The sequence below is a fragment of the Bufo bufo genome, chromosome 3 (assembly GCF_905171765.1).
Source record: "Bufo bufo chromosome 3, aBufBuf1.1, whole genome shotgun sequence".
In the NCBI taxonomy this organism is placed as follows: Eukaryota; Metazoa; Chordata; class Amphibia; order Anura; family Bufonidae; genus Bufo; species Bufo bufo.
The window spans coordinates 319,821,746-319,893,540 of NC_053391.1; the positions used below are offsets into that span (position 1 = coordinate 319,821,746).

The 71,795-nt window shown below is 44.7% G+C and overlaps 3 protein-coding genes across 3 annotated transcripts; all 3 read right to left on the reverse strand.

The window, feature by feature from the left end:
- Window positions 1-3,752: 3,752 nt before the first annotated feature.
- LOC120993774 (protein kinase C delta type-like) lies at window positions 3,753-6,682 on the reverse strand. The gene is made up of 9 exons (XM_040422246.1): window positions 6,361-6,682; window positions 6,081-6,169; window positions 5,782-5,952; window positions 5,442-5,533; window positions 5,131-5,332; window positions 4,827-5,018; window positions 4,581-4,709; window positions 4,321-4,487; window positions 3,753-3,837 (listed from the first exon to the last, which is right to left on the reverse strand). The coding sequence occupies exons 1-9, from the start codon at window positions 6,680-6,682 to the stop codon at window positions 3,753-3,755; spliced, it is 1,449 nt and encodes a 482-aa protein (XP_040278180.1).
- A 12,171-nt stretch (window positions 6,683-18,853) lies between these two features.
- On the reverse strand, window positions 18,854-23,402 carry LOC120993775 (protein kinase C delta type-like). Its single transcript, XM_040422247.1, has 10 exons — window positions 23,081-23,402; window positions 22,801-22,889; window positions 22,502-22,672; window positions 22,202-22,253; window positions 20,539-20,584; window positions 20,228-20,429; window positions 19,924-20,115; window positions 19,678-19,794; window positions 19,418-19,584; window positions 18,854-18,938 (listed from the first exon to the last, which is right to left on the reverse strand). The coding sequence occupies exons 1-10, from the start codon at window positions 23,400-23,402 to the stop codon at window positions 18,854-18,856; spliced, it is 1,443 nt and encodes a 480-aa protein (XP_040278181.1).
- A 17,577-nt stretch (window positions 23,403-40,979) lies between these two features.
- On the reverse strand, window positions 40,980-41,727 carry LOC120993776. The gene is made up of 2 exons (XM_040422248.1): window positions 41,612-41,727; window positions 40,980-41,517 (listed from the first exon to the last, which is right to left on the reverse strand). The coding sequence occupies exons 1-2, from the start codon at window positions 41,725-41,727 to the stop codon at window positions 40,980-40,982; spliced, it is 654 nt and encodes a 217-aa protein (XP_040278182.1).
- Window positions 41,728-71,795: the final 30,068 nt, after the last annotated feature.

Below are 71,795 nucleotides of genomic sequence, written 5' to 3' on the forward strand. Positions count from 1 at the left end.
TCCGGAAGTGAGACCTTTGGCTCGCAACAGACTCCATGGGCCGGAGCAGAGCCCAATGCTTGAAGCTGAGTCATAGATTGACGGAGATCCGCTACCTCCAAAGAAAGACCCTGCATGCGGTCAACCAGGCCAGAAAGCGGATCCATGTCAAAAAGGATGGTTTTGGCGGATTATAATGTCACGGCTGTATGTGAGCAACAAGAGCATACACAGTGAATTTAGCTACTGTCCGGACCCAAACTAGGGAGGATAAAGGGTGACCCCTGTCAGACCCTAAAAGCTCTCCCTATGCTGCTAAGCACATGTCCAGATCCAAATGGTGGATCGAGACATGCCCGCGTACCTAAGACTGATGACCACTGTAACCCCTACAATAGTGGAAGGGGCACGGCCACCGGTGCCCTGCTCAGTATATGGACGGAACCGGGGTCGCCTCGGATCCAGTCAGCAAACAAACAGAAACACACAATGTCTGCACACTTAACTGAAGGAGCTGCAGCAGCAGTGAAAACAGATCCAAAGACAGCTGGCAATATCCGGAGTACTTGCTTCAGCAGAACACAGGTCCAGTGAAAAGATATCACACAAGTGAAGATACTCAAGCGAGAGATACAACTCAAATGAAGAATATAATCCGCACCCTACAAAGGAGGAGGGGTGATTTAAAGGCAGAGAAATCAAACACAGGAGGGACAGCTGGGAGGAAGGAAACAGAAAGTAAAGACCTCATCACAGGGGCAGAGAAACAGAGCAGAGAGAACTCCTCCAAGCTCTAGTAGTGACATCATCACAGGGGTGGAGAAACAGAGCTGTGAGAACGTCTCAAAGCTCTGGTAGTGACATATACGCCTTGTGTGTGTTCCAGAGGGTAGATGCCGAGATCCCTGGACTATCATTTATATCAATAAATTCACCAATGGATTTGTCTATATATTCAACCCTTTCTAGCCGTTTCAGCAAGTAAGCATTCAGTCTCCACTGCGGAGGGAGGGACTTGGCAAACCTGTTTGGATCTCAAGAGTTATGGGAGCATGATCAGACCAAGCCAAGAGACCTATGCTTGAGTCTGAGGCCTTCCATAGCAAATCAGTAGAAATAAGAAAATAATCTATTCTGGATTGTAATAAGTGAGCAGGGGAGAGGAAAGTATAGTCACGTTCTCCGCCATAGAGGTATCTCCAAATGTCATGAAGCTGAAATTCATCTATGAGGGATTTGAGGTCCTGTCTGTGTGTCAGGGTGCAGTTATTACAATCCATATCTGCATTTGCCGGTATATTAAAGTCACCCCCAATCACAGTGGAGCCTGACACCACTGCTTTGAGTTTGCGGAAAAAAACGGCGGAAGAAGGATATTTGTTTGCTTTTAGGTGCATAGACGGTGGCTATCGTCACTGGTAGGTTATCTAATAGACCCGTTATTATAATATATCTGCCCTTGCTGTCCGTCGTTACGCTACATTCCTTTTTATCTATTAAAACTCCTGCTTTCTTTTTCTTAAACGCGGGAGAGTAGAAGATATGTGGGAAATCAGGATGTGTACATCTATGATTATCTTTTAGCAGCAAATGGGTTTCTTGAGCCATTAGTACATTACAGTGTGAGGACATAGCATCAGCCCATAACATTTTCCTCTTAAATGGGGAGTTCAATCCCCTAACATTCAGCGAATACATTTTAACCCCCATCGAGATAGTAAGTATACCAGCTTAACCCTGCTCCGTTCGGACAAAGGTATAGGGACGTATATGGGGAGTAGACATCATCACACATTTTAACCGGAGGTAGAGCCTCCAAAAACATCAGAGTTGAAAAAACTAAGAAAACATAGAACGCAAAAGTTAACATATAAAGAGTAGAAGCAGTATTACAGTGCTTCAAAGTGGTATAGTGGTAGAAAGGGCTTTTGCCCCATAGAGAAGGGGGTGCCAAATACTATTGGGCAGTCCTGCTCAGGTCGGGTTCCAGTCCACTGAAATCTTTGCTCGTTCGCGAAGAGGATCACCTGCTGGCGGAGTGCCAGCAGGTAGAATGCTCAGGGCCGACAATTTCTGCTCTGCAGCCCGCGGCGTTGTGCACATGTGGAATGTGCCGTTATGTGCAACTATAAGTTTCACCGGAAAGCCCCACCGGTAGCGGACTTGATTGTCCCGCAGGATTCTAGTGAGGGGGGCAAACCCCTTCCTTTTGGCCAGGGTTATCGCAGATAAATCCGGGAATACCGAGATGCCGCCAAAGGAGCTGGTGGGCTCCGGGTCCTTCCGGAGTGCTTTCAGAAAGGCTTCTTTGACTTGGTAGAAGTGTATCCTCGCCAGGACATCATGAGGGACCTCTGGAGCAAGGCTTGCCGGCTTGGGGATCCTGTGAATGTGGTCAATAGAAAGGTCCATCTCTGAGAGACTTGGTAAGGCCTCTTTGAGTAAGGTTTGCAGCAGTGAGAGTAGCTGATCAGGGCCCACTGTCTCAAGCACACCCCGGAGTCTGACATTATTTCGTCGACTCCGATCCTCCATGTCGGCAACTTTAGAGGGTAGCTTGCCTACCTCCTCCTCAAGGGCAGCGTTAGCGTCTATCAGCAGATTATGTGAGGCGGTAAGTTCCGCCGTCTTGCCTTCTAGATGCGAAGTGCGCTCTCCCAGCTGTGTTATTTCAGCTTGTACTTCCCTGAGAACGATGTGGAAGTCCTCTTTTATGGAAGATCGTAGGGAGTCCAGCATACTCCGGAGCAGCTCCTCTGTAAACGGTGAGGAGCTATCTGATAGTTGTCGGGATGTGGCGCGAACTTCGCTCGACGAGGAAGCGGAGGAGCCGTCACAAGATGGCGTGGAGGGCAGCTGGCGTGTGAGTTTCGCCGGAGCCTGGCGCTTCTTGACTCGCCCCATATGTGGACAGGATGCAGGAGGAGAGATCCTCATAAATTTGGTAGCAGGAAAGGCTGATTAAACCGGATTGAAGTGCTGGAAGCGGAGCTCCTCAACCAAGCAGCCAGCGCCATCAGCTTCCAGGCAACGCCCCCCACTTTTTTTTTGTGTGGAGGTGAGGTGAAAAAAACAGCAATTCCATCATTGTTTTTAACAATATTTTTACAGCGTTCACCGCGCATGATTAGTAACTTGATACCTTTATAGATCAGGTTGTTACGGAGGCAGCGATACCAATTATGTGTCGTTTTTTTTTTTTTTTAAAACTTATAAGTGAACGGATATGGGTTATATGCCATACATGCCATTTGGACGTAGGGTTGTGTCCAAATGCGTGAAGGGGTTAATATGCCTGGCATATATTTCTATACTTTTTTTAAAGCTACTTTAAAAATTTTTTAAAGGGGTTGTCCAGTATCATTAATAGAGTTTTCTGGAAGGGACATGTTTTAACATAGAGACACTGTATCGAGACAAGTCTTATTAGACTTGTATGCTCTCCGTTAAAGATAAACCAATGACTGTAGAGTCTAAGGATACGTTAGATATAAGATAATCACGCTACTACCAGATAATGGTGAATGGTACTGTTTATTGTTTATTGGTGGTAAATGTCCTCTTCGGTCCATCTATGCCACTAGTGGATGGTGTGATCAACACTGAGGGCAGAGTCCAACAAGTTACCATTTTCTTGTTGATGTTGTTATCCGTTGGCACGCAGGAGAGGAAAAACCCCCTGTGGAGGAAACCTCTAGGGAACCATGGCGTAAGGACTACCCTTCCCTTGGGTACAAGAGGCAGCTTGTGGACTAGAAGGGCTGGCGGTCAATTCATTGATTCGTGGAAGAATCTTCATCGACTTCCTGCTGCTTCTCTGCTCCTGCTACTCTGCAGGTTATGATCCTCAGGTTACTCCTAGTGGCAGTTGGAAATGAAACTGAAGGACCAGGACTGTTATATCACAGTACCGATAAGTCGTCAGGAGAGTACATAGAGGTCAGAGGTTGGAATTTGAGGCTCATACAAGGACAGCAATTCTCGGTGGATTTTCCTGGTGAGTGTGATGTCATCAAGAGGCTCTGCTATAACATGATGGTTTTCTCCCACTGATCTATTGCGGACATCTGTATATATAGTGGAGCTGCTCACTTCCAGTGGTTTATCCTCCTCCAGATCCTGTGGACGATCTCTCTCACAATTCTGCCAAATGTTCTGCCAAGAGATAAAATAGCATTGTAATAGTGGTAACCACCTGCACTTTTACCCTGTAGACCCATCAGCAGACTATAAGCTTCCATCAGTGAATGGACTCCACACCACACTCTGCTGATAGAATTACAGGTAATGGAGGGAACTTTCAATAATCCCCATATTTCCCTCTCATTTACGGTGACCCACCTGCGATAACGTATGACAGGTTCTTGTATTGGCTTTATGACCTGCCATCTGGCATTGGCAAAAGTGAATCCACAGAATAGCTTTTGATCTTTATCGGCCATTGGTGGCTTATTGGCTTCGGTGGAGGATAGGACATCATTTATTTTTTTCGATGTCATCACTGGTGGCTGTGGAGAGAAGATCCAAGATCCTGTGTTTAACAAGAAAGGGCACAATGGAACATTACTACTACCCACATATTCCCTGGATCCTGTACTTACTGGTCCTGGTTGGAATGGTGAACAAGCTGCTGCTTCCTCTATATCTGTCCACTCGATGTCCATGAAAAATGGATGTTCCCTGATGTTACATACCGCTAACTGGCGACTTTCTGGTGACTTGATTAAGAGCTGGAAAAAAATATATTGAAGACATTTCAGAATTGTAGATCACACTTTCCAATGTAGTCCCTAATTTTCAATGTCATATTTAGCCGCTGTTGTACTGCTATATATTTTTATACTCACCCTCTCTATGAGGTCTCTGGCTTGTGGGTCGAGTCGTTTTGGGTAGGTGGGAACATCATTGATCAGTGACTTCTGAATTTTTTCAGGAAATATACTGGCAGAGAATGGATATTTGCCAGTAGCCATCTGATATATCGTCACACCAGCTGAGAACCAGTCCACTGCCGTGTTGTAGGGCTTCTCCAGAAGAATCTGTAGAAATATCAGGTTGACAATAAACAAATAAGAGCATTGTCCAGAGCAGCAGAAGTCATGGAGATGTCCAGCCCTGTGCACAATGAGAAGCACATAGATGATTCCTCACCTCGGGTGCCATGTAGCTAAGAGTTCCGGCATATTGTGAGATCTTCCTTTCCCCAAAGATGTTCATCACGGCAAGACCGAAATCGGCAATCTTCAAGTGACCGGCGCTGTCCATTAAGATGTTTTCTGGTTTTATGTCTCTATGTATGATGCCTCTGTTATGGAGAAACTGCAGCCCACAGATGATCTCAGCTGCAAAAAATCTGATCACAAAAAAAGAGAAAACATCAACATTGAGACCAATAAATGATATAAAGATGGATGTTCCTGACAACTATTGTCTTTATCTAAGATATCTATGTTCTGCCTTACCTGGTGACTGGAATGGTGAATGGGGCTTTGGTATGTATGAGGTCACCTAGGTCTCCTCCGCTGAGAAACTCCATGATGAAGAAGGCATAGTCCTGTGATAAAGATAGAGCATATCATGTAAGTTTCAAAAAAACTTAACTATGGAATATTAGAGTGCATATATATACCCTGCTTTGGAGATGTTATGCTTCTCAAGTAGAAGAAGCCAGAGGTTCAGGTTGACCTACCATCATAGTGCAAGTCTTGGAACTCATTTAAGTACAACAATGTTGGCAAAAGTAGGATGGGGTTGGAAAGAACTGACCTACTCACAAAACCCAGTAGTGAATAAGACTCTTACCTTGGTCTGGAAGGTGGCATAAGCATGGGTGAATAGTGGTCTTTTCCCAGTCACCTCCAGGACCTGTTGCTCAATCAGAACGTTGTTTCTAAAGTTCTGAAGCAGGACCCTCTTCTTCACCAGCTTCACTGCCAGTTGTTGTTGGCAGTCGGGATGTGTGGCCAGCATGACCTAGAGGAGACAGAACATTAGAACTTGAGGAACGGCACATCCTGCCATGAGAAGACGTGAAATCTTGATTTTGCTATAGTCATATTACTACACATAAGGAAAAAGTGACAACAACTCCTGATACTTACTTTACCAAAACCACCCTCTCCAAGAATTTTATGGAAGGTGAAGCTTTCCAGTCCAGTCACAATGATGGGGGTTTCTGCTGGGGTTGTCACTGGTAGAGAGAAGAGACATTATAGGTAATATTCCTGTGTTTGGCCTCCAATAGTAATTACGTTATGAGAGGATAAGAGTTTTATGGGGCATGAAAGACAAAAATGCTCATTAATCATGTTCATAAGTGGGAAAACCCATTGATACGTTATTATGGGATATTGGCTCTAGGTGTCTTAGATCTGCACTCACCTGACAGCTGTTCCATCTCAGTGTTATAGGATGTGCTGGGTCCATCTTCAGCTTTCCCCCCTGTCTTTTCTCCCCTCTTCCTCTTTTTTAGGATACTCTCCTGTATAGGGCTTCCAGGTCTTTTCGAAGCCTTGATCATTTTTTCTTTGCCGCCATCTTCCGCCTTCTCTGATGTTTCTATTCTCCTCCTTTTATTTGGCGGCTGAACTCTCCTCTTTCTCTTCCTTTTTCTTTTTTTCGGAAGATTCTTTGGAACCTCCATGTTCAGCCCATAGATGTCACTGGGTTGAGGAAGGTCCTGTGCGCCTTCAGCACGTTCCATGATGACACTTGGAACGGCTTGGCTTACAGGCCCTCTTTTCTGGTCTTTGAAAAAAAACAAAATTTGCTGAGCGCAAGTAAAAGTCGCCTTCACCCGTCAAGTGATGAAGAAATATGGCCGAAAGTCAGGCTGCAGAAAGCTAGAATCAATTGTTATATGACATCACAAAGGCATCTGTGACATCACCACATTCTAAAGGTTACATGACTTTACAGAGGTACCTGTGTCATGGCTGGCTGTCAAAGGTGACATGACATTACGGGTACCTGTAACATCATCAGCCTGGCTGACAGGCCTGTGTTTATCAGCAGTTTTAAAGGTCCATGATTTTCTATTTACTAAGTCTCTCTAGCATTTATCATTTATATTATATCCAGTTTATTCCCAGAATAAAAACTCTCCTCTACAAACAGCTTAACAATGGAACAAGATGCAATTCTACTCTAATTATGCATCTTGTTAGGGAAAATTATACATTGTGTCCAGGGTAGACATGGCGTCCCTTCATTCAGCTGATTGTCGGCTACCAATTACACAAGGATATTCCTAAGGATACATCATTAATATTTAGGACAAGAATAAGACATGCTCTTTCTTTGAAAATGTTTGGGTCCGCACCCGTTCCACAAAATTGCGGAACAGATGCGGACCCATTCATACGGTCGTGTGAATGACCCCCTAAGAACGGATAAACTGTCCATTTTTAACAGACTTTTTTTTCACTGATGCCTTTCTGAGAAATGGGCATTAAAAACTGACCCATTCAATTGTATGGCGGCAGTTGGTCAGTGAAAAACAGACAAGATAGAACATTTTGTACATCCGTTATTCACTGGCCGTCAAAACAACTGCCGGGTAAATAACCTCATAGACTACCATTGGCCTTAAAATGGATGTGTGATGGCCGTTAAAAAAACATCCATCACATGTCCGTTTTTTTACTGTCATGTACATGTAGCCTAAGGCCTTTTTATGCTACTTTTGTATTTTTCTTTGCTAGCATTTTAGAGCATTCTATGTTTTTATGTAATTTATTAACTTTTTTAATTAACTTTTTTTTATACCATTTAGCAATCATTTTACATAATGTGATATATTTATAGAGTAGGTTGACACTGCTATGTGTGTATATTATTTGCTGCTTTGTATAATATTCAATCGCATCAAACCCTTCAAGCAACAGCCAGTTTGGACCAAATGCCGGATTCCCATTTTTCAAATCTGACATGTGTCAGTTTATCTGGTGTTAATTTTGGAATGGTTTTACTTATCCAAGCCATCCTGAGATTGTTTTCTCGTGACACCATACTTCATGTTAGTGGTGAATTTGAGTTGATATGTTTTACCCTTATGCATAAGAAAAAATCCCAAATTTGCAAAATCGCTATTTTCAAAATTAGAATTTCTCTGCTTTTAAAATGGATAGTGATACTTCATAAAATAGGTATTACTTTACATTCCCCATATGTCTTATTTATATTGGCATCATTTTGTAAATGTTATTTTATTTTTTTAGGAAGTTAGAAGGCTTAGAAATTTAGAAGCTAATTTAAAAATTTTTAAGAAACTTTCTAAAACCCACTTTTTTAAGGACCAGTTCAGTTAAGAAGTCACTTTGTGGGGCCTACACAGTAGAAACCACCCATAAATTACCAAATTTTAGAAAATACACCCCTGATTTTACACCTCCCCTGATTTTACTAACTTTATTAAACCCTTTAGATGTTCCATAAGAATTAAAGCAAAGTAGAGGGGACATTTTATCTTTCAATATATCTTTATTGAGAAGTTTTTTCATATATCCAAAGAATACAGTGATCAAAAGAATCGTACATATTACCCGTGCAACGGGTTATATTACATTAGTGTGCGTTGTTTGCATAAACAAGATGGTATCATGTACTCCAAAGATTACATCCATAGAGGGGACATTTTAAAATGTAATTTTTCAAGTAACACAGCAAGGGTTAACAGCCAAAGAAACCTCATTATTTATTACCCGGTTTACAGAAAAAACCCATATGTGGTCGTTACCTGCTGTATGGGCACAGAAGGAAAGGAGCGACATATTGTTAATGGAGGGCAGATTCTGCTGGAATGGTTTTTAGGTGCCATGTCACATTTGAAGAGACCCTCAGGTAAACCTAGAAAGAAAACTCCAAAAAGTGACCCCATTTTGGAAACTACAACCCTCACAGAATAAATCAAAGGATGAAGAAAATCAAAGGATGCTTTGGCTATAAAAATGAAAAATTAACTTTCATATCCAATAAAACATTGCTTTATCCCCATATTTTTCAGTCCAAGGAGCTATAAATACCTTAAAGGGAGTCTGTCACCTACATAACATGTTTTAAACTGATGATATAGCTGTGTGGGAGGCAGTGGCGTCTCTAGCTTTCAAATTTTGGGGGGGCACACTGGGGGCCAGGACAAAAGTAGGGGGGGCAGCTATAACAATGATACATTTACACAAGTACGCTTAGAAATGCTACAATACTTTACCCAATACCTAAAACCGCAACAAGGAAGAAAAGTCCAGCTGTCTGTGGATGACACTTTTATAGGGAGGGGGATCTGTGGATGACACTAGTAATAAGCCCCCCATCACGTGCCAGTAATAAGCCCCCCATCACGTGCCAGTAATAAGCCCCCATCACGTGCCAGTAATAAGCCCCCCATCACGTGCTAGTAATAAGCCCTCATCACGTGCCAGTAATAAGCCCCCCATCACGTGCCAGTAATAAGCCCCCCATCACGTGCCAGTAATAAGCCCCCCCATTACGTGCCAGTAATAGGCCCCCCCATTACGTGCTAGTAATAAGCCCCCCCATTACGTGCCAGTAATAAGCCACCCCATTACGTGCTAGTAATAAGCCCCCCATTACGTGCCAGTAATAAGCCCCCCAATGTGCCAGTAATAAGCCCCCCATCACGTGCCAGTAATAAGCCCCCCCATTACGTGCCAGTAATAAGCCCCCATTACGTGCCAGTAATAAGCCCCCCATTACGTGCTAGTAATAAGCCCCCCATCACCTGCCAGTAATAAGCCCCCCATCACGTGCCAGTAATAAGCCCCCCATCACGTGCCAGTAATAAGCCCCCCATTACGTGCTAGTAATAAGCCCCCCATCACGTGCCAGTAATAAGCCCCCCATCACGTGCCAGTAATAAGCCCCCCATCACGTGCCAGTAATAAGCCCCCCATTACGTGCTAGTAATAAGCCCCCCATCACGTGCCAGTAATAAGCCCCCCATCACGTGCCAGTAATAAGCCCCCCATCACGTGCCAGTAATAAGCCCCCCATCACGTGCCAGTAATAAGCCCCCCATCACGTGCCAGTAATAAGCCCCCCATTACGTGCCAGTAATAAGCCCCCCATTACGTGCTAGTAATAAGCCCCCCCATTATGTGCCAGTAATAAGTCCCCCATTACGTGCTAGTAATAAGCCCCCCATTACGTGCCAGTAATAACCCCCCCATTACGTGCCAGTATTAAGCCCCCCCATCACTTGCCAGTATTAAGCCCCCCATCATGTGCCAGTATTAAGCCCCCCCATCATGTGCCAATATTAAGTCCCCCCATCATCATGGGCCAGTATTAAGCCCCCCCATTGTAATAAGCCCCCCCATTGTAATAAGCCCCCCCATTGTAATAAGTCCCCCATTGTAATAAGCCCCCCCATTGTAATAAGCCCCCCCATTGTAATAAGCTTCCCTCATTGTAATAAGCCCCCCCCCCATTGTAATAAGCCCCCCCAATGTGCCAGTAACACTATTGTAAAAAAAAAAAAAAAAACACTTATTATACTTACCTCAGTGTCAGCGATGCGATGCAGACTCTTCCTGTGTCCCGCGCTGTAAGGCTCAGGCTGCGCGATGACGTCATCGCCCCGCCTGCGCCGGCCTCTGATAGGCTGCCAGCCTAGTGCCTGCAGCCTATCGGAGGAAGGGGAAGGGACACGCTACTCCCTCCCCTGCACCTCCGCTGGCACAGGCAGATTACTAAGGAGATGAGCGCAATGGAAGCGCTCATCTCCCTGTGCCTGGCGGCGGCGGCTCACTTGGGGGGGCATTTTAGTTGGGGGGGCACATGGGGGGGCACAGCATGATGTAGGGGGGGCCGTGGCCCCCTCTGGCCCCCCCCCTGGCTACGCCACTGGTGGGAGGCAGATCCATAACACTGATGGTACCCATGTTTAGTTTTTCAGAGCCTCCAAAGTACCTAAAATGAAGTTTTACAAATATGCAAATTACCTATCGCAAGTGCCCAGGGGCGGAGAGTGTGCTGCAAGTGCCCAGTGCTCCCCCCCTTACTTGCTCCTGACTCCTCCCCTCTGTATCGTTCGGCCAGCCCTGTATCCTTGCGGCGTCATTCTCATCTCCATTCATAATCTAGTGCCTGTTCGCTTCACCGCCGGGTCCGGGCATGATATGCCGTGCGCATGCGCCAGTTACGTACACCGGCGGTAAAGTGCACAGGCTCTGGATTATGAATGGAGACGAAAATGACCCAGCAAGGACACAGGGCTGGCCGGACGATACAGTGGGGAGGAGTCAGGAGCAAGTAAGGCGGGGAGCACTGGGCACTTGCAGCACACTCTCCGCCCCTGGGCACTTGGGTAATTTGCATATTTTTAAAACTTCATTTTAGGTACTTTAGAGGCTCTGAAAAACTAAACATGGGTACCATCAGTGTTATGGATCTGCCTCCCACACAGCTATATCATCAGTTTAAAACATGTTATGTAGGTGACTCCCTTTAACATTTCGGTTATAGTAAAGCATCAGGGAGAGGTACAGCGTGTATACTTGAGAGCCATGGCATCCATTGATTAAGGGACCTGGTTCTAGATTGCAGGTCAGGCGAGTAGATAATTTTGTGTTGCATATGCTGGTTTACCAGCTGGTTAAAGAGGACCTTTCACCGATTATTACACTATGAACTAAGTATACAGACATGTAGAGCGGCGCCCGGGGATCTCACTGCACTTACTATTATCCCCGGGCGCCGCTCCGTTCTCCTGCTATGCCCTCCGATATCTCCGTTCACTAAGTTATGGTAGGCGGAGTCTGCCCTTGTTCTTCTGTAGTGCTGGCCAATCGCATTGCAGAGCTCACAGCCTGGGAGAAAATAACCTCCCAGGCTGTGAGCTCTGCGCTGCGATTGGCCAGCGCTAGAGCAAAACAAGGGCAGACTTCGCCTACCATAACTTAGGGACTGAAATCTCTGCCTCTTATAACTTAGTGAGCGGAGATACCAGAGGGCATAACGGGAGTACGGAGCGGCGCCCGGGGATAATAGTAAGTGCAGTGAGATCCCCGGGCGCCGCTCTACATGTCTGTATACTTAGTTCATAGTGTAATAATCGGTGAAAGGTCCTCTTTAACTTCTAGAAGAGGGGGAGTAACGTTTTGTTTCCAGTGACGAGCTATCACCTTGCGCGTAGCTGTAAGTATGTGTGCAATCACCCATTTCTGGTCGTAGGGAGCATTATTAAGCCCGATACACAGTATAGCTAGTTGTGGGGTTAAATCAATGGGTAGATCAGTAACTTCGACAATGAGATCATGTGCTTGTCGGCATAAGGGAATAATAAGAGGGCAGAACCACCACATGTGAGCAGGAGTACCTTTTTGGCCACAACCACGCCAGCAAATTGGCGAGTAACCTGCTGATACATGTGCTAGCCTATCAGGTGTAAGGTACCACCTTTACTGAATTTTTCTGTTTTGTTCTGCATGGTTAATGCTTTTGGATGGTTTGACTGCCCAAAACAACGCGTCTTGCCATGCTGTCAGTGGAAACGTAGTGTCAAGTTCCTCCTCCCATCTGGTCATAAATTGCAATTTGTGTTCAGTATAATGTGAGGTCAGGAGTTGGTACATTATGGATAGCCCTTTTTTGGTAGAAGGAGCTAGGGTGAAGAATTTAACGGCTGCCATGACCATGGGTGGGTGTCTCTCATTTGTAAGAGGAGGGAGTGAGCTCAGGAGGTGCCGGACCTGGAGATACTGATAGAAATAGTGGTTAGGCAGGGTGTATTGACTATGCAGAGCCTTAAATTGTACTACATGTTGGCCATCAAAGAGTTTCCCTATGGTTTCAATGCCCCTTGTATACCAAGGGGAAAGAGACAAACCTGGAATTCTAGTGTTTTTAAAGGAAATTGTTTCCAATCCATGAATTGTAAAAATTTGAGGCTAGATAACATATGTTTCCAGGCCGCAGAGGTAGCCACCATAGGCCCTGTGTGTAAATTGCTGTGAAGCTGGCCCAGAGATTGAGCAGCGAGGTAACTACTAAGGGAAGATCCTTTAATTAACGCTTCCTCAAGTTGTAGCCATCTCTGCGGACCGGACGGACACCACCACTCCTTGGCCTGAGAGAGTAATGAGGCCCAATAGTACGTCTTCACTTCCGGCACCCCCAAACCACCCCTACGCATGGCTGGATATAGAGCCGATTTACAAATCCTATGTTTGGTGTTGCCCCATATAAATATCAGCATCTCCCTCTGGATTTGGTTGAGTGTATTTATGGGCACCCGCATTGGAATACACTGCAGTTTATACAAAATCTTTGGTAAGGTTAGCATTTTAACTAGGTTTATCCTAGCTATCCAGGACAGATTGTGAGCAGACATGTTCACATAGTCTTTTTGCAGATCATTCTTTAGAGCTTTAAGATTTGTGGATACCAGTTGTTGGGTTGATGGGGTTATCATAATGCATAGGTAAGTGATATGGTTAAATTCTCAGTTAAACTGAAACTTATTCTGGATGTTGTTTTGAACAGGGGTATGAACAGGGGTAGTATATTGGATTTTGAGACATTAATTTTGTAATAGAAGATTTCAGAAAACCTCTGTAAGACATCCCACACAGCTACTAGTGATTTTTCAGGATTAGTCATGGTTAAGATCACATCATCAGCGTATAAGGTCAACTTGTGATGTTGCACACCGACAGGGATGCCCCCTATGGCACTATTTGACCTGATGGCTTCTGCAAGGGGTTCCATTACCAGTGCAAAGATTAAAGGAGACAGGGGGCACCCCTGTCGGGTACCGATTGTTATGTGGAATGTCCTGGAGAGGAACCCCGAGGCCAATACTCTGGCTGAAGGGCTTGAGTATAATCCCATGATACCTCTCACGATAGGTCCCGAGAAGCCACATTTTTGGAGTACTTTTTCCAGGTACCCCCAGTGCACCCTATCAAATGCTTTCTCAGCATCTAGAGACAGGAACACTGTGGGGGACCTAGAAAGTTCTGCCATATGCAGGAGATCTATGATGCGCCTGGTCCCATCTCTGCATTGCCTGCCGGCCCCAAACCCCACCTGGTCAATATCCACCAAAGTTGGAAGAATTTTGGGGAGTCTAGAGGCTAAAGTTTTTGAAAAAAGTTTGATATCCGTGTTCAATAAGGATATGGGCCTAAAATTGACAGGAGAATCTGCAGGTTTACCAAGTTTAGGTAATGTGACTATCGTCGCGGTTAACATTTCAGGGGGGATGTGGCCTGTGCATAAGAAGGTGTTTAATAGCTTCTGCAGGAGTGGGGTCAGGGAATTCCGGAAAGTTTTATAGTATTCGTTTATGTAACCGTCTGGGCCAGGGGCAGAATGTAATTTGGCTGAGCGTATCGCCCGTTCTATTTCTAGGGCTTCAATAGGGGCATTTAGGGTGTTTAGATCAGACTCTGACAGGCGGGGGAAAGATAAACGATCTAAGAACGCTGCTATGCCTTCAGACTGGGGCTGGGGAGTGGAGCTACTATTGCGTAGGTTATATAAGTTTTCATAATATTCTGCAAAAGTTTCCAAAATCTTTTGGGGATGGGTAATGAGTTGGGAATTCTCTGATTTCAGATGGGCAATTCTGCTTGTCGCATTTTTGCGTTTTACCCTTCTAGCGAGTAGGGATCCCGCTTTGTCGCCTATATTATAATAGGTGGCCTTCATTCGTCTAAGCGAGCGCTCATGGTCGTATAACAGAATGGTCCTAAGATTAGCCCTTGCATCAAATAGTTGTTTTTGGAGTGAAGGGCTGGGGTGCAGTTTATAGTCAATTTTGGAAAGTGACTCTAGTGCCTATGAGAGGAGCTTGAGCCATTGTTTTTTAAAACGAGAAGAAAGTTGGAGTAGAATACCTCTCAAATACGCCTTGTGTGTGTTCCAGAGGGTAGATGCCGAGATCCCTGGACTATCATTTATATCAATAAATTCACCAATGGATTTGTCTATATATTCAACCCTTTCTAGCCGTTTCAGCAAGTAAGCATTCAGTCTCCACTGCGGAGGGAGGGACTTGGCAAACCTGTTTGGATCTCAAGAGTTATGGGAGCATGATCAGACCAAGCCGTGAGACCTATGCTTGAGTCTGAGGCCTTCCATAGCAAATCAGTAGAAATAAGAAAATAATCTATTCTGGATTGTGATAAGTGAGCAGAGAGAGGGAAGTATAGTCACGTTGTCCGCCATAGAGGTATCTCCAAATGTCATGAAGCTGAAATTCAGCTATGAGGGATTTGAGGTCCCGTCTGTGTGTCAGGGTGCAGTTATTACAATCCATATCTGCATTTGCAGGTATATTAAAGTCACCCCCAATCACAGTGGAGCCTGACGCCACTGCTTTGAGTTTGCGGAAAAAACTGCGGAAGAAGGATATTTGTTTGCTGTTAGGTGCATAGACAGTGGCTATCGTCACTGGTAGGTTATCTAATAGACCCGTTATTATAATATATCTGCCCTTGTTGTCTGTCGTTAAAGAGGACAAAGTGAACGCTACATTCCTTTTTATCGCTATTAAAAGTCCTGCTTTCTTTTTCTTAAACGCGGGAGAGTAGAAGATATGTGGGAAATCAGGATGTGTACATCTATGATTATCTTTCAGCAGAAAATGGGTTTCTTGAGCCATTAGTACATTACAGTGTGAGGACATAGCATCAGCCCATAACATTTTCCTCTTAAATGGGGAGTTCAATCCCCTAACATTCAGCGAATACATTTTAACCCCCATCGAGATAGTAATTATACCAGCTTAACCCTGCTCCGTTCGGACAAAGGTATAGGGACGTATATGGGGAGTAGACATCATCACACATTTTAACCGGAGGTAGAGCCTCTAAAAACATCAGAGTTGAAAAAACTAAGAAAACATAGAACGCAAAAGTTAAAATATAAAGAGTAGAAGCAGTATTACAGTGCTTCAAAGTGGTATAGTGGTAGAAAGGGCTTTTGCCCCATAGAGAAGGGGGTGCCAAATACTATTGGGCAGTCCTGCTCAGGTCGGGTTCCAGTCCACTGAAATCTTTGCTCGTTCGCGAAGAGGATCACCTGCTGGCGGAGTGCCAGCAGGTAGAATGCTCAGGGCCGACAATTTCTGCTCTGCAGCCCGCGGCGTTGTGCACATGTGGAATGTGCCGTTATGTGCAACTATAAGTTTCACTGGAAAGCCCCACCGGTAGCGGACTTGATTGTCCCGCAGGATTCTAGTGAGCTTGTACTTCCCTGAGAACGATGTGGAAGTCCTCTTTTATGGAAGATCGTAGGGAGTCCAGCATACTCCGGAGCAGCTCCTCTGTAAGCGGTGAGGAGCTATCTGATAGTTGTCGGGATGTGGCGCGAACTTCGCTCGACGAGGAAGCGGAGGAGCCGTCACAAGATGGCGTGGAGGGCAGCTTCGGGCTTACGCTCAACGGCGGAGTTTCATGAAAGAACTCTATGAGTTTCGCCGGAGCCTGGCGCTTCTTGACTCGCCCCATATGTGGACAGGATGCAGGAGGAGAGATCCTCATAAATTTGGTAGCAGGAAAGGCTGATTAAACCGGATTGAAGTGCTGGAAGCGGAGCTCCTCAACTAAGCAGCCAGCGCCATCAGCTTCCAGGCAGCGCCCCCCACTTTTTTTGTGTGTGGAGGTGAGGTGAAAAAAACAGCAATTCCATCATTGTTTTTAACAATATTTTTACAGCGTTCACCGCGCATGATTAGTAACTTGATACCTTTATAGATACCAATTATGTGTAGTTTTTATATTTTTTAAAAACTTATAAGTGAACGGATATGGGTTATATGCCATACATGCCATTTGGACGTAGGGTTGTTTCCAAATGCGTGAAGGGGTTAATATGCCTGGCATATATTTCTATACTTTTTTTAAAGCTACTTAAAAATTTTTTTGAAGGGGTTGTCCAGTATCATTAATGGAGTTTTCTGGAAGGGACATGTTTTAACATAGAGACACTGTATCGAGACAAGTCTTATTAGACATGTATGCTCTCCATTAAAGATAAACCAATGACTGTAGAGTCTAAGGATACGTTAGATATAAGATAATCACGCTACTACCAGATGATGGTGAATGGTACTGTTTATTGTTTATTGGTGGTAAATGTCCTCTTCGGTCCCTCTATGCCACTACACTGCGTGCAGAATTATTAGGCAAATGAGTATTTTGACCACATCATCCTCTTTATGCATGTTGTCTTACTCCAAGCTGTATAGGCTCAAAAGCCTACTACCAATTAAGCATATTAGGTGATGTGCATCTCTGTAATGAGAAGGGGTGTGGTCTAATGACATCAACACCCTATATTAGGTGTGCATAATTATTAGGCAACTTCCTTTCCTTTGGCAAAATGGGTCAAAAGAAGGACTTGACAGGCTCAGAAAAGTCAAAAATAGTGATATATCTTGCAGAGGGATGCAGCACTCTTAAAATTGCAAAGCTTCTGAAGCGTGATCATCGAACAATCAAGCGTTTCATTCAAAATAGTCAACAGGGTCGCAAGGAGCGTGTGGAAAAACCAAGGCGCAAAATAACTGCCCATGAACTGAGAAAAGTCAAGCGTGCAGCTGCCAAGATGCCACTTGCCACCAGTTTGGCCATATTTCAGAGCTGCAACATCACTGGAGTGCCCAAAAGCACAAGGTGTGCAATACTCAGAGACATGGCCAAGGTAAGAAAGGCTGAAAGACAACCACCACTGAACAAGACACACAAGCTGAAACGTCAAGACTGGGCCAAGACTGATTTTTCTAAGGTTTTATGGACTGATGAAATGAGAGTGAGTCTTGATGGGCCAGATGGATGGGCCCGTGGCTGGATTGGTGAAGGGCAGAGAGCTCCAGTCCGACTCAGACGCCAGCAAGGTGGAGGTGGAGTACTGGTTTGGGCTGGTATCATCAAAGATGAGCTTGTGGGGCCTTTTCGGGTTGAGGATGGAGTCAAGCTCAACTCCCAGTCCTACTGCCAGTTTCTGGAAGACACCTTCTTCAAGCAGTGGTACAGGAAGAAGTCTGCATCCTTCAAGAAAAACATGATTTTCATGCAGGACAATGCTCCATCACACGCGTCCAAGTACTCCACTGCGTGGCTGGCAAGAAAGGGTATAAAAGAAGAAAGTCTAATGACATGGCCTCCTTGTTCACCTGATCTGAACCCCATTGAGAACCTGTGGTCCATCATCAAATGTGAGATTTACAAGGAGGGAAAACAGTACACCTCTCTGAACAGTGTCTGGGAGGCTGTGGTTGCTGCTGCACGCAATGTTGATGGTGAACAGATCAAAACACTGACAGAATCCATGGATGGCAGGCTTTTGAGTGTCCTTGCAAAGATAGGTGGCTATATTGGTCACTGATTTGTTTTTGTTTTGTTTTTGAATGTCAGAAATGTATATTTGTGAATGTTGAGAGGTTATATTGGTTTCACTGGTAAAAATAAATAATTGAAATGGGTATATATTTGTTTTTTGTTAAGTTGCCTAATAAATATGCACAGTAATAGTCACCTGCACACACGGATATCCCCCTAAAATAGCTAAAACTAAAAACAAACTAAAAACTACTTCCAAAAATATTCAGCTTTGATATTAATGAGTTTTTTGGGTTCATTGAGAACATGGTTGTTGTTCAAAAATAAAATTAATCCTCAAAAATACAACTTGCCTAATAATTCTGCACTCCCTGTAGTGGATGGTGTGATCAACACTGAGGGCAGAGTCCAACAAGTTACCATTTTCTTGTTGATGTTGTTATCCGTTGGCACGCAGGAGAGGAAAAACCCCCTGTGGAGGAAACCTCTAGGGAACCATGGCGTAAGGACTACCCTTCCCTTGGGTACAAGAGGCAGCTTGTGGACTAGAAGCGCTGGCGGTCAATTCATTGATTCGTGGAAGAATCTTCATCGACTTCCTGCTGCTTCTCTGCTCCTGCTACTCTGCAGGTTATGATCCTCAGGTTACTCCTAGTGGCAGTTGGAAATGAAACTGAAGGACCAGGACTGTATCACAGTACCGATAAGTCGTCAGGAGAGTACATAGAGGTCAGAGGTTGGAATTTGAGGCTCATACAAGGACAGCAATTCTCGGTGGATTTCCTGGTGAGTGTGATGTCATCAAGAGGCTCTGCTATAACATGATGGTTTTCTCCCACTGATCTATTGCGGACATCTGTATATATAGTGGAGCTGCTCACTTCCAGTGGTTTATCCTCCTCCAGATCCTGTGGACGATCTCTCTCACAATTCTGCCAAATGTTCTGCCAAGAGATAAAATAGCATTGTAATAGTGGTAACCACCTGCACTTTTACCCTGTAGACCCATCAGCAGACTATAAGCTTCCATCAGTGAATGGACTCCACACCACACTCTGCTGATAGAATTACAGGTAATGGAGGGAACTTTCAATAATCCCCATATTTCCCTCTCATTTGCGATGACCCACCTGCGATGACGTATGACAGGTTCTTGTATTGGCTTTATGACCTGCCATCTGGCATTGGCAAAAGTGAATCCACAGAATAGCTTTTGATCTTTATCGGCCATTGGTGGCTTATTGGCTTCGGTGGAGGATAGGACATCATTTATTTTTTTCGATGTCATCATTGATGGCTGTGGAGAGAAGATCCAAGATCCTGTGTTTAACAAGAAAGGGCACAATGGAACATTACTACTACCCACATATTCCCTGGATCCTGTACTTACTGGTCCTGGTTGGAATGGTGGACAAGCTGCTGCTTCCTCTATATCTGTCCACTCGATGTCCATGAAAAATGGATGTTCCCTGATGTTACATACCGCTAACTGGCGACTTTCTGGTGACTTGATTAAGAGTTGGAAAAAAATATATTGAAGACATTTCAGAATTGTAGATCACACTTTCCAATGTAGTCCCTAGTTTTCAATGTCATATTTAGCCGCTGTTGTACTGCTATATATTTTTATACTCACCCTCTCTATGAGGTCTCTGGCTTGTGGGTCGAGTCGTTTTGGGTAGGTGGGAACATCATTGATCAGTGACTTCTGAATTTTTTCAGGAAATATACTGGCAGAGAATGGATATTTGCCAGTAGCCATCTGATATATCGTCACACCAGCTGAGAACCAGTCCACTGCCGTGTTGTAGGGCTTCTCCAGAAGAATCTGTAGAAATATCAGGTTGACAATAAACAAATAAGAGCATTGTCCAGAGCAGCAGAAGTCATGGAGATGTCCAGCCCTGTGCACAATGAGAAGCACATAGATGATTCCTCACCTCGGGTGCCATGTAGCTAAGAGTTCCGGCATATTGTGAGATCTTCCTTTCCCCAAAGATGTTCATCACGGCAAGACCGAAATCGGCAATCTTCAAGTGACCGGCGCTGTCCATTAAGATGTTTTCTGGTTTTATGTCTCTATGTATGATGCCTCTGTTATGGAGAAACTGCAGCCCACAGATGATCTTAGCTGCAAAAAATCTGATCACAAAAAAAGAGAAAACATCAACATTGAGACCAATAAATGATATAAAGATGGATGTTCCTGACAACTATTGTCTTTATCTAAGATATCTATGTTCTGCCTTACCTGGTGACTGGAATGGTGAATGGGGCTTTGGTATGTATGAGGTCACCTACAGTCATGTGAAAAAATTAGGACACCCTTTGAAAGCATGTGGTTTTTTGTAACATTTTTAATAAATGGTTATTTCATCTCCGTTTCAACAATACAGAGAGATTAAAGTAATCCAACTAAACAAAGAAAACTGAAGAAAAGTCTTTTCAAGATCTTCTGTAAATGTCATTCTACAAAAATGCCTATTCTAACTGAGGAAAAAGATAGGACACCCTCACATGTATTCCCTCTTAAATTGGCTCAGATCTCACACAGGTATATCACACCAGGTGCACATAATTAGTAGATCGTTACTCTGCATGTTGAATGAGGCTTGCCCTATTTAAACCTCAGACATTTAGTTTGGTGTGCTCCTGACTGTTGAAGTGAGAGTGAGCACCATGGTGAGAGCAAAAGAGCTGTCAGAGGACTTCAGAAAAAAGATTGTAGCAGCCTATGAGTCTGGGAAGGGATTTAAAAAGATCTCAAAAGATTTTGAAATCAGCCATTCCACTGTCCGGAAGATAGTCTACAAGTGGAGGGCTTTCAAAACAACTGCCAACATGCCCAGGACTGGTCGCCCCAGCAAGTTCACCCCAAGAGCAGACCGCAAGATGCTAAAAGAGGTCTCCAAAAACCCTAAAGTGTCATCTCGAGAACTACAGCAGGCTCTGGCTACTGTTGATGTAGAAGTACATGCCTCTACAATCAGAAAGAGACTGTACAAGTTTAACTTGCATGGGAGGTGTGCAAGGAGGAAACCTTTGCTTTCCAAGAGAAACATCGAGGCCAGACTGACATTTGCCAGAGATAAAGTTGACAAAGACCAGGACTTCTGGAATAATGTTCTTTGGACAGATGAGTCCAAAATTGAATTATTTGGACACAACAGCAGAGGACATGTTTGGCGTAAACCAAACACAGCATTCCAAGAAAAGAACCTCATACCAACTGTGAAGCATGGAGGTGGAAGTGTCATGGTTTGGGGCTGCTTTGCTGCAGCAGGACCTGGTCAGCTCACCATCATAGAATCCACGATGAATTCTACTGTGTATCAGAAGGTGCTTGAAGAACATGTGAGACCATCAGTTAGAAAATTAAAGCTGAAGCGGAACTGGACCATGCAACATGACAATGACCCAAAACATACTAGTAAATCAACCAAAGATTGGCTGAAAAAGAAGAAATGGAGAGTCCTGGAATGGCCAAGTCAAAGTCCAGATTTGAATCCCATTGAGATGCTGTGGGGTGACTTGAAAAGGGCTGTACGTGCAAGAAACCCCTAAAACATCTCACAGCTGAAAAAGTTCTGCATTGAGGAGTGGGGTAAAATTTCCTCAGACCGATGTCGAAGACTGGTAGATGGCTACAAGAACCGTCTCACTGCAGTTATTTCAGCCAAAGGAGGTAACACTCGCTATTAGGGGCAAGGGTGTCCTATCTTTTTCCTCAGTTAGAATAGGCATTTTTGTAGAATGACATTTACAGAAGATCTTGAAAAGACTTTTCTTCAGTTTTCTTTGTTTAGTCGGATTACTTTAATCTCTCTGTATTGTTGAAACGGAGAGGAAATAACCATTTTTTAAAAATGTTACAAAAAACCACATGCTTTCAAAGGGTGTCCTAATTTTTTCACATGACTGTAGGTCTCCTCCGCTGAGAAACTCCATGATGAAGAAGGCATAGTCCTGTGATAAAGATAGAGCATATCATGTAAGTTTCAAAAAAACTTAACTATGGAATATTAGAGTGCATATATATACCCTGCTTTGGAGATGTTATGCTTCTCAAGTAGAAGAAGCCAGAGGTTCAGGTTGACCTACCATCATAGTGCAAGTCTTGGAACTCATTTAAGTACAACAATGTTGGCAAAAGTAGGATGGGGTTGGAAAGAACTGACCTACTCACAAAACCCAGTAGTGAATAAGACTCTTACCTTGGTCTGGAAGGTGGCATAAGCATGGGTGAATAGTGGACTTTTCCCAGTCACCTCCAGGACCTGTCGCTCAATCAGAACGTTGTTTCTAAAGTTCTGAAGCAGGACCCTCTTCTTCACCAGCTTCACTGCCAGTTGTTGTTGGCAGTCGGGATGTGTGGCCAGCATGACCTAGAGGAGACAGAACATTAGAACTTGAGGAACGGCGCATCCTGCCATGAGAAGACGTGAAATCTTGATTTTGCTATAGTCATATTACTACACATAAGGAAAAAGTGACAACAACTCCTGATACTTACTTTACCAAAACCACCCTCTCCAAGAATTTTATGGAAGGTGAAGCTTTCCAGTCCAGTCACAATGATGGGGGTTTCTGCTGGGGTTGTCACTGGTAGAGAGAAGAGACATTATAGTTAATATTCCTGCGTTTGGCCTCCAATAGTAATTATGTTATGAGAGGATAAGAGTTTTATGGGGCATGAAAGACAAAAATGCTCATTAATCATGTTCATAAGTGGGCAAACCCATTGATACGTTATTGGGGGATATTGGCTCTAGGTGTCTTAGATCTGCACTCACCTGACAGCTGTTCCATCTCAGTGTTATAGGATGTGCTGGGTCCATCTTCAGCTTTCCCCCCTGTCTTTTCTCCCCTCTTCCTCTTTTTTAGGATACTCTCCTGTATAGGGCTTCCAGGTCTTTTCGAAGCCTTGATCATTTTTTCTTTGCCGCCATCTTTCGCCTTCTCTGATGTTTCTATTCTCCTCCTTTTATTTGGCGGCTGAACTCTCCTCTTTCTCTTCCTTTTTCTTTTTTTCGGAAGATTCTTTGGAACCTCCATGTTCAGCCCATAGATGTCACTGGGTTGAGGAAGGTCCTGTGCGCCTTCAGCACGTTCCATGATGACACTTGGAACGGCTTGGCTTACAGGCCCTCTTTTCTGGTCTTTGAAAAAAACCAAAATTTGCTGAGCGCAAGTAAAAGTCGCCTTCACCCGTCAAGTGATGAAGAAATATGGCCGAAAGTCAGGCTGCAGAAAGCTAGAATCAATTGTTATATGACATCACAAAGGCATCTGTGACATCACCACATTCTAAAGGTTACATGACTTTACAGAGGTACCTGTGTCATGGCTGGCTGTCAAAGGTGACATGACATTACGGGTACCTGTAACATCATCAGCCTGGCTGACAGGCCTGTGTTTATCAGCAGTTTTAAAGGTCCATGATTTTCTATTTACTAAGTCTCTCTAGCATTTATCATTTATATTATATCCAGTTTATTCCCAGAATAAAAACTCTCCTCTACAAACAGTTTAACAATGGAACAAGATGCAATTCTACTCTAATTATGCATCTAGTTAGGGAAAATTATACATTGTGTCCAGGGTAGACATGGTGTCCCTTCATTCAGCTGATTGTCGGCTACCAATTACACAAGGATAGACATTCCTAAGGATACATCATTAATATTTAGGACAAGAATAAGACATGCTCTTTCTTTGAAAATGTTTGGGTTTACACCCGTTCCACAAAATTGCGGAACAGATGCGGACCCATTCATACGGTCGTGTGAATGACCCCCTAAGAACGGATAAACTGTCCATTTTTAACAGACTTTTTTTTTCACTGATGCCTTTCTGAGAAATGGGCATTAAAAACGGACCCATTCAATTGTATGGCAGCAGTCGGTCAGTGAAAAACAGACAAGATAGAACATTTTTGACATCCGTTATTCACTGGCCGTCAAAACAACTGCCGGGTAAATAACCTCATAGACTACCATTGGCCTTAAAATGGATGTGTGATGGCCGTTAAAAAAACATCCATCACATGTCCGTTTTTTTACTGTCATGTACATGTAGCCTAAGGCCTTTTTATGCTACTTTTGTATTTTTCTTTGCTAGCATTTTAGAGCATTCTATGTTTTTATGTAATTTATTAACTTTTTTTATTTACTTTTTTTTATACCATTTAGCAATCATTTTACATAATGTGATATATTTATAGAGTAGGTTGACACTGCTATGTGTGTATATTATTTGCTGCTTTGTATAATATTCAATCGCATCAAACCCTTCAAGCAACAGCCAGTTTGGACCAAATGCCGGATTCCCATTTTTCAAATCTGACATGTGTCAGTTTATCTGGTGTTAATTTTGGAATGGTTTTACTTATCCAAGCCATCCTGAGATTGTTTTCTCATGACACCATACTTCATGTTAGTGGTGAATTTGAGTTGATATGTTTTACCCTTATGCATAAGAAAAAATCCCAAATTTGCAAAATCGCTATTTTCAAAATTAGAATTTCTCTGCTTTTAAAATGGATAGTGATACTTCATAAAATAGGTATTACTTTACATTCCCCATATGTCTTATTTATATTGGCATCATTTTGTAAATGTTATTTTATTTTTTTAGGAAGTTAGAAGGCTTAGAAATTTAGAAGCTAATTTTAAAAATTTTAAGAAAATTTCTAAAACCCACTTTTTTAAGGACCAGTTCAGTTAAGAAGTCACTTTGTGGGGCCTACACAGTAGAAACCACCCATAAATCACCAAATTTTAGAAAATACACCCCTGATTTTACACCTCCCCTGATTTTACTAACTTTATTAAACCCTTTAGATGTTCCATAAGAATTAAAGCAAAGTAGAGGGGACATTTTAAAATGTAATTTTTCAAGTAACACAGCAAGGGTTAACAGCCAAAGAAACCTCAATATTTATTACCCGATTTACAGAAAAACCCCATATGTGGTCGTTACCTGCTGTATGGGCACAAGGCAGGGCACAGAAGGAAAGGAGCGACATATTGTTAACGGAGGGCAGATTCTGCTGAAATGGTTTTTAGGTGCCATGTCACATTTGAAGAGACCCTCAGGTAAACCTAGAAAGAAAACTCCAAAAAGTGACCCCATTTTGGAAACTACAACCCTCACAGAATAAATCAAAGGATGAAGTGAATGCTTTGGCTATAAAAATGAAAAATTAACTTTCATATCCAATAAAACGTTGCTTTATCCCCAAATTTTTCAGTTCAAGGAGCTATAAATACATTAAAGGGAGTCTGTCACCTACATAACATGTTTTAAACTGATGATATAGCTGTGTGGGAGGCAGATCCATAACACTGATGGTACCCATGTTTAGTTTTTCAGAGCCTCCAAAGTACCTAAAATGAAGTTTTAAAAATATGCAAATTACCTATCGCAAGTGCCCAGGGGCGGAGAGTGTGCTGCAAGTGCCCAGTGCTCCCCCCCTTACTTGCTCCTGACTCCTCCCTTCTGTATCGTCCGGCCAGCCCTGTATCCTTGCGGCGTCATTCTCATCTCCATTCATAATCTAGTGCCTGTTTGCTTCACCGCCGGGTCTGGGCATGATATGCCGTGCGCATGCGCCAGTTACGTACACCGGCGGTAAAGCGCACAGGCTCTGGATTATGAATGGAGACGAAAATGACCCAGCAAGGACACAGGGCTGGCCGGACGATACAGTGGGGAGGAGTCAGGAGCAAGTAAGGCGGGGAGCACTGGGCACTTGCAGCACACTCTCCGCCCCTGGGCACTTGGGTAATTTGCATATTTTTAAAACTTTATTTTAGGTACTTTGGAGGCTCTGAAAAACTAAACATGGGTACCATCAGTGTTATGGATCTGCCTCCCACACAGCTATATCATCAGTTTAAAACATGTTATGTAGGTGACTCCCTTTAACATTTCGGTTATAGTAAAGCATCAGGGAGAGGTACAGCGTGTATACTTGAGAGCCATGGCATCCATTGATTAAGGGACCTGGTTCTAGATTGCAGGTCAGGCGAGTAGATAATTTTGTGTTGCATATGCTGGTTTACCAGCTGGTTAAAGAGGACCTTTCACCGATTATTACACTATGAACTAAGTATACAGACATGTAGAGCGGCGCCCGGGGATCTCACTGCACTTACTATTATCCCCGGGGCGCCGCTCCGTTCTCCTGCTATGCCCTCCGATATCTCCGTTCACTAAGTTATGGTAGGCGGAGTCTGCCCTTGTTCTTCTGTAGTGCTGGCCAATCGCATTGCAGAGCTCACAGCCTGGGAGAAAATAACCTCCCAGGCTGTGAGCTCTGCGCTGCGATTGGCCAGCGCTAGAGCAAAACAAGGGCAGACTTCGCCTACCATAACTTAGGGACTGAAATCTCTGCCTCTTATAACTTAGTGAGCGGAGATACCAGAGGGCATAACGGGAGTACGGAGCGGCGCCCGGGGATAATAGTAAGTGCAGTGAGATCCCCGGGCACCGCTCTACATGTCTGTATACTTATTTCATAGTGTAATAATCAGGGAAAGGTCCTCTTTAACTTCTAGAAGAGGGGGAGTAACGTTTTGTTTCCAGTGACGAGCTATCACCTTGTGCGTAGCCGTAAGTATGTGTGCAATCACCCATTTCTGGTCGTGGGGAGCATCATTAAGCCCGATACACAGTATAGCTAGTTGTGGGGTTAAATCAATGGGTAGATCAGTAAATTTGACAATGAGATCACGTGCTTGTTGGCATAAGGGATTAATAAGAGGGCAGAACCACCATATGTGAGCAGGAGTACCTTTTTGGCCACAACCACGCCAGCAAATTGGCGAGTAACCTGCTGATACATGTGCTAGCCTATCAGGTGTAAGGTACCACCTTTACTGAATTTCTCTGTTTTGTTCTGCATGGTTAATGCATTTGGATGGTTTGACTGCCCAAAACAACGCGTCTTGCCATGCTGTCAGTGGAAACGTAGTGTCAAGTTCCTCCTCCCATCTGGTCATAAATTGCAATTTGTGTTCAGTATAATGTGAGGTCAGGAGTTGGTACATTATGGATAGCCCTTTTTTGGTAAAAGGAGCTAGGGTGAAGAATTTAACGGCTGCCATGACCATGGGTGGGTGTCTCTCATTTGTAAGAGGAGGGAGTGAGCTCAGGAGGTGCTGGACCTGGAGATACTGATAGAAATAGTGGTTAGGCAGGGTGTATTGACTATGCAGAGACTCAAATTGTACTACATGTTGGCCATCAAAGAGTTTCCCTATAGTTACAATGCCCCTAGTATACCAAGGGGAAAGAGACAAACCTGGAATTCTAGTGTTTTTAAAGGAAATTGTTTCCAATCCATGAATTGTGAAAATTTGAGGCTAGATAACATATGTTTCCAGGCCGCAGAGGTAGCCACCATAGGCCCTGTGTGTAAATTGCTGTGCAGCTGGCCCAGAAATTGAGCAGCGAGGTAACTACTAAGGGAAGATCCTTTAATTAACGCTTCCTCAAGTTGTAGCCATCTCTGCGGACCGGACGGACACCACCACTCCTTGGCCTGAGAGAGTAATGAGGCCCAATAGTACGTCTTCACTTCCGGCACCCCCAAACCACCCCTACGCATGGCTGGATATAGAGCCGATTTACAAATCCTATGTTTGGTGTTGCCCCATATAAATATCAGCATCTCCCTCTGGATTTGGTTGAGTGTATTTATGGGCACCCGCATTGGAATACACTGCAGTTTATACAAAATCTTTGGTAAGGTTAGCATTTTAACTAGGTTTATCCTAGCTATCCAGGACAGATTATGAGCAGACATGTTTACATAGTCTTTTTGCAGATCATTCTTTAGAGCTTTAAGATTTGTGGATACCAGTTGTTGGGTTGATGGGGTTAGCATAATGCATAGGTAAGTGATATGGTCAAATTCCCAGTTAAACTGAAACTTATTCTGGATGTTGTTTTGAACAGGGGTATGAACAGGGGTAGTATATTGGATTTTGAGACATTAATTTTGTAATAGAAGATTTCAGAAAACCTCTGTAAGACATCCCACACAGCTACTAGTGATTTTTTAGGATTAGTCATGGTTAAGATCACATCATCAGCGTATAAGGTCAACTTGTGATGTTGCACACCGACAGGGATGCCCCCTATGGCACTATTTGACCTGATGGCTTCTGCAAGGGGTTCCATTACCAGTGCAAAGATTAAAGGAGACAGGGGGCACCCCTGTCGGGTACCGATTGTTATGTGGAATGTCCTGGAGAGGAACCCCGAGGCCAATACTCTGGCTGAAGGGCTTGAGTATAATCCCATGATACCTCTCACGATAGGTCCCGAGAAGCCACATTTTTGGAGTACTTTTTCCAGGTACCCCCAGTGCACCCTATCAAATGCTTTCTCAGCATCTAGAGACAGGAACACTGTGGGGGACCTAGAAAGTTCTGCCATATGCAGGAGATCTATGATGCGCCTGGTTCTATCTCAGCATTGCCTGCCGGCCACAAACCCCACCTGGTCAATATCCACCAAAGTTGGAAGAACTTTGGGGAGTCTAGAGGCTAAAGTTTTTGAAAAAAGTTTGATATCCGTGTTCAATAAGGATATGGGCCTAAAATTGACAGGAGAATCTGCAGGTTTACCAAGTTTAGGTAATGTGACTATCGTCGCGGTTAACATTTCAGGGGGGATGTGGCCTGTGCATAAGAAGGTGTTAAATAGCTTCTGCAGGAGTGGGGTCAGGGAATTCCGGAAAGTTTTATAGTATTCGTTTATGTAACCGTCTGGGCCAGGGGCAGAATGTAATTTGGCTGAGCGTATCGCCTGTTCTATTTCTAGGGCTTCAATAGGGGCATTTAGGGTGTTTAGATCAGACTCTGACAGGCGGGGGAAAGATAAACGATCTAAGAACGCTGCTATGCCTTCAGACTGGGGCTGGGAAGTGGAGCTACTATTGCGTAGGTTATATAAGTTTTCATAATATTCTGCAAAAGTTTCCGAAATCTTTTGGGGATGGGTAATGAGTTGGGAATTCTCTGATTTCAGATGGGCAATTCTGCTTGTTGCATTTTTGCGTTTTACCCTTCTAGCGAGTAGGGATCCCGCTTTGCCGCCTATATTATAATAGGTGGCCTTTTATTCGTCTAAGCAAGCGCTCTTGGTCGTATAACAGAATGGTCCTAAGATTAGCCGTTGCATCAAATAGTTGTTTTTGGAGTGAAGGGCTGGGGTGCAGTTTATATTCTGAGTCAATTTTGGTGACTCTAGTGCCTATGAGAGGAGCTTGAGCCATTGTTTTTTAAAACGAGAAGAAAGTTGGAGTAGAATACCTCTCATATACGCCTTGTGTGTGTTCCAGAGGGTAGATGCCGAGATCCCTGGACTATCATTTATATCAATAAATTCACCAATGGATTTGTCTATATATTCAACCCTTTTTTAGCCGTTTCAGCAAGTAAGCATTCAGTCTCCACTGTGGAGGGAGGGACTTGGCAAACCTGTTTGGATCTCAAGAGTTATGGGAGCATGATCAGACCAAGCCGTGAGACCTATGCTTGAGTCTGAGGCCTTCCATAGCAAATCAGTAGAAATAAGAAAATAATCTATTCTGGATTGTGATAAGTGAGCAGAGAGAGGGAAGTATAGTCACGTTGTCCGCCATAGAGGTATCTCCAAATGCCATGAAGCTGAAATTCAGCTATGAGGGATTTGAGGTCCCGTCTGTGTGTCAGGGTGCAGTTATTACAATCCATATCTGCATTTGCAGGTATATTAAAGTCACCCCCAATCACAGTGGAGCCTGACGCCACTGCTTTGAGTTTGCGGAAAAAACTGCGGAAGAAGGATATTTGTTTGCTGTTACGTGCATAGACAGTGGCTATCGTCACTGGTAGGTTATCTAATAGACCCGTTATTATAATATATCTGCCCTTGTTGTCCGTCGTTAAAGAGGACAAAGTGAACGCTACATTCCTTTTTATCGCTATTAAAACTCCTACTTTCTTTTTCTTAAACGCGGGAGAGTAGAAGATATGTGGGAAATCAGGATGTGTACATCTATGATTATCTTTCAGCAGCAAATGGGTTTCTTGAGCCATTAGTACATTACAGTGTGAGGACATAGCATCAGCCCATAACATTTTCCTCTTAAATGGGGAGTTCAATCCCCTAACATTCAGCGAATACATTTTAACCCCCATCGAGATAGTAAGTATACCAGCTTAACACTGCTCCGTTCGGACAAAGGTATAGGGACGTATATGGGGAGTAGACATCATCACACATTTTAACCGGAGGTAGAGCCTCCAAAAACATCAGAGTTGAAAAACTAAGAAACCATAGAACGCAAAAGTTAACATATAAAGAGTAGAAGCAGTATTACAGTGCTTCAAAGTGGTATAGTGGTGGAAAGGGCTTTTGCCCCATAGAGAAGGGGGTGCCAAATACTATTGGGCAGTCCTGCTCAGGTCGGGTTCCAGTCCACTGAAATCTTTGCTCGTTCGCGAAGAGGATCACCTGCTGGTGGAGTGCCAGCAGGTAGAATGCTCAGGGCCGACAATTTCTGCTCTGCAGCCCGCGGCGTTGTGCACAAGTGGAATGTGCCGTTATGTGCAACTATAAGTTTCACCGGAAAGCCTCACCAGTAGCGGACTTGATTGTCCCGCAGGATTCTAGTGAGTGGGGCAAACTCCTTCTTTTTGGCCAGGGTTGTCGCAGATAAATCCGGGAATACCGAGATGCCGCCAAAGGAGCTGGTGGGCTCCGGGTCCTTCCGGAGTGCTTTCAGAAAGGCTTCTTTGACTTGGTAGAAGTGTATCCTCGCCAGGACATCATGAGGGACCTCTGGAGCAAGGCTTGCCGGCTTGGGGATCCTGTGAATGCGGTTAATAGAAAGGTCCATCTCTGAGAGACTTGGTAAGGCCTCTTTGAGTAAGGTTTGCAGCAGTGAGAGTAGCTGATCAGGGCCCACTGTCTCAGGCACACCCCGGAGTCTGACATTGTTTCGTCGACTCCGGTCCTCCATGTCGGCAACTTTAGATGGTAGCTTGCCTACCTCCTCCTCAAAGGCAGTGTTAGCGTCTATCAGCAGATTATGTGAGGCGGTAAGTTCCGCCATCTTGCCTTCTAGATGCGAAGTGCGCTCTCCCAGCTGTGTTATTTCAGCTTGTACTTCCCTGAGAACGATGTGGAAGTCCTCTTTTATGGAAGATCGTAGGGAGTCTAGCATACTCCGGAGCAGCTCCTCTGTAAGCGGTGAGGAGCTATCTGATAGTTGTCGGGATGTGGCGCGAACTTTGCTCGGCGAGGAAGCAGAGGAGCCGTCACAAGATGGCGTGGAGGGCAGCTTCGGGCTTACGCTCAACGGCAGAGTTTTGTGAAAGAACTCTGTGAGTTTCGCCGGAGCCTGGCGCTTCTTGACTCGCCCCATATGTGGACAGGATGCAGGAGGAGAGATCCTCATAAATTTGGTAGCAGGAAAGGCTGAGATTAAGCCGGATTGTAGTGCTGGAAGCGGAGCTCCTCAAATAAGCAGCCAGCGCCATCAGCGTTCACCGCGCATGATTAGTAACTTGTTACCTTTATAGATCAGGTTGTTACGGAGGCAGCGATACCAATTATGTGTATTTTATATATTTTTTTTAAACTTATAAGTGAACGGATATGGGTTATACTGTATGCCATACATGCCATTTGGAAGTAGGGTTGTGTCCAAATGCGTGAAGGTGTTAATATGCCTGGCATATATTTCTATACTTTTTTTAAAGCTACTTTAATTTTTTTTTAAAGGGGTTGTCCAGTATCATTAATGGAGTTTTCTGGAAGGGACATGTTTTAACATAGAGACACTGTATCGAGACGAGTCTTATTAGACTTGTATGCTCTCCATTAAAGATAAACCAATGACTGTAGAGTCTAAGGATTCGTTAGATATAAGATAATCACACTACTACCAGATGATGGTGAATGGTACTGTTTATTGTTTATTGGTGGTAAATGTCCTCTTCGGTCCCTGTATGCCACTAGTGGATGGTAAGATCAACACTGAGGGCAGAGTCCAACAAGTTACCATTTTCTTGTTGATGTTGTTATCCGTTGGCACGCAGGAGAGGAAAAACCCCCTGTGGAGGAAACCTCTAGGGAACCATGGCGTAAGGACTACCCTTCCCTTGGGTACAAGAGGCAGCTTGTGGACTAGAAGCTCTGGCGGTCAATTCATTGATTCGTGGAAGAATCTTCATCGACTTCCTTCTACTTCTCTGCTCCTGCTACTCTGCAGGTTATGAGCCTCAGGTTACTCCTAGTGGCAGTTGGAAATGAAACTGAAGGACCAGGACTGTTATATCACAGTAACGATAAGTCGTCAGGAGAGTACATAAGGTCAGAGGTTGGAATTTGAGGCTCATACAAGGACAGCAACTCTCAGTGGATTTTCTGGTGAGTGTGATGTCAAGAGGCTCTGCTATAACATGATAGTTTTCTCCCACTGATCTATTGCGGACATCTGTATATATAGTGGAGCTGCTCACTTCCAGTGGTTTATCCTCCTCCAGATTCTGTGGACGATCTCTCTCACAATTCTGCCAAATGTTCTGCCAAGAGATAAAATAGCATTGTAATAGTGGTAACCACCTGCACTTTTACCCTGTAGACCCATCAGCAGACTATAAACTTCCATCAGTGAATGGACTCCACACCACACTCTGCTGATAGAATTACAAGTAATGGAGGGAACTTTCAATAATCCCCAAATTTCCCTCTCAGTTACGATGACCCACCTGCGATGACGTATGACAGGTTCTTGTATTGGCTTTATGACCTGCCATCTGGCATTGGCAAAAGTGAATCCACAGAATACCTTTTGATCTTTATCGGCCATTGGTGGCTTATTGGCTTCGGTGGAGGATAGGACATCATTTATTTTTTTCGATGTCATCACTGGTGGCTGTGGAGAGAAGATCCAAGATCCTGTGTTTAACAAGAAAGGGCACAATGGAACTTTACTACTACCCACATATTTCCTGGATCCTGTACTTACTGGTCCTGGTTGGAATGGTGGACAAGCTGCTGCTTCCTCTATATCTGTCCACTCGATGTCCATGAAAAATGGATGTTCCCTGATGTTACATACCGCTAACTGGCGACTCTCTGGTGACTTGATTAAGAGCTGGAAAAAAAAATATTGAAGACATTTCAGAATTGTAGATCACACTTTCCAATGTAGTCCCTAGTTTTCAATGTCATATTTAGCCGCTGTTGTACTGCTATATATTTTTATACTCACCCTCTCTATGAGGTCTCTGGCTTGTGGGTCGAGTCGTTTTGGGTAGGTGGGAACATCGTTGATCAGTGACTTCAGAATTTTTTCAGGAAATATACTGGCAGAGAATGGATATTTGCCAGTAGCCATCTGATATATCGTCACACCAGCTGAGAACCAGTCCACTGCCGTGTTGTAGGGCTTCTCCAGAAGAATCTGTAGAAATATCAGGTTGACAATAAAAAAATAAGAGCATTGTCCAGGGCAGCAGAAGTCATGGAGATGTCCAGCCCTATGCACAATGAGAAGCACATAGATGATTCCTCACCTCGGGTGCCATGTAGCTAAGAGTTCCGGCATATTGTGAGATCTTCCTTTCCCCAAAGATGTTTATCACGGCAAGACCGAAATCGGCAATCTTCAAGTGACCGGCGCTGTCCATTAAGATGTTTTCTGGTTTTATGTCTCTATGTATGATGCCTCTGTTATGGAGAAACTGAAGTCCACAGATGATCTCAGCTGCAAAAAATCTGATCACAAAAAAAGAGAAAACATCAACATTGAGACCAATAAATGATATAAAGATGGATGTTCCTGACAACTATTGTCTTTATCTAAGATATCTATGTTCTGCCTTACCTGGTGACTGGAATGGTGAATGGGGCTTTGGCATGTATGAGGTCACCTAGGTCTCCTCCGCTGAGAAACTCCATGATGAAGAAGGCATAGTCCTGTGATAAAGATGGAGCATATCATGTAAGTTTCAAAAAAACTTAACTATGGAATATTAGAGTGCATATATATACCCTGCTTTGGAGATGTTATGCTTCTCAAGTAGAAGAAGCCAGAGGTTCAGGTTGACCTACCATCATAGTGCAAGTCTTGGAACTCATTTAAGTACAACAATGTTGGCAAAAGTAGGATGGGGTTGGAAAGAACTGACCTACTCACAAAACCCAGTAGTGAATAAGACTCTTACCTTGGTCTGGAAGGTGGCATAAGCATGGGTGAATAGTGGACTTTTCCCAGTCACCTCCAGGACCTGTCGCTCAATCAGAACGTTGTTTCTAAAGTTCTGAAGCAGGACCCTCTTCTTCACCAGCTTCACTGCCAGTTGTTGTTGGCAGTCGGGATGTGTGGCCAGCATGACCTAGAGGAGACAGAACATTAGAACTTGAGGAACGGCGCATCCTGCCATGAGAAGACGTGAAATCTTGATTTTGCTATAGTCATATTACTACACATAAGGAAAAAGTGACAACAACTCCTGATACTTACTTTACCAAAACCACCCTCTCCAAGAATTTTATGGAAGGTGAAGCTTTCCAGTCCAGTCACAATGATGGGGGTTTCTGCTGGGGTTGTCACTGGTAGAGAGAAGAGACATTATAGTTAATATTCCTGCGTTTGGCCTCCAATAGTAATTATGTTATGAGAGGATAAGAGTTTTATGGGGCATGAAAGACAAAAATGCTCATTAATCATGTTCATAAGTGGGCAAACCCATTGATACGTTATTGGGGGATATTGGCTCTAGGTGTCTTAGATCTGCACTCACCTGACAGCTGTTCCATCTCAGTGTTATAGGATGTGCTGGGTCCATCTTCAGCTTTTCCCCCTGTCTTTTCTCCCCTCTTCCTCTTTTTTAGGATACTCTCCTGTATAGGGCTTCCAGGTCTTTTCGAAGCCTTGATCATTTTTTCTTTGCCGCCATCTTTCGCCTTCTCTGATGTTTCTATTCTCCTCCTCTTATTTGGCGGCTGAACTCTCCTCTTTCTCTTCCTTTTTCTTTTTTTGGGAAGATTTTTTGGAATCTCCATGTTCAGCCCATAGATGTCACTGGGTTGAGGAAGGTCCTGTGCGCCTTCAGCGCGTTCCATGATGACACTTGGAACGGCTTGGCTTACAGGCCCTCTTTTCTGGTCTTTGAACAAAACCAAAATTTGCTGAGCGCAAGTAGAAGTCGCCTTCACCCGTCAAGTGATGAAGAAATATGGCCGAAAGTCAGGCTGCAGAAAGCTAGAATCAATTGTTATATGACATCACAAAGGCATCTGTGACATCATCACATTCTAAAGGTCACATGACTTTACAGAGGTACCTGTGTCATGTCTGGCTGTCAAAGGTGACATGACATTACGGGTACCTGTAACATCATCAGCCTGGCTGACAGGCCTGTGTTTATCAGCAGTTTTAAAGGTCCATGATTTTCTATTTACTAAGTCTCTCTAGCATTTATCATTTATATTATATCCAGTTTATTCCCAGAATAAAAACTCTCCTCTACAAACAGTTTAACAATGGAACAAGATGCAATTCTACTCTAATTATGCATCTTGTTAGGGAAAATGATACATTGTGTCCAGGGTAGACATGGCGTCCCTTCATTCAGCTGATTGTCGGCGACAAATTACACAAGGATAGACATTCCTAAGCATACATCATTAATATTTAGGACAAGAATAAGACATGCTCTTTCTTTGAAAATGAATAAGTCCGCACCCGTTCCATAAAATTGCGGAACAGATGCGGACCCATTCATACAGTCGTGTGAATGAGCCCTAAGGTCTGTTAAGAACGGATAAACTGTCCATTTTTAACAGACTTTTTTTTCACTGATGCCTTTCTGAGAAATGGGCATTAAAAACTGACCCATTCAATTGTATGGCGGCAGTTGGTCAGTGAAAAACAGACAAGATAGAACATTTTGTACATCCGTTATTCACTGGCCGTCAAAACAACTGCCGGGTAAATAACCTCATAGACTACCATTGGCCTTAAAATGGATGTGTGATGGCCGTTAAAAAAACATCCATCACATGTCCGGTTTTTTTACTGTCATGTACATGTAGCCTAAGGCCTTTTTATGCTACTTTTGTATTTTTCTTTGCTAGCATTTTAGAGTACACTATGTTTTTATGTAATTTATAAACTTTTTTTTTTTACCTTTTTTTTATACCATTTAGCAATCATTTTACATAATGTGATATATTTATAGAGTAGGTTGACACTGCTATGTGTGTATATTAATGCTGCTTTGTATAATAGTTTGGACCAAATGCCGGATTCCCATTTTTCAGATCTGACATGTGTCAGTTTATCTGGTGTTAATTTTGGAATGGTTTTACTTATCCAAGCCATTCTGAGATTGTTTTCTCGTGACACCATACTTCATGTTAGTGGTGAATTTGAGCTGATATGTTTTACCTTTATGCATAAGAAAAAATCCAATATTTTCAAAATTAGAATTTCTCTGCTTTTAGAAACGGATAGTGATACTTCATAAAATAGTTATTACTTTACATTCCCCATATGTCTTCTTTATATTGGCATCATTTTGTAAATGTTATTTTATTTTTTTAGGAAGTTAGAAGGCTTAGAAGTTTAGAAGCAAATTTTTAAATTTTTAAGAACATTTCCAAAACCCACTTTTTTAAGGACCAGTTCAGTTAAGAAGTCACTTTGTGTGGCCTTCATAGTAGAAACCGCCTATAAATCACCAAATGTTAGAAAATACACCCCTGATTTTACACCTCCCCTGATTTTACAAACTTTATTAAACCCTTTAGGCGTTCCATAAGAATTAAAGCAAAGTAGAGGGGACATTTTAAAATGTGACACCCCCTAATGCACTGCAAAAATAGAATCTAAATATATTTAAAAAAAAATTTCAGTAAAAATAGCAAAGATAAGGTGGAACAGCACCCGTGATCAGTTTAGAAGGGAGTTGTCGGAAACTTCACGTATCGGTGACGCGGGTGCAAAGAAACGTCCCTACATATACACCAAGCAGCTGCGGTTCTTAAGAGATTTCATGGAGTTGCGGCCGTAAGTAAATATATATTATTAAATTTTTATTTTTACTGACAAGTGACGTACTATTATTACACTGGGGCGAACCTATGGCACGGTTGCCAGAGGCAACACTCGGAGCCCTCTCTGTGTGCACCTGCACACAGGAAAAAGTCTATGGTGTACCAATTTGACTTGTAATTTCCCTGCCATTCATCATCGAGGCCCTTGCTGGGTTTTCTAGGCAACCTGTTAGCAGGGATGGGCAAAATGCGGCTCGCCAGCTGTAGCAAAATTACAACTCCCAGCATGCAAAGTCTGTCTACAGTTAACAGCCTACAGCAGGGCATGGAGGGAATTGTAGTTTTTCAACTGCTGTAGAGCCGCAGTTTGACCATCCCTGTGTTAGGCTACTTTCACACTTGCGTTTTTCTTTTCCGGCATAGAGTTCTGTCACAGGGGCTCTATACCGGAAAAGAACTGATCAGTTTTATCCCCATGCATTCTGAATGGAGAGTAATCAGCATGCATGCTACGGTTTTCTCTCCGGCGAAAAAAACTGAAGACTTGCCTGAACGCCGGCAGATCGGTAAAAATGTGAAAAAATGTACAAGACGGATCCGTCGGTCCGCATGACAAGCGGAGAGACGGATCCGTCCTTGCAATGCATTTGTGAGACGGATCCGCACCCAGATCCGTCTCACAAATACTTTCAGTCAGCGGCAGATCGGCGGATCCGGCGGGCAGTTCCGACGACGGAACTGCCCGCCGGATCACACTGCCGCAAGTGTGAAAGTACCCTTAGTGGATTAGGCAATGCATTATAATACAGAAGTTTAGTAATGCATTGAAAAGGGGTTCAGACCCCCAAAAGTTGAAGTTTCAAAGTACCAATTGTGGGACAGAAATAAATGTTGAAAAAAAGGCCAATACATTTTTTTAATTAAACAAACTAAAATTTGTATATATATATAAAAAAAAAAAACATATATATATTGTAAGAAGGAAGAAGGAGCCGTCATTGACGGAAGATACGTGTCACCGAGGTTCCTGGCCTCAGTGAGGTAAAAAACTGATTTTTTCCTGACGTGTCAGTTCTGTAGTGCAGTCTGACACTTCAGCTGTCAGAATGGCTGTAAAGCCAATCCGGGCCGGTTCTTATTGGGAGCAGCCAAAGAGCAGGGTGGGTGGCTGTTCCCCACGGTTCCAGACCGGGTTTTGGCTGGGATATAAAGACCCAGCCAGCACGTTCAGCTGGTGTGGATTATCCTCCATGACAGAGGAGCTGAGGAGTCTGTGGTTTGAGACACTGAGGCATCTATTTGTGAGAGCCATAGGCTGGGGAAACAGGCCACTAAAGCCTGCTGCGGACTGTGGGTGAAAATCATCTGCTGACCAGGTGAAGTCTTTTTGCACTGTGAACTTTGTGTGGTGTGAACAGGCACCAAAACTGAACACTTACTTTTGGCTTGTTTTCTTGCTATGTGTGAATAAACACTGAACTTTGATTTACAACCTTGGTTTTTGCGTCTGTACTGCGTCCGCTTACCCTGCCTACCAGAGCGAATCCCCACAATATATACACATTGTGGTAATATAAGTAGACTTATTAGGTATCGCCGCGTCCATGAAAACCTGATCTAAAAAAATATCACATCACCTTACCCCTTGGGTTAAAACATTAATACATAAAAACAGAGCCAAACAAAAAAAAAAATTTCACCTTGCCCAATGATGTCTAATAATGAATGCGCAAAAATTATATCTCCCCAAAAAAGGTAGCAAAAAAAACTCTACTCTTTCAGCAAAGAGACCCTGCAAAAACCAATTGGTGGTAAAACAAAAAAAGGTGTATAGAAAATTTAGACAAAAACAGTAATTTTTTTAATTTTTATTACAGCACTGTTGATAATCTGGAGGAGCAAACTGGGTCGGTAGATTCGGATGAGACCGAAATAGAGACTCAGAAATCACCGGATGACGCCACAACAAACCCACAGAGATGTCACAGCAAATTCAGACATCAAGTGGTCCAGAGGATACACCAGCAGAGATCCGTCCAGCACCAAGACGCTGGGGCCGGAATCCTCCTGTGCAAGCACCAACAGATAATCGTGCTGTCATAGATAGTCGAGTACTAGACTATCTAAATAGAAATCAATCAGAGAGCCCTGAGGAATTAATGCTCCAATCTCTGGCTCCATTCCTCTCTCGTGTGCCAGAAGTGCGTCGGCCCGTGTTCATGTCTACCCTGAACACGATCCTTGATATCTTCTCATGGCCCCAAGACCCCGCAGAATTGGTACCTATAATAGAGCAATACAAATGGAGAGTAATTGGAACACCATGGGTTCCAGTAAGCACCCCTGGGCCTCGTCCATCTCTGTCTAGATGCCCTGTTACTTCCCCACCACTGTACAGCCATGATTGGCCAGCAGCTCTTATACTGACCAGATACACCGACGTGAACATGAAGAGGGACGGGCCACCTCCACAAGGCCTGCAGGCCAATTTACTAGGGAATTATTTGACTTGTAAAATTTTATTTTTGTTTTATATATGTCTATCTTCAGACATAAAGTTTATTTTGGTTCTAACGTATTTGTGCAATGTATTTTTTTTAAAAGGGATGTGAAACCTCTAATTTTTTTTAGTACAGTTAGGAGCCTCTATTAAGGCTCTTTCGCACAAGTGGATGCCATGCGAGTAATCCGCTGTGTGAAAGAGTGCAATACCCCGTTCCCTGTGGTAAGCACGGTGATGTAACCGCAGGTGCTGCAGAATGAATATAGAGAAACCTATCTCTGTACATCCAAATGGTATATTTTAGCTTCCTAATACATCAACCTCATAGGTGACATAGTACCCGTATATGGTCCCAGTGTATGATAGGTATGTATCGACCGGGTGACACCAATACCTATCACATACTGGGACCATATCATGATGATATGCCCCAATCTCATACATGAGCTGAAGTCCTGATTTTTATTATAATCATTTCATGGCAATGGTTGATAGTAATAAGGTATTAGAGGGTATCTAATGGCAAAATCAAATTTTAGATTTTAATATGCAGACAAAATAGTTTTTAAAATTTAGATTAGAAAAAAAAAAAATTTCAGTAGAGAATTACATTTTAATTTGACATTGAAAGATACCCCAGCCCGCAAGCCCACGTCGAGGATCCTCATTCTCTTGCAAGTCCCTACTCTAACAATAACAACTTGGAAACGAACTAAACTAAACTAACTGATCAATATTGTTCTGAGTCAATATTCATTTAGGGCCTGCCATGAATTGCTTTTAACTGCCATGACAATGCGCCCTCTGGGCTGATAAAATAGTCAGCATATAAATCACGAATATGCAGGCCTGATGATCCTGGTCTTCCATGCAGCGTCTGGTCCAGGCTAAACGATGAAGAGGTCATGTATTGGTCCAGGTCTGCATCGAAGGAAGCATCATACATCCTGATGAAATTGTGAAAAACACACGCTTGAATCACCAGGGTAGCATTCTCAGGATCCATTTGTATAGATGACATAAAGACCCTCCACTTATTGGAAAGTAGTCCAAAAGCGCACTCAACATAACGGCGTGCACGAGTCAGCCTGTAGTTGAAGACAGACCTCCTTTCATGTAAATCACGTCTTGGGAAAGGGCCGCATCACATGTGGTGTCAGTGCAAAACCTTCGTCAGCCACAATGACAAAAGGAGCCGGACGTCCAGCTGATCCAGACAGTCTTCTTGGCTGTGGCAGGTCGAGTTGGTTGGACTGAAGCCGTTCACCCATTCTGGAAGCACGAAATATTCGTGCATCAGAAGTGCTCCCATAGGCCCCGATGTCGACAATTATAAACTTGTAGTCACTGTCAACCAAGGCCAACAGGACCACAGAAAAATATTGCTTATAATTGAAGAATCGGGACCCTGAGTGCGCCGGCTTCTTCACACGTATGTGCTTTCCATCCAGCGCCCCAATACAGTTTGGAAACTGGGCACATTGTTCAAATCTATGAGCAATACGTAGCCAATCTTGCACTCTGGGCTCCGGCATCACCATCTCTCGAAGTCGCTCCCAGATTACTTTACAAGTGTGTGGAACGATCGTAGAAATGGTAGAAATCCCCAGCAAGAACTCAAAGTGCAGTGAGGCAAAAGAGTTGCCTGTTGCCAGGAATCTGGTAAAAAAAAAAAAGGTTTAAATTAACTCATACATATATGAGGAGGTGGAAAAAAATAAAAGTGTACATACTTTAGAATATTGGTATTTACCTCAAGGTGACAATTAGCCTTTCTTCAGGTGATATGCTGCGCCTCATATTAATGTTCTGGAAGATGAGACCAGGACGAAGAGACTCCAGGAGACGGTCAAAGGTGGACACCGACATCCGGCAAAATAGATGAAATTTCTCCGGGTGTTGCCTCAAGTCGGCGTACAAAGTATGAAAGTTGCCCTTCCTGCACCATTGTCAGACAATGGGGTGAACCCAAAGGTGCTTCCTACTCGGTTCCTCGTCCAACATTGGTGACTGCTGTCCGTATCGCCGAGAGAGAAGCCAGTACAGGAGAACTGTATCCACACGTGTTTTGGGCATGCTGAAGCAACAAAAATGGCCAGAAAGCTATGCAAGCAAAACTGAGGATTCTAACAAAGCACACTACGCTCTAAAAGCAGTAGAAAATGGTGCCTGAGCGATCATGTGACCTTGTTATGTCAGTTTGAAAGGGGTTGGACATTTAAATTTGTCAATTTTTACCCTTCCGTTTTTTTTGTGGACCGTGAAAAACGGATGACACACGGAAGCACCACGTCCGTATTATACGGACTTACGGAACGGAAACGGAAAGATAACTGAAGACATACGGAACACACAGATCCGTGATTTGCGGACCGCAAAACCAATACGGTCGTGTGAATGCTCCCTAACCAGCTCAAAAATAATTTTCAAAGCATCTCTTCTTATTATCCGTGTTGCATCTGTGGTTTTCACAGACCCATAGACTATAATGGACATGAAATAAAACTGTGTGGAAAACCGGCACTCTTCCCCTGGTACAACACTTCAAGAGGAATGTAGACAGATTGGTAGATAAAAATGTGCATTTATTTCATATAAATATCGATCATAAAGGGTATATTGTAGTACGAAGGGGGTGAGGGGGATCTGTATAGGTACAATTCATAAAATGTGTAGAAAAGTGAGGGGGCACACACAAGAGGGAAACACTGAGTGGATGAATAAATGGTAATTTAATACTCTAAAAACAAACCCCTAAAATATACGTAAAACGTACATCAAATTACATATATACTGTGTAGCAGCCTAAAATTCATATACTGTGCTTTTCCTTTCATATTGAATTTCTGCACTGTATTATTTCTTGTTTTACCTATGTTGTTTAAATATATTGTTCTCTGCTGCCATCTGCTGGCCGGAATTTGTATGCTGCACGCCTCGTTCGTTGTCTATAAAGTTTTATTTCTGGGCGTGGTTTTAGCAGCCTTGGGCCTGGTCACTTCCTGTAGCCTTTTTCAGTGCTGCATTCTTTGTGACTGGAGACACACACCTTGGCTTGTGAAGGCATCAGTTTTTGACCAGCAGTTGCCTCAGCAGTTAGCCTCAGAAAAGACATCCCCTGACAGCATCTACTGCATTCCTGTATTGCATCACCGTATGTCACTGCTCTGGATCAAATAAACCCACGTTTGATTGCATCCTCATGGCTTCGTCTGGATCCATCTAACCTGAGCATCTGCCGGTCCGGTCTGCTCCACTGCTTGGATACGAAGGTAGGACAGTCACAAAGTCATTATCAGTTACACCTTCAATCGCCTTCATGTGGGGACAGAACAGTCAAAAACTGCCTTAAAGCCTTATACCACAGTCAATATCCGTCTGAATGTCCAATGCCCGGCTACAGGTTCCCTCAGAGCCCAGTGCCACACTCAGGAACCTCCCCTGCAACAGGCCCACTCCCAGCAAATCTGCCCAGCAACAGTGCATGTCCCATAAGCCTAAGGGGAAGCACGGCGTGTCCGCAGTAGATATACTCTCGCCTGGAAGTCCTCCACTACTCGCCAAGCCACTTTCTACATCCTATATTAACCCTTGCTCGCATGATATAAGAACTGTTCACGCACGCGGGGCCTCCCTCAAACCAAAACCCCGCAATTCACTTAAAACACCTTGGGAAACTCATCGGGGTGCCTCATCTGAGCCGCACAGCAATTTTCAACCCCCAATTCAAAAGTTCATTTTCTTAAAGAGACAGCGCACCTTAAATCAAAATGGCCGAAAAGGACCTTGTACAGTTCCCCAGTGATGAAACAAAGCAAATGCAACCTGATACTGATCATTATGGAGAGCTGGAGGTAGAACCAAGTCACGCGACCAAGGCGCTCTCTCAAACCAACTATAAAGATCACAGAAAACTATCACACCAGGAAAGATGAGCTATGTGACAACCTGGAAGAGCTATGGGAACGAGTTTCCTCCCTCATATCAGGACTTAAGTCCTCCTCAGGCGATGCCACCAGTTTACAAGTTGCCGTCGGGCGGCTGAACGCAGCCCATGAAAGATACAAGAGACTGTCCACAAGGTATATAACCTTTCTAAAAGACTCTAATATTGAAGAATCCCCGTCAGAATTGTGCAAGGCAGAATCAATAGACAGACAAAGAGACGCCATGGTGCTGGATGCTAAAGATAAAGTGGAACTCCGCATCTCTCATTTGCAAGAAACTAGATCACACAGATCGCATTCATCCATACATTCCTCACGGTCCTATAGATCATCATGCTCTAGAAGCTCCACCCTTAGCGACAGATTACTAGAGGCCCGCATAAATGCAGAGCAATCCAAAGTGAGGCGTTCCTTCACCGAAAAAGAAGTCCTTGCGAGGGCAGAAGCACAGACGGCGGCCAAGAGGGCTGAAGCGGAGGCAGAAGCCAAGAGGGCAGAAGCGGAGGCGGTGGCCAAGAGGGCAGAAGCGAAAGCCAAGAGGGCAGAAGCAGAGGCGGCGGCCAAGAGGGCAGAAGCAGAAGCCAAGAGGGCAGAGGCAGAAGCCAAGAGGGCAGAAGCGGAGGCAGAAGCCAAGAGGGCAGAAGCAGAGGCTCGAATAAAGATCCTTCAATCAGAGAGGGAAGAGGAAATTGCATTAGCAAAAGTAAGACTACTTGAGCAAGCATTGAGCCAAGGCCTTGATTCAGTCTGCTTACCACCAGAGGAGATAGACGATCCAGCTGATCGCACCAGCGAATACGTACTGAAACAGTTATCTGCACCACCCCCAGTGTGCAGTACTGTCCAAGCCAACAACACCGAAACCTCCAAGTCAGCTCTACCTGCAGGGCCAGTGACACCCACAGCACCCGAGCAATCCAATAACAGTCGCCCAGACGCGCCCTCTCAAGGGCAGTTATTACAGCAAGATGGCTACCAGGTGTTTCCTGGCCTACCTCCACAGCTCAAGCAGCAGTCATCAGAATCTACAGAGGCTAGACCACAGCTCAACCCTGCAGCAACATCATTCTACCCGGAAGCATCTCACCCTTTCACGCCACGCAGCCTATACGCCCCAGGGGCATCACAAGTTGTCATGGCAACAAGCAGTGAGAAATCAGATATGTCTGAGTTTGCCAGGTTTATGGTGAGCAGAGAGCTAATTAACACCAGTCTCTCAAAATTTGATGACCGTGCGGAGAGCTACAGAGCCTGGAAGGCAACCTTCAAAGCCGCCATCGCCAACCTCAACCTAACCGCAGAGCAGGAGCTCGACCTCTTGATCAAATGGCTGGGCCCAGGCTCCACAAATCGCATCAAGAGCCTTAGAACTGTCTATGTGGGACAAGCAGAAGCAGGTCTCGCTGCAGCCTGGCAGAGACTCGAACGCACCTTTGGCAGTGCAGAAGCAATAGAGAAGGCACTATTCAGGAGACTGCAGAACGTCCCCAAGATCAGTCTCAAGGATGTCCATAAGCTTCAGGATTTAAGTGATTTGCTCATGGAACTGGAGCTTGCCAAAAGAGACCCCCGTCTGTCCGGGCTGTGCTACCTGGATACAGCCCATGGGGTGAACCCAATTGTCGTGAAGCTACCATACAGCCTGCAAGAGAAGTGGGCGGCATCAGTCTCAAGGTACAAAAGAGTGCATGACGTCACCTTTCCCCCATTTATTCATTTCTGTAGATTCATCGATGAACAGTCCCAGATGAGGAATGACCCCAGCCTCGACTTCCTGGAGTTCAATACTACAGCCTCAGTGACACCATCATCAAGGTATGAAAGTATTGTACATAAACACAGAGACTTTAAGAGCAGCGTGAATGTTAGAAAGACTAACCTACCATCATCTGCAGTACCCACTGGTAGACAGTACACTACCTCATCAGGAGACAAGGCCTTCAATCGTGAATGTCCCATTCATAAAAAAACCACACTCACTGAACAAATGCAGAGGATTTAGATCCAAAACAATACAGGAGCGCAAGAAAGTCCTGACCGAGCTTGGGGTATGCTTCAGGTGCTGCGCTTCATTGGAGCACATGGCTAAGGACTGTAAATCCATTATCAAGTGTGAGGAGTGTCATAGTGAAAGACATGCCTCAGCTATGCACCCAACTACACTCACAAGGGACTCACCTGCTGCTGTCACCACCAGTCCTGCTCAAAGTCATGGCGGGGAGCCCCAGAACCACGCTAACACAGCCACTGCTGTTTCCTGCTCATGCTTGGACGTATGTGGGGAGGGCCAGAGTGAGAAATGTTGTGCCCGCATATGCCTAATCAAGGTCTACCCGGAGGGGCTACCAGAAAAGGCAGTAAAAATGTATGCCATCATTGACGACCAAAGCAACCGCTCCCTAGCAGGACCTAAATTCTTTGAAGCCTTTGGTATAAAGGGACCGTCAGAACCCTACATCTTAAACACCTGCTCGGGTCGCATTGAGACTAGCGGCAGGAGGGCACAAGGATTCATCGCTTGTTCCGTCAGTGGAAATACGGAAATACCTCTACCGACGCTGATCGAATGCGATCAAATACCCAACCATAGGGATGAAATTCCTACCCCGGAAGCTGCATTTCACCATCCACACCTAAGGCACCTAGCCAACGTTATCCCACCTATGGACAACAACGCCGAGATTCTACTCCTGCTTGGCAGAGACAATCTAAGGGTACACAAGGTGCGTCAACAGTGTAATGGTCCCGACTATGCACCATACGCCCAGAGACTGGACTTGGGATGGGTAGTCATAGGAAATGTATGCTTGGATCAACCAAGAATCCGCTCATTCAAAACGTACGTGCGTGGAGATGGACGCACAACTTGCATTAAGCCTTGCCCTCATCACTATGAGGTGAAAGAGAAGCCTCCAGACCTCATACAACCACCTGACGACATTCCTCCCTTTGCCGACAACTTGGGAAGATTAGTCTTTCACACAAGCAAGGACGATGATAAAGTAGCTTTGTCAGTAGAGGACAGAGAATTTATCAAGATAATGGACAATGAGTTCCTTAAAGATGAAACCAATCACTGGGTTTCTCCATTACCCTTCCGAGCTACCAGGGTGAGACTCCCAAACAATAGGGAACAAGCTCTGTCTAGATTTAACTCTCTTCAGCATACCATGAACAGTAAGCCTGAGATGAGAGAACACATCGTTGCCTTTATCGACAAAATATTCCGCAACAACCATGCAGAACCAGCTCCATCCTTAGGGAAGAATGACGAGTGCTGGTACTTGCCTTCATTTGGAGTGTATCACCCACGGAAACCTAATCAAATTAGGGTTGTTTTCGACTCAAGTGCCAAACATCAAGGTGTATCTCTTAATGATGTCCTTCTCACAGGTCCTAATCTGACGAATAACCTAGTTGGAGTGCTGATGAGGTTCAGAAAAGAGCTCGTTGCCATCACCGCCGACATTGAACAGATGTTCCACTGTTTCATAGTCAGAGAGGACCACCGGAATTTCCTCAGGTTTCTATGGTACAAGAATAACAACACCAACGCAGAGATGGCAGAATATCGTATGAGGGTACACGTATTTGGAAACAGCCCTTCACCCGCCGTGGCAACTTACGGCCTTCGGTGAACTGCATTAGAGGGAGAATCCAAGTACGGTAAAGACGCCAGAGACTTTGTAGAAAAGGACTTCTACGTAGACGATGGACTCAAATCACTACCGACTGAAGAAGCGGCTATCGATCTGCTCAAAAGGACTCAAAGTATGTTGTACCAAGCTAAACTTAGACTACACAAAATTGCTTCAAACAGCCTGGCCGTTATGAGGGCCTTCGAATCAGGCGATCATGCACCAGGATTCAAGGACATTAACTTGGGACTGGACAGTCCACCTGTGCAGAGGAGCTTGGGCCTCAGATGGGATCTCTCGGCTGACTCCTTCGGTTTTCAGATAAGTTGTGCAGACAAGCCATTCACAAAGCGAGGCGTCCTATCAGTGGTAAACAGCCTATTTGATCCGCTGGGATTTGTAGCGCCCATCACCATACAAGGTAAATCTCTACTGAGACAGTTTTCTGAAACAGTCAAGGATTGGGATACCCCACTTCCCTCCGAGAAAGAGCAAAAATGGGAAGCCTGGAAGCGATCTTTGTGTGCCTTGGATGAGATCCACATCCCGAGATGCTATATTAAAACCTCACTTTCCTCTAGCATAAAGAAAGAACTCCACGTGTTCTCGGACGCCTCCACGGAGGCCATTGCAGCGGTTGCCTATCTGAAGGTGACAGAACCCAATAACCAAAACCACGTTGGATTCGTCTTTGGTAAGGCTAAGTTAGCCCCCAAGCCCGATCATACTATTCCCAGACTGGAACTTTGTGGGACCGTGTTTCGAGTGGAGATTGCTGATTTCATACAACAAGAACTGGCTGTCGACATAGCTGAAGTCCAGTATTACACCGACAGTAAGGTCGTTTTAGGTTACATCCACAATCGGACCAAGCGATTTTATGTGTACGTTAGTAACCGCATAGAGAGAATCAGGAGGTCCTCCAAACCTGAACAATGGCACTATGTACCATCCGAACTTAATCCGGCAGATCATGCCACTAGGCCTATGTCTATAGGTTCCTTTACTAACTCTACTTGGCTTACAGGTCCAGAGTTTCTGCTTGGAGAGGCAGACGAATGTGTACAGAAAGTTTTCAACATCCAGGATCCGGATAATGATCCAGAAATCCGCGCTGAAGTTAGTGCATTAGTCACTGGAACAAAGCAAACTGCCAGCTTCAGTTGTCAGCGCTTTGAACGTTTCTCCAGTTGGATGAGACCCATCGAGAATGTCCCTGATGGGTGAACAGGACTGTATCTAGCTTCGCAGATCTTCTCCATTCCAAGTTGGAAAACAGGACTATCTATGTTTGCATTCTAACATGTTTTCTTTTACAGGTTGTTTATATTTTATGGACATTCGTCATAGTGAAATCCCCAAAGTGAATTTCAGACGGGGAGTGTGCTGTTCCTTTCATATTGAATTTCTGCACTGTATTATTTCTTGTTTTACCTATGTTGTTTAAATATATTGTTCTCTGCTGCCATCTGCTGGCCGGAATTTGTATGCTGCACGCCTCGTTCGTTGTCTATAAAGTTTTATCTCTGGGCGTGGTTTTAGCAGCCTTGGGCCTGGTCACTTCCTGTAGCCTTTTTTAGTGCTGCATTCTTTGTGGCTGGAGACACACACCTTGGCTTGTGAAGGCATCAGTTTTTGACCAGCAGTTGCCTCAGCAGTTAGCCTCAGAAAAGACATCCACATGACAGCATCTACTGTATTCCATCACCGTATGTCACTGCTCTGGATCAAATAAACCCACGTTTGATTGCATCCTCATGTCTACGTCTGGATCCATCTAACCTGAGCATCTGCCGGTCCGGTCTGCTCCACTGCTTGGATACGAAGGTAGGACAGTCACAAAGTCATTATCAGTTACACCTTCAATCGCCTTCATGTGGGGACAGAACATATACACACTATCTCATTAATGATGACGATATCTAGTGTGCAGCAGCCTGCACAATACTGTAGGTGCGATGCGGTCACACAGAGTTCATACAGACAATGTCCTAATTGTGGTTGTAATATATATAGCAACCTATACAGTGCTGTAAAAGCGATGTGGCAGCACAAAATTCAAACAGGCAATGTCCCGGTTGTGGTGGTGGTACTAAATGTCCGGAAAATATAGCACCAATGGATAAATGGGGCACTGCAACTGTTGGGGCAGTGATGTAATGAACACACTATGTCCGAATCAGATGGGGCAATAGTGGTGACTGTATGCCAATGTCCGGTGTTCAGAGATGCGTACAAGTAAAGCACATTTGAACTAGCCTCCAGGTTACTTACAATATCTGGCCGCTTATGATCTCCCGGTCTCACCCCTCCTTGCTGCCTGGCCGCAGCGCTGGTTTCCCAGGTGGCCGTACACGGCCGACTGTGGCGTCCCACGTGACCTGATAATCTGGGGTTCCGGGCGGACGCTTGGATGACGTCACTGCTGTGCGGCGGTAATTTCAAATCTAGAGATAGATCTCTTGCGCTTACAGCTTTTGATATCCAGTTTCTTTATTCTTTTCTTTGAATCCACGCTCACTCTGTAATGCCAGACGCGTTTCAGGGTCTTACGCCCCTTCCTCAGTGGGGCCACAAGAGATCTACCTCTACCTCTAGATTTGAAATTACCGCCGCACAGCAGTGACGTCATCCAAAGGTCCGCCCGGAACCCCAGATTATCAGGTCACGATGGACGCCACAGTCGGCCGTGTACGGCCACCTGGGAAACCAGCGCTGCGGCCAGGCAGCAAGGAGGGGTGAGACCGGGAGATCATAAGCGACCAGATATTGTAAGTAACCTGGAGGCTAGTTCAAATGTGCTTTACTTGTACGCATCTCTGAACACCGGACATTGGCATACAGTCACCACTATTGCCCCATCTGATTCGGACATAGTGTGTTCATTACATCACTGCCCCAACAGTTGCAGTGCCCCATTTATCCATTGGTGCTATATTTTCCGGACATTTAGTACCACCACCACAACCGGGACATTGCCTGTTTGAATTTTGTGCTGCCACATCGCTTTTACAGCACTGTATAGGTTGCTATATATATTACAACCACAATTAGGACATTGGCTGTATGAACTCTGTGTGACCGCATCGCACCTACAGTATTGTGCAGGCTGCTGCACAGTAGATATCGTCATCATTATTGGGATAGTGTGTATATGAATTTTAGGCTGCTACACAGTATATATGTAATTTGATGTACGTTTTATGTATATTTTAGGGGTTTGTTTTTAGAGTATTAAATTACCATTTATTCATCCACTCAGTGTTTCCCTCTTGTGTGTGCCCCCTCACTTTTCTACACGTTTCATAATCCTTTGAGGTCCTGAGGGTAGGACCAGAGGGTGAGCACCTATCCATACGAGATAGGGGTGAGCAGCTGTATTCCACTTACAATTCATAAAATGTGATTTAAAAATGGGTGTATGGATTAGTACATGGTGCAGTGCTATTAGGGTTGTGCACTGCGTGAGGAGGAAAAATATGAAGATAAAAAATAATAATAAAAGGCAATAGTAAATGAAGATAAGAATAAATTTAAGGGTGACTTATTGAGTGATTGTTGCTACCTTCATAAAAAATAATAAAATGAGGATAAAAATGGAATAGTCATTCAGCAGTGGTCTCCACTTTCAATGGTTGCTGGCGAGTTTTCAGATGTTATCCAATGCAAACAGTTTGTAGATAAGTCAAATAAAAGTAAAAAGTAGATAAGCTTGTTATTTGTAGTACTTCCCTGGTAAAAATTGTTAGCCGGTCACTGTTATTTGACTGTATAGACAGGGATAATATGTCAGTCGGGTGCTGTACCTAGTGTGGCGTCCCACACGGTAAAAGAGGACTGCACCCTGACTGTAGTTTACCTTCTTAGTAGGATTCGAATGTCGCGGCTGTTATTGCGCCCTTTCTGCGCTCTGTGCTGGCTGTTCGGATGTTTCAGAGTCCCACATGGATGTGACGTCACCTGCATGGCATCCCAAGTGTCTCTGCTCCTTTCGGTTCGCGATCGCTGTATAGCAATCTTTTTAATCCAGTAGATGGGTAAAGATGGTTGTTGGAAGCGCTTCCAGAGTGATGTGTTAGCGGGTTTGTCAGGTATTCACCATTCACCATACGCGTTTCGAAGGTCTAAGGCTACTTTCACACTGGCATTTCTGGGTCCGCTTGTGAGATCCGTTTCAAGGCTCTCACAAGCGGACCCAAACGGATCAGTTTAGCCCCAATGCATTTTGAATGGATGCGGATCCGTTCAGAATGCATCAGTTTGGCTCCGTTCCGCCTCCATTCCGCTCTGGGGGCGGACACCAAAACACTGCTTGCAGCGTTTTGGTGTCCGCCTGGCGGTGCGGAGCCAAAACGGATCTGTCCTGACTTACAATGTAAGTCAATGGGGACGGATCCGTTTACATTGACACAATATTGGTGCAATTGTAAACGGATCCGTCCCCCATTGACTTTCAAAGTAAAGTCAGGACGGATCCGTTTGACTTAGACTTTTTTTTGACTAAGTGTATGCAGAAAAGTGTACTGAACGGATACCATCGTTTGCATTTTTAGATGCGGATCCGTCTGTGCAGATACCAGACGGATCCTCACCTAACGCAGGTGTGAAAGTAGCCTTAGCTGCCTCCTGCATCCTTCATTACATACTCTTCTTCCTGATTGGGTGAATCAGTCAAACCAAGAGCACCTACACATTGTATTGGCCAGGTGAGCCACCAGCAACCCGTCTTTCTATAATGGACATGATGGATCCGTGAACACGGACAAAAAAGAGCAAGCATCCGTACTGAAAACACTGACCCACGGACCGTGAAACACTGATGTCTGAATACACACATTAAAATGAATGGGGACGTGTGCTGTCCGTGGAGAACACGTACCACACACGTCCGTGAAACACTGATGTGTGAATGATTAGAGATGTCGCGAACATAGAACGGTGAACGCGAATTTCCGCAAATGTTCGCGAACGGGCGAACCGCCATAGACTTCAATAGGCAGGCAAATTTTAAAACCCACAGGGACTCTTTCTGGCCACAATAGTGATGGAAAAGTTGTTTCAAGGGGACTAACACCTGGACTGTGGCATGCCAGAGGGGGATCCATGGCAAAACTCCCATGGAAAATTACGTAGTTGACGCAGAGTCGGGTTTCAATCCATAAAGGGCATAAATCACCTAACATTCCTAAATTGTTTGGAATAACGTGCTTTAAAACATCAGGTATGATGTTGTATCAATCAGGTAGTGTAAGGGTTACGCCCGCTTCACAGTGACAGACCAAACTCTGACAGACCAAACTCCCCGTTTAACACACCGCAAACAACCGCAAACAGTCCATTTGCACAACCGCAAACTCCCCATTTGCACAAGGTTGGATACCAAGCTAGCCATGTCCCGTTCCTTGTCCTCACTGACGTCATTGAAGGTCTCTTCCTCCACCCAGCCATGTACAACACCAAGGGTCCCCGAAAGGTGACAACAAGCCCCCTGGGACGCCTGCTGTGGTTGGTCTTCCACCTCCTCAAAGCCACCTTCCTCCTCTGACTCCTCTTCTTCAGACTCCTCTCTCTGCGTTGCCGCAGGTCCAACAATCGACAACGACAAGGCTGCTTCTGTGTCACGAGGGTATCAAGAGCCACGTCTGACTCCGTTATACCCGGGGTCAGGAAGTCGCAGCGGGTGGCTGCGCGCTCTATATCTAAAGATCATGGTGTTTCTTAGTTATTGTTTTCTGTGTTTGCCTTGCTATCCTTTTTGTCTCTCTCAGGGATCCGTAGCTTCTCCTCCTCAGCTGTTTCGTGTCTGCCACTCCCTACCTCCTTATATTCTCCCCTCACACTTCTCTAGTTGCCAGTTATAGAGCTTCCTGCCTGGACATCTATACTGACCCACTGGAGTGGTTAATCCTGGTTGTTGTTCCTGTGTGCTACCCTCCGGATCCCTGTTTGGCTTATTGTTGTCTCCTGTTGTCGCCCACCTGGGAATATATGTTGAGTCTGTGTTGTCTGTCCTCCCCTTGGTGTTTTCCCTTAGAGTTAGTGGTGCGGACTAGTGTTCCCATCGCCCTGTTCACTACCTAGGGCTCAGCTCAGGGAAAGCCAGGGCTTTAGGCACGTGATCGGCGTACGGGTGAGGAACCCGTCTAGGGACGTCAGGGCAGCCAGGTGCCAGCCGCCAGGTGAGTCAGGGGTCACCATCTTCCCTCTCACTTGGGCAGGGCCTTCCTCGTTCCCTCCCTCTGTGTCACGTATGTGATAGCCACGCCGACCGTGATATTATAACTGGCCCTTACTTTTTGAGAAAAAAGAAAAAAAAAAAAAATATTTTAAATTTTTTGTTTGTTGTTTTTTTTTTCTCTCTACTTAGAATCCAATATGGATCCTATTGATGCCTTGGCAGAACAGCTTCAAAGCCTGTCTTTGGAGGTGGCAGGATTGAAGGCGTCTGTTCTCCAACAACAGCAGCAAATGCAGCAGACTGCACCCCCAGCGGTTGCTATGGGTAACCAGGTTGTCACTGAACCCAAGGTTGCTCTTCCCGACAGATTTTCTGGGGGAAGGGACAAATTTGCAACGTTCCGTGAGGCCTGCAAATTATATTTTAAGTTGCGCCCTTACTCCTCAGGTCATGAAGAACAGCGGGTTGGGATTGTCATTTCCCTGCTTCAGGGGGATCCGCAATCCTGGGCGTTCTCGTTACCCCCTGGTTCTCAGGCTCTTCGGTCAGTGGAGGGATTTTTTGGGGCTTTGGGTCTCATATATGATGACCCTGACCGAGTCGCCCTGGCTGAGTCGAAGTTACGGAGACTCCTACAGGGAGATCGGTCAGCAGAGGAATATTGCTCAGAGTTCCGTAGGTGGGCTACGGATACTCAGTGGAACGACCCGGCTCTCAGGAGTCAGTTCTGCTCTGGGTTATCTGAAAGGGTTAAGGATGCACTGGCGCTGTATGAGACCCCCCTTTCCCTTGATGCTGTTATGTCCCTCTCTATCAGAATAGATAGACGTCTTAGGGAGAGATCGAAAATTCCGGAGCAATTGGTTACCTCTCCCAAGCAACAGTCAGCCTGTACTGACTTAGATGAGCCATTGCAGCTAGGCGGAACTTCTCGTCAGGTCCGTCCTCCCGAGATTCGCCGTAGGGGGGGGGCTTGTTTTTTCTGTGGGGGGAGGGGTCATTTCATTAATGTCTGTCCCTCCTTTCTCAAAAACAAAAGACCGTCGGAAAACTACTAACCCCGGGCTGTGCGGAGGATGTCAGCCGGGGGGTATACGTTTCCTCCATACGAACATCTCAATTTGTGTTACCAGCGGTCATTGTTTTTGGTGTTAAGACGGAGTCTATTTCTGTTTTTCTAGACAGTGGAGCAGGGGTAAACTTGATTGATGCCCATTTTGCCCGCACTATGGGTTTGTCTCTCTGTACGCTGCAGAGACCTATTCCCGTATTCGCTATAGATTCTGCTCCTCTGTCTCAGAGAAACCTCACCCACATTGTTCGTAATTTACACCTTCGGGTAGGGGACCACCATAATGAGTGTCTTTCATGTTACGTTCTGGAGGGCCTTCCCTCTCCGGTGGTATTGGGTCTTCCCTGGTTGGTAGCGCACAATCCAGTGGTGGATTGGCAGGCCAGGGAGATATTGGAGTGGAGTGAGCATTGCAGAGAGAATTGCTTAAATAACAATTGCTTAATCGCCTCCATAGCTTCCCTACCTACATTTATTTCGGACTTTGAGGACGTTTTTTCTGAAAAGGGTTGTCAGAAACTACCACCTCATCGTCCTTATGATTGCCCGGTTAACCTGATTCCCGGGGCAAAATTACCCAAGTCCAGGTTGTATAATCTTTCGGGTCCCGAGAGACAAGCCATGAAAGATTATATCTCCGAGAGTCTGGCTAAGGGACACATCAGACCCTCTTCTTCACCCGTGGCTGCAGGGTTTTTCTTTGTTAAAAAGAAAGATGGGGGCCTGCGTCCTTGCTTAGATTTCCGTGAGTTAAACCAGATAACCATCCGTGACCCATACCCTCTTCCTCTCATTCCTGACCTTTTTAATCAGATTGCGGGTGCTAAGTGGTTCTCCAAACTTGATCTTAGGGGGGCCTACAATCTGATTCGTATCAGGGAAGGGGATGAGTGGAAGACAGCTTTTAACACCCCTGAGGGGCATTGTGAAAATCTTGTTATGCCTTTCGGTCTGACCAATGCCCCTGCTGTCTTCCAACATTTCGTTAATGATATTTTTTAGTCATCTCATCGGCAGGTTTGTAGTCATATACCTAGATGATATCTTAATTTATTCGGCTGATCTGAAAACACATGAGGTGCATGTCAGGCAAGTACTGCAGGTCCTACGGACGAATAAATTATATGCGTAAATTGAAAAATGTGTCTTCGCTGTTCAGGAATTACAGTTCCTGGGATATCTATTATCTGCTTCAGGTTTCCGCATGGATCCTGGGAAGGTCCAGGCAATTTTAGATTGGGATCTTCCTGAGAACCTTAAAGCCCTACAACGGTTTTTGGGTTTCGCTAATTTCTATAGAAAGTTCATTAAAAATTATTCAGTGATCGTTAAACCCCTTACCGACATGACTAGGAAGGGGACGGATTTTTCCAAATGGTCTGACGCCGCTAAAGATGCATTTTCCTCTCTAAAGGAGAGGTTTACCTCGGCACCTGTTCTAATTCAACCTGATGTCTCCCAGCCTTTTATTGTCGAGGTAGATGCGTCAGAGGTGGGAGTGGGAGCTGTATTGTATCAGGGTCCGTCTCCTGGCAAATGGCGTCCTTGCGCTTTCTTTTCCAAAAAATTATCTTCTGCAGAGAAGAATTATGATATTGGAAATAGGGAACTGTTGGCGATTAAACTGGCGCTTGAAGAGTGGCGTCACTTCTTAGAGGGAGCAATCCACCCCGTCACGGTGATTACGGATCACAAGAACCTTCTGTACCTAGAATCGGCTAAACGTCTCACCCCTAGACAAGCTAGGTGGTCGCTATTCTTTACCAGATTTAACTTTGTAATCACCTATCGTCCTGGGGCAAAAAATACCAAGGCAGACGCATTATCTCGTAGTTTCCCTGGAGGGGGTAATGTTTGTGATCCGGTACCTATTTTACAAAGAGGAGTGGTTGTCTCTGCTGTACACTCTGTTCTAGAGGGAAAGGTGTTAGAGGCTCAGGGGGACGCCCCGGCCTCTTGCCCCTCAGAGAAATAGTTTGTACCGTTAAACCTGCGTCTTGAATTATTAAAAGAACATCATAATTCGGCACTTGCTGGACACCCGGGTAGTAAAGCAACCTTGGAGCTTTTATCTCGTCGTTTTTGGTGGCCAAGGTTGCGTCAGGATGTAATGGATTTCGTGTCTACTTGTTCTACTTGTGCACGCGCGAAAGTCTCTCATACACGTCCAGCAGGGTCTTTATTGCCACTTTTCATTCCCAATAGGCCATGGACACATCTGTCTATGGATTTCATCACTGACTTACCGTTGTCGGTGGGTAAAACAGTTATCTTGGTAGTAGTAGACAGGTTAAGCAAAATGGTACACTTTATTGCGCTACCCGCACTTCCTAATGCTAAAACTCTCGCTCAGGTGTTTATCAGTGAAATCGTGAAGCTTCACGGGGTCCCTTCCGATGTGGTTTCGGATCGGGGAACCCAGTTTATTTCTAAGTTTTGGAAAGCTTTTTGTTCCCGTTTGGGGGTTCACTTGTCCTTTTCCTCAGCTTTCCATCCTCAGTCGAATGGACAGACTGAGCGTACCAACCAAAACCTAGAAACATATTTAAGGTGTTTTGTGTCTGAAAACCAACAGTTGTGGTCATCATACTTACCGTTAGCTGAGTTTGCCATAAATAATCATTATCAGGAGTCCACTGGCAAGTCACCATTCCTTGGTGCATACGGTTTTCATCCCCAATTTTGTACTTTCAAAGAGGGGGGGTCTTCTGGGGTTCCCGAAGAGGAAAGGTTTTCTTCATCTCTTTCATCGGTATGGCAGAAGGTGCAAGTTAACGTGAAAAAGATGAGTGGTAAATATAAATGCATGGCCGATAAGAAACGGTCGCCAGGTCCGGACCTAGGAGTGAATGACTATGTGTGGTTGTCTACTAGGAATATTAAGTTGAAGGTTCCTTCTTGGAAACTGGGTCCTAGGTTCATTGGTCCCTATAAAATAGTAGCCGTCATTAACCCTGTGGCTTTTCGCCTGGAGCTACCTCAGACTTTTAAGATCCATAACGTCTTCCATAAATCGTTACTCAAGAAGTATGTTCCACCTCTAGAACCATCGCCGCTGCCACCTCCTCCTGTTATTGTGGATGGTAATCTGGAGTTTCAAATAGCCAGAATTGTTGATTCTCGTTGGGTCCGCCGCTCTCTTCAGTATCTTGTGCATTGGAGGGGTTACGGTCCCGAGGAAAGAATGTGGGTTCCAGCGTCAGAGGTAAACGCCAACAGGTTAATTCAGACTTTCCATGCCTCTCATCCGGAGAGACCTGGTCCTGAGTGTCCGGAGGCCCCTCGTGAAAGGGGGGGTACTGTCACGAGGGTATCAAGAGCCACGTCTGACTCCGTTATACCCGGGGTCAGGAAGTCGCAGCGGGTGGCTGCGCGCTCTATATCTAAAGATCATGGTGTTTCTTAGTTATTGTTTTCTGTGTTTGCCTTGCTATCCTTTTTGTCTCTCTCAGGGATCCGTAGCTTCTCCTCCTCAGCTGTTTCGTGTCTGCCACTCCCTACCTCCTTATATTCTCCCCTCACACTTCTCTAGTTGCCAGTTATAGAGCTTCCTGCCTGGACATCTATACTGACCCACTGGAGTGGTTAATCCTGGTTGTTGTTCCTGTGTGCTACCCTCCGGATCCCTGTTTGGCTTATTGTTGTCTCCTGTTGTCGCCCACCTGGGAATATATGTTGAGTCTGTGTTGTCTGTCCTGCCCTTGGTGTTTTCCCTTAGAGTTAGTGGTGCGGACTAGTGTTCCCATCGCCCTGTTCACTACCTAGGGCTCAGCTCAGGGAAAGCCAGGGCTTTAGGCACGTGATCGGCGTACGGGTGAGGAACCTGTCTAGGGACGTCAGGGCAGCCAGGTGCCAGCCGCCAGGTGAGTCAGGGGTCACCATCTTCCCTCTCACTTGGGCAGGGCCTTCCTCGTTCCCTCCCTCTGTGTCACGTATGTGATAGCCACGCCGACCGTGATATTCTGGTGGTGATGGTGACCACAACTCTTCCTCTTCATGCTCATCTACGGCCTGATCCAGCACTCTTCGCAGGGCACGCTCCAGAAAAAACGCATATGGGATGAGGTCGATGATGTTGCCTTGGGTTTGACTGACCAGGTTTGTCACCTCCCCAAAAGGACGCATGAGCCTACAGCCATTGTGCATGAGCGTTCAGTAACGCGCCCAAAAAATACCCAGCTCTGCAGAGGCTGTCCTCTTTTTTTTTTTTTTTTTTTTTTATTAAAAAAATCAGTTCTTACCAGTTTAATCTCTGTTTTGTCCCCTATCAGGGGCCGGTGTATGGAATAGATTTTAGGAACTGGGAGATGGAAAAAGATGCTTGGTCGGTCCTCTTACTTCCAATTTGGGGCACTGCGCATGCGCCGTGCAATGTACTGTGCTACCCTGTATGAGTGGTATGTTAAGTAGTACTATTCCTATCAGTTTAATCCCTGTTACGTCCCCTATCAGGGGCCGGTGTATGGAATAGATTTTAGGAACCGGGAGATGGAAAAAGATGTTTGGTCGGTCCTCTTACTTCCAATTTGGGGCACTGCGCGTGCGCCGTGCAATGTACTGTGCCACCCTATATGAGTGGTATGTTAAGTAGTACTATTCCTATCAGTTTAATCCCTGTTACGTCCCCTATCAGGGGCCGGTGTATGAAATAGATTTTAGGAACCGGGAGATGGAAAAAGATGCTTGGTTGGTCCTCTTACTTCCAATTTGGGGCACTGCGTGTGCACTGTGCAATGTACTGTGCCACCCTATATGAGTGGTATGTTAAGTAGTACTATTCCTATCAGTTTAATCCCTGTTACGTCCCCTATCAGGGGCCGGTGTATGGAATAGATTTTAGGAACCGGGAGATGGAAAAAGATGCTTGGTTGGTCCTCCTACTTCCAATTTGAGGCACTGCGCGTGCGCCGTGCAATGTACTATGCCACCAGATATGAGTAGTGTGTTAAGTAGTACTATTCCTATCAGTTTAATCCCTGTTACGTCCCCTATCAGGGGACGTGTATGGAATAGATTTTAGACAACCGCAAAGAGTTGTCAATAGTTGATACACTCATGACACATTCTATTCCGCTATGCGTCAATCTTGGTGAAGTGATGACTGTGCTCGTGCGCACATTTGGGAGATTGCAGGCGATGGGGGTTTTTCAAAGTCTATGATCGTGCTGAGGTAGTTCAGTGACAGTTAAGTGACCCAGAAAACAATGATTCTGCAGTGTGGGCCCATTGTTGGCCTAGTAGGCTTTAATGATCACCTTAGATGATCACAAAGAAAATGAATGTTTTTTTCTATGCAAAATTATCCAGCCGATCGCTTTTGGTCTGTTCACAATGAAACAACGACCTTATCATCTGGGGTGTGCCAACATTGCCATTGCCAACACACTCATAGAGGTGATCGCTTCATTTGATACGCAAGCCCCTTCACCACAACAAGGTAATGATCACGAAGGGGAATTGACACATGTGCCTTTTTTCTTGTTTTGTTTTTGCAGCCACAGTGCAGCACCAGAGGCCAGAAAAATTAGGCATGTACACATGCCTGAAAGATTAGGAAAATTGATGTTTTCAAGGCAGAAAGTGCACTAAAACATTGCGGCTTGAACCCTAGTTGGTGGCGCAGAAGTCACGCAAGTCATCCAGCATGCAGAGATTAAATACAGCAGCGTGTGGACCATTTTTAGCCCAAGGCATCTCATCAGGCCTTTTTTAGTCAAATGGATCCCCCACTGTCAGTCCCTTCGGGATCCATGCCTCATTCATCTTAATAAAGTTGAGGTAATCTAGACTTTTTTGACCTAGGCGACTTCTCTTCTCAGTGACAATACCTCCTGCTGCGCTGAAGGTCCTTTCTGACAGGACACTTGAAGCGGGGCAGGCTAGAAGTTCTATCGCAAATTGGGATAGCTCAGGCCACAGGTCAAGCCTGCACACCCAGTAGTCAAGGGGTTCATCGCTCCTCAGAGTGTCGATATCTGCAGTTAAGGCGAGGTAGTCTGATACCTGTCGGTCGAGTCGTTCTCTGAGGGTGGACCCCGAAGGGCTGTGGCGATGCGTAGGACTTAAAAAGCTCTGCATGTCCTCCATCAACAACACGTCTGTAAAGCGTCCTGTCCTTGCCGGCGTGGTCGTGGTAGGAGGAGGATTACTTTTACCTCTTCCCCTGTTAGATTCCTGTTGTGCTGTGACATCACCCTTATACGCTGTGTAAAGCATACTTTTTAACTTGTTTTGGAACTGCTGCATCCTTTCTGACTTCCGGTAATTTGGTAACATTTCAGCCACTTTCTGCTTATACCGGGGGTCTAGCAGCGTGGCCACCCAGTACAGGTCGTTCTCCTTCAGCCTTTTTATACGAGGGTCCCTCAACAGGCATGACAGCATGAAAGACCCCATTTGCACAAGGTTGGATGCCGAGCTACTCATGTCCTGTTCCTTGTCCTCACTGATCTCATTGAAGGTCTGTTCTTCCCCCCAGCCACGTACAACCCCACGGGTACCAGATAGGTGACAACGAGCACCCTGGGATGTCTGCTGTGGTTGGTCTTCCTCCTCCTCAAAGCCACATTCCTTCTCTGACTCCTCTTCCTCCGACTCCTCTTCCAGCGTTGCCACAGGTCCAGCAAGCGATGCTGATAAGGCTGTTTCTGGTGGTGATGGTGACCACAACTCTTCCTCTTCACGCTCATCTACGGCCTGATCCAGCACTCTTCGCAGGGCACGCTCCAGGAAGAAAACAAATGGGATGATGTCGCTGATGGTGCCTTCGGTGCAACTGACTAGGTTTGTCACCTCCTCAAAAGGACGCATGAGCCTACAGGCATTGCGCATGAGCGTCCAGTAACGTGGCAAAAAAATACCCAGCTCCGCAGAGGCTGTCCTAGCACCCCGGTCATACAAATACTCGTTGACGGCTTTTTCTTGTTGGAGCAGGCGGTCGAACATTAGGAGTGCTGAATTCCAACGTGTCGGGCTGTCGCAAATCAAGCGCCTCACTGGCATGTTGTTCCTCTGAATATCGAAAAAGTGCGCCATGGCCACACACCTTCCTGGCCTGCTTGAGGACGACCTGTAAGCCTGGGTACTTATGCACAAAGCGTTGTACGATCAGATTTAACACATGTGCCATGCACGGCACATGTGTCAACTTGCCCAAATTCAATGCCGCCAACAAATTGCTTCCGTTGTCACACACCACTTTGCCGATCTCCAGTTGGTGCGGGGTCAGCCACTGATCCACCTGTGCGTTCAGGGCGGACAGGAGTGCTGGTCCGGTGTGACTCTCTGCTTTCAGGCAAGTCAACCCCAAGACGGCTTGACACTGTCGTATCCGGGATGTGGAATAGCCCCTGGGGAGCTGGGGGAGTGCCGTTGATGTGGTAGCAAGACGCAGCAGCAGAAGAGGACTCAGCCGAGGAGGTTAGCGAAGAGGATGGAGTAGGAGGAGTAGAGGAGGTGGCAGCAGGCCTGCCTGCAAGTCGTGGCAGTGTCACCAACTCCTCTGCAGAGCCACGCATTCCATGCTTGGCAGCCGTCAGCAGGTTTACCCAATGCACAGTGTACGTGATATACCTGCCCTGACCGTGCTTTGCAGACCAGGTATCAGTGGTCAAATGGACCCTTGCCCCAACACTGTGTGCCAGGCATGCCATGACTTCCTTTTCCACAATAGAGTACAGGTTGGGGATTGCCTTTTGTGAAAAAAAAATTCGGCCGGGTACCTTCCACTGCGGTGTCCCAATAGCTACAAATTTTTTGAAGGCCTCAGACTCCACCAGCTTTTATGGTAAAAGCTGGCGGGCTAAGAGTTCCGACAAGCCAGCTGTCAGACGCCGGGCAAGGGGGTGACTCTGTGACATTGGCTTCTTACGCTCAAACATTTCCTTGACAGACACCTGACTGTGGGCAGATGAGCAGGAACTGCTGAAGGTGAGAGGTGGAGTGGCGGGTGGTTGAGAGGGGGCAAGGAGGACAGCAGTGGTTGACTGAAGATGCTGGACCAGGAGGAGGATGGTGGCTTTGAGTTTGTGTGCTGCTTGTACTCATCATGTGTTGATCCCATAGGCGTTTGTGATGTGAGATCATGTGCCTTCGCAAAGCAGTACCTAGGTGGGTGTTGGACTTCCCACGACTCAGTTTCTTTTGGCACAGGTTGCAAATGGCATAGCTGTTATCAGAGGCAGACACACAAAAAAAATGCCACACTGCTGAGCTTTGCAATGACGGCATTCTGGTGGTGGCAACAGCATGCGTTGATTGGCGTGCTGTCTGGCTGACCCCGGATGCTGATACATGCTGTCTGACTGTGCCACTAGCTCCTTGCGACGACCTCCCCCTGCTTCCAACTCGTCTCCTCCTCCTCTCTGTCTCCCCACCTGAACTTTCTCCCTGTTCTTCTCTTCGAGCGCCCACGTGACATCCACAGACACATCGTCATCATCAACCTCTTCACTTGTATCTGACAACTCAGCAAAGGAAGCAGCAGCGGGTACAACATCATCATCATCATCATCACACCGTACGTCCATGTGTGTAATGCTGCCTGACTGAGACATATCCCTGTTATCTACATCATCTGGCAATAATGGTTGCGCATCACTCATTTCTTTCAACTGATGTGTAAATAACACCTCTGACAGATCAAGTGAAGCGGCTGTGGTGCTAGTGTTGGTGGTGGTGGCAGGCGGGCGAGTGGTAACTTGAGAGGTGCCCGAAGCTGAGCTGGAGGAGGATGGTGCGTCAAGGTTCCGAGCGGAAGCTGTAGAAAATTGGGTGTCCTGTCTTAGCCAGTCAACTATGTCCTCAGAACAGAATAGATTAGTGGTACTATGCGTGCAAGGTACTGTGCCACCTGATTTGAGTGGTGGGCAGTGGGCACAGAACACTCTGTGGGCCTGACACACACTGGCAGGCAACTGCAATTATATTACAGAGATTTTTTTTTTTACTGTTTTAACTGCAAGCTACTGTGCCACCAGATATGAGTGGTGGGCACTGGCAGTGGGCACAGTACACTCTGTGGGCCTGACACACACTGGCAGGCAACTGCAATTATATTCCAGAGAAAAAATTGTTTTACTGTTTTAAATGCAAGCTACTGTGCCACCAGATATGAGTGGTGGGCACTGGCAGTGGGCACAGTACACTCTGTGGGCCTGACACACACTGGCAGGCAACTGCAATTATATTAGAGAAAAAAATGTTTTACTGTTTTAAATGCAAGTTACTGTGCCACCAGATATGAGTGGTGGGCACTGGCAGTGGGCACAGTACACTCTGTGGGCCTGACACACACTGGCAGGCAACTGCAATTATATTACAGAGAAAAAAATGTTTTACTGTTTTAAATGCAAGTTACTGTGCCACCAGATATGAGTGGTGGGCACTGGCAGTGGGCACAGCACACTCTGTGGGCCTGACACACACTGGCAGGCAACTGCAATTATATTACAGAGAAAAAATTGTTTTACTGTTTTAAATGCAAGCTACTGTGCCACCAGATATGAGTGGTGGGCACTGGCAGTAGTGGGCACAGTACACGCTGTGGGCCTGACACACAGGCTGGCAGGCAACTGCAATTTTATTACAGAGAAAAAAATGTTTTACTGTTTTAAATGCAAGCTACTGTGCCACCAGATATGAGTGGTGGGCACTAGCAGTGGGCACAGTACACTCTGTGGGCCTGACACACACTGGCAGACGACTGCAATAGCAGAGCAGAGAGAGATATTACAGAGAAAAAAGAATAAAAAAGCAGACTGATGTACTAGCCCTAAAAAGGGCTTTTTGGGGTGCTGTCAGGACGCTGTCCTTACAGCAGATCAGATGAGTCTTTGAGGACTGGAGTGGACACAGAACACTGGCCTAGCTAACGATTTCCCTATTAATTCAGCAGCAGCTGCACTCTCCCTGCTCTCACTATTACTGCAGCTTCAGAATGAATCTAAGATGGATGCTGTCCTTGCTTTTTGATAGGAGGTGGGAGGGTCTGGGAGGGAGGGTATGCTGATTGGCTGGAATGTATCTACTGACTGTGAGGTACAGGGTCAAAGTTTGCTCAATGATGACGTATAGGCCGGCGAATAGTTCAGGACATCTCTATGAATGATATCTCCTAATGTTACAGGGAGCTGAAGTTTATTTAACCACCTCAGCCCCCAGTGCTTAACCCCTTAAGGACATAGGACGTACCGGTACGCCCTATTTCCCGAGTCCTTAAGGACCAAGGACGTACCGGTACGTCCTAACTTTTAAATCGGGATTCCGGCGCCCGAGGGGTTAAACGGAACGGGATTTCGGCTGAAATCCTTCAGCCGGCATCCTGTGACAACGCCAGGGGGGGTGATGTGACCCCCCCCGTGTCGGCGATCGCAGCAAACCGCAGGTCAATTCAGACCTGCGGTTTGCTGCGCTTTTTGCGGTTTCTGATGCCCGCGGTCCCTGACCGCGGGGATCAGAAACTTTAGAGTGGCTAAAATCTATATTTTTCACCCCCCCCCCCCCCTGCACCCCTGCATGATTTGATGCCGGCGGGTGGTGCGGAGGGGTGTCGCAGGCGGTGGGGGCGTTGCGGGAGGCGGGCGGTGCGGCAGGCGGGATCGCGATCCCCCGCCCGCCTCCCCATGAATGATCGTTGGCTTCTAGTGGTTATACCAGGGTGCCAGCACATTGCTGGCACCCTGGTATAAACGGCTGACATCTGTGTAGATGTCAGCCGTTTAACCCTTTCCATACCGCGGTCCGTACGGACCGCTGTATGGAAAAAGTTAACTGTCATCGGTCAGGGAGCTCCCTCCCTCTCCATCGGGGGGCTGCTGTGCCTTTGCAGCCCCCCGATGGAGAGGGAGAGAGCCCCCAGAGAGCCCCCCTCAGCCCTGTGCTTACCCTTCCCCGTCTGCGAAGTTCTGAGCAGACGGGGAGGGTTCCCATGGCAACAGGACGCCTGCTCAGGCGTCCTGCTGTCCATGGTGCTGAACAGATCTATGCTGAAAGCATAGATCGGTTCAGTGTAAGTAAAATACAGTACAGAACAATATATATTGTACTGTACTGTATTATACAGACATCAGACCCACTGGATCTTCAAGAACCAAGCGGGTCTGGGTCAAAAAAATGTAAAAAAAAAGTGAAAAAAGTTAAGATAAAAAAAAAAACATTTATCACTGAATAAAAATTAAAAAAATTAAATAAACTACACATATTAGGTATCGCCGCGTCCGTAACGACCTGATCTATAAAATGGTCATGTTACTTTCCCCGCACGGTGAACGCCATAAAAATAAAAAAATAAAAACTATGAGAAAATTGAAATTTTGCCCACCTTACTTCCCAAAAAAGGTAATAAAAGTGATCAAAAAAGTCGCATGTACGTCAAAATAGTACCAATCAAACCGTCATCTCATCCCGCAAAAAATGAGACCCTACTCAAGATAATCGCCCAAAAGCTGAAAAAACTATGGCTCTTAGACTATGGAAACACTAAAACATGATTTTTTTTTGTTTCAAAAATGAAATCATTGTGTAAAACTTACATAAATAAAAAAAAAGTATACATATTAGGTATCGCCGCGTCCGTATCGACCGGCTCTATAAAAATATCACATGACCTAACCCCTCAGATGACCACCGTAAAAAAATAAAAATAAAAACAGTGTAAAAAAAGCCATTTTTTGCCATCTTTAGTCACAAAAAGTGTAATAGCAAGCGATCAAAAAGTCATATGCACCCCAAAATAGTGCCAATCAAACCGTCATCTCATCCCGCAAAAAATGAGACCCTACTCAAGATAATCGCCCAAAAACTGAAAAAACTATGGCTCTTAGACTATGGAGACACTAAAACATTTTTTTGGTTTTAAAAATGAAGTTATTGTATAAAACTTACATAAATAAAAAAAAATGTATACATATTAGGTATCGCCGCGTCCGTGACAACCTGCTCTATAAAATTACCCCATGATCTAACCTGTCAGATGAATGTTGTAAATAACAAAAAAAAAAACGTGCCAAAAAAGCTATTTCTTGTTACCTTGCTGCACAAAAAGTGTAATATAGAGCAACCAAAAATCATATGTACCCTAAACTAGTACCAACAAAACTGCCACCCTATCCCGTAGTTTCTAAAATGGAGTCACTTTTTTGGAGTTTCCACTCTAGGGGTGCATCAGGGGGGCTTCAAATGGGACATGGTGTCAATAAAACCAGTCCAGCAAAATCTGCCTTCCAAAAACCGTGTCGCATTCCTTTCCTTCTGCGCCCTGCCGTGTGCCTGTACAGCTGTTTAAAACCACATATGGGGTGTTTCTGTAAACTACAGAATCAGGGCCATAAATAATGAGTTTTGTTTGGCTGTTAACCCTTGCTTTGTAACTGGAAAAAAAATATTAAAATGGAAAATCTGCCAAAAATTTGAAATTTTGAAATTGTGTCTCTATTTTCCATTAAATCTTGTGCAACACCTAAAGGGTTAACAATGTTTGTAAAATCAGTTTTGAATACCTTGAAGGGTGTAGTTTCTTAGATGGGGTCACTTTTATGGAGTTTCTACTCTAGGGGTGCATCAGGGGGGCTTCAAATGGGACATGGTGTCAAAAAAACAGTCCAGCAAAATCAGCCTTCCAAAAACCAATTGGCGCACCTTTCACTCTACGCCCTACTGTGTGCCCGTACAGTAGTTTACGGCCACATATGGGGTGTTTCTGTAAACAGCAGAGTCAGGGCAATAAAGATACACTCTTGTTTTGCTGTTAACCCTTGCTTTGTTAGTGGAAAAAATGTGTTAAAATTGAAAATTAGGCAAAAAAATTAAATTCGCAAATTTCATCCCCATTTGCCAATAACTCTTGTGCAACACCTAAAGGGTTAACGACGTATGTAAAATCAGTTTTGAATACCTTGAGGGGTGTAGTTTCTTAGATGGGGTCACTTTTAGGGAGTTTCTCCTCTAGGTGTGCATCAGGGGGCTTCAAATGGGACATGGTGTCAAAAAACCAGTCCATAAAAATCAGCCTTCCAAAAACCATACGGCGCACCTTTCCCTCTACGCCCCGCTGTGTGGCCGTACAGTAGTTTACGGCCACATATTGGGTGTTTCTGTAAACGGCAGAGTCAGGGCAATAAAGATACAATCTTGTTTGGCTGTTAACCCTTGCTTTGTTAGTGGAAAAAATGGGTTAAAATGAAAAATTAGACAAAAAAATTAAATTCTCAAATTTCCTCCCCATTTGCCAATAACTCTTGTGCAACACCTAAAGGGTTAATAATGTATGCAAAATCAGTTTTGAATACCTTGAGGGGTGTAGTTTCTTAGATGGGGTCATTTTTGGGTGGTTTCTATTATGTAAGCCTCGCAAATTGACTTCAGACCTGAACTGGTCCCTAAAAATTTAGTTTTTGTAAATTTCTGAAAAATTTCAAGATTTGCTTCTAAACTTCTTCTAAGCCTTATAACTTCCCCAAAAAATAAAATATCATTCCCAAAACAATTCACACATGAAGTAGACATATGGGGAATGTAAAGGCATCACAATTTTTTGGGGTATTACTATGTATTACAGAAGTAGAGAAACTGAAACTTTGAAATTTGCAAATTTTTCCAAATTTTTGGTAAATTAGGTATTTTTTTTGTGCAAAAAAAATAATTTTTTTGACTTCATTTTACCAGTGTCATGAAGTACAATATGTGACGAAAAAACAATCTCAGAATAGCCTGGATAAGTCAAAGCGTTTTAAAGTTATTAGCACTTAAAGTGACACTGGTCAGATTTCCAAAAAATGGCCTGGTCCTTAAGGTGAAAATGAGCCCGGTCCTTAAGGGGTTAAACACCCTGAAAGACCAGGCCACTTTTTACACTTCTGACCTACACTACTTTCACCGTTTATTGCTCGGTCATGCAACTTACCACCCAAATGAATTTTACCTCCTTTTCTTCTCACTAATAGAGCTTTCATTTGGTGGTATTTCATTGCTGCTGACATTTTTTCTTTTTTTGTTATTAATCGAAATTTAACGATTTTTTTGCAAAAAAATGAAATTTTTCACTTTCAGTTGTAAAATTTTGCAAAAAAAACGAGATCCATATAGAAATTTTGCTCTAAATTTATTGTTCTACATGTCTTTGATAAAAAAAAAATGTTTGGGTAAAAATAAAATGGTTTGGGTAAAAGTTATAGCGTTTACAAACTATGGTACAAAAATGTGAATTTCCGCTTTTTGAAGCAGCTCTGACTTTCTGAGCACCTGTCATGTTTCCTGAGGTTCTACAATGGCCAGACAGTACAAACACCCCACAAATGACCCCATTTCGGAAAGTACACACCCTAAGGTATTCGCTGATGGGCATAGTGAGTTCATAGAACTTTTTATTTTTTGTCACAAGTTAGCGGAAAATGATGATTTTTTTTTTCTTTTCTTACAAAGTCTCATATTCCACTAACTTGTGACAAAAAATAAAAACTTCTATGAACTCACTATGCCCATCACGAAATACCTTGGGGTCTCTTCTTTCCAAAATGGGGTCACTTGTGGGGTAGTTATACTGCCCTGGCATTCTAGGGGCCCAAATGTGTGGTAAGGAGTTTGAAATCAAATTCTGTAAAAAATGACCTGTGAAATCCGAAAGGTGCTCTTTGGAATATGGGCCCCTTTGCCCACCTAGGCTGCAAAAAAGTGTCACACATCTGGTATCTCTGTATTCAGGAGAAGTTGAGGAATGTGTTTTGGGGTGTCTTTTTACATATACCCATGCTGGGTGAGATAAATATCTTGGTCAAATGCCAACTTTGTATGAAAAAATGGGAAAAGTTGTCTTTTGCCAAGATATTTCTCTCACCCAGCATGGGTATATGTAAAATGACACCCCAAAACACATTCCCCAACTTCTCCTGAGTACGGAGATACCAGATGTGTGACACTTTTTTGCAGCCTAGGTGGGCAAAGGGGCCCATATTCCAAAGAGCACCTTTCGGATTTCACAGGTCATTTATTACAGAATTTGATTTCAAACTCCTTCCCACACATTTGGGCCCCTAGAATGCCAGGGCAGTATAACTACCCCACAAGTGACCCCATTTTGGAAAGAAGACACCCCAAGGTATTCCGTGAGGGGCATGGCAAGTTCCTAGAATTTTTTATTTTTTGTCACAAGTTAGTGGAAAATGATGATTTTTTTTTTTTTTTTTTTTCATACAAAGTCTCATATTCCACTAACTTGTGACAAAAAATAAAAACTTCCATGAACTCACTATGCCCATCAGCGAATACCTTGGGGTCTCTTCTTTCCAAAATGGGGTCACTTGTGGGGTAGTTATACTGCCCTGGCATTCTAGGGGCCCAAATGTGTGGTAAGGAGTTTGAAATCAAATTCTGTAAAAAATGACCTGTGAAATCCGAAAGGTGCTCTTTGGAATATGGGCCCCTTTGCCCACCTAGGCTGCAAAAAAGTGTCACACATCTGGTATCTCTGTATTCAGGAGAAGTTGAGGAATGTGTTTTGGGGTGTCTTTTTACATATACCCATGCTGGGTGAGATAAATATCTTGGTCAAATGCCAACTTTGTATAAAAAAATGGGAAAAGTTGTCTTTTGCCAAAATATTTCTCTCACCCAGCATGGGTATATGTAAAATGACACCCCAAAATACATTCCCCAACTTCTCCTGAGTACGGAGATACCAGATGTGTGACACTTTTTTGCAGCTTAGGTGGGCAAAGGGGCCCATATTCCAAAGAGCACCTTTCGGATTTCACAGGTCATTTTTTACAGAATTTGATTTCAAACTCCTTACCACACATTTGGGCCCCTAGAATGCCGGGGCAGTATAACTACCCCACAAGTGACCCCATTTTGGAAAGAAGAGACCCCAAGGTATTCGCTGATGGGCATAGTGAGTTCATGGAAGTTTTTATTTTTTGTCACAAGTTAGTGGAATATGAGACTTTGTATAAAAAAAAAAAAAAAACAGCATTTTCCACTAACTTGTGACAAAAAATAAAAAATTCTAGGAACTCGCCATGCCCCTCACGGAATACCTTGGGGTGTCTTATTTCCAAAATGGGGTCACTTGTGGGGTAGTTATACTGCCCTGGCATTTTCCAGGGGCCCTAACGTGTGGTAAGTAGGTAAATGACCTGTGAAATCCTAAAGGTGCTCTTTGGAATATGGGCCCCTTTGCCCACCTAGGCTGCAAAAAAGTGTCACACATGTGGTATCGCCGTATTCAGGAGAAGGTGGGGAATGTGTTTTGGGGTGTCATTTTACATATACCCTTGCTGGGTGAGAGAAATATCTTGGCAAAAGACAACTTTTCCCATTTTTTTTATACAAAGTTGGCATTTGACCAAGATATTTCTCTCACCCAGCATGGGTATATGTAAAATGACACCCCAAAACACATTCCCCAACTTCTCCTGAGTACGGCGATACCAGATGTGTGACACTTTTTTGCAGCCTAGATGCGCAAAGGTGCCCAAATTCCTTTTAGGAGGGCATTTTTAGACATTTGGATACCAGACTTCTTCTCACGCTTTGGGGCCCCTAGAATGCCAGGGCAGTATAAATACCCCACATGTGACCCCATTTTGGAAAGAAGACACCCCAAGGTATTCAATGAGGGGCATGGCGAGTTCATAGAATTTTTTTTTTTTGGCACAAGTTAGCGGAAATTGATATTTTTAATTTTTTTCTCACAAAGTCTCCCTTTCCGCTAACTTGGGACAAAAATTTTAATCTTTCATGGACTCAATATGCCCCTCACGGAATACCTGGGGGTGTCTTCTTTCCGAAATGGGGTCACATGTGGGGTATTTATACTGCCCTGGCATTCTAGGGGCCCTAAAGCGTGAGAAGAAGTCTGGAATATAAAGGTCTAAAAAATTTTACGCATTTGGATTCCGTGAGGGGTATGGTGAGTTCATGTGAGATTTTATTTTTTGACACAAGTTAGTGGAATATGAGACTTTGTAAGAAAAAAAAAAAATAATTCCGCTAACTTGGGCCAAAAAAATGTCTGAATGGAGCCTTACAGAGGGTGATCAATGACAGGGGGGTAATCAATGACAGGGGGGTGATCAGGGAGTCTATATGGGGTGATCACCCCAGTCATT

Excerpts from the sequence above, each read along its gene's own strand:
- LOC120993774 (XM_040422246.1), bottom strand. The coding sequence starts at position 6,682 with ATGGAACGTGCTGAAGGCGCACAGGACCTTCCTCAACCCAGTGACATC. Across the intron at positions 5,019-5,130 it reads TTAGCTACATGGCACCCGAG|ATTCTTCTGGAGAAGCCCTA; the intron begins GTGAGGAATCAT and ends ATATTTCTACAG. Across the intron at positions 3,838-4,320 it reads CCTGTCATACGTTATCGCAG|GAGTAACCTGAGGATCATAA; the intron begins GTGGGTCACCGT and ends AACTGCCACTAG.
- LOC120993775 (XM_040422247.1), bottom strand. The coding sequence starts at position 23,402 with ATGGAACGTGCTGAAGGCGCACAGGACCTTCCTCAACCCAGTGACATC. Across the intron at positions 19,795-19,923 it reads CCAGAGACCTCATAGAGAGG|TCACCAGAAAGTCGCCAGTT; the intron begins GTGAGTATAAAA and ends CTCTTAATCAAG. Across the intron at positions 19,585-19,677 it reads CACCATTCCAACCAGGACCA|CCATCAATGATGACATCGAA; the intron begins GTAAGTACAGGA and ends TTCTCTCCACAG.
- LOC120993776 (XM_040422248.1), bottom strand. The coding sequence starts at position 41,727 with ATGTCGGTGTCCACCTTTGACCGTCTCCTGGAGTCTCTTCGTCCTGGT. Across the intron at positions 41,518-41,611 it reads AGGCTAATTGTCACCTTGAG|ATTCCTGGCAACAGGCAACT; the intron begins GTAAATACCAAT and ends TTTTTTTACCAG.